Source organism: Brachyhypopomus gauderio, chromosome 13 (assembly GCF_052324685.1).
Source record: "Brachyhypopomus gauderio isolate BG-103 chromosome 13, BGAUD_0.2, whole genome shotgun sequence".
In the NCBI taxonomy this organism is placed as follows: Eukaryota; Metazoa; Chordata; class Actinopteri; order Gymnotiformes; family Hypopomidae; genus Brachyhypopomus; species Brachyhypopomus gauderio.
This window is the reverse complement of record NC_135223.1, coordinates 5,716,397-5,788,485: the sequence shown is the minus strand read 5'-3', so window position 1 is coordinate 5,788,485 and position 72,089 is coordinate 5,716,397. Positions and strand designations below refer to the sequence as shown.

Below are 72,089 nucleotides of genomic sequence, written 5' to 3'. Positions count from 1 at the left end.
GCTGCTCATATGTACTTGGAGCTGCTCATGTGTAGCTGGAACTGCTTCTTATAGTTGGAGCTGCTCATGTGTAGTTGGAGCTTCTCATGTGTGGGTATAGCTGCTCATGTGTAGGTATAGCTGCTCATATGTAGTTGGAGTGGCTCATGTGTAGTTGGAGCTGCTCATATGTAGCTGAAGCTTCTCATATGTAGCTGGAGCTGCTCCTATGTTGTTGGAGCTGCTCATGTGTAGTTATAGCTGCTCATGTAGCTGGAGCTGCTCATATGTAGCTGGAGCTGCTCATATGTAGCTGGAGCTGCTCATATGTAGATGGAGCTGCTCATGTGTAGCTGGAGCTGCTCATGTGTAGCTGGAGCTGCTCATGTGTAGCTGGAGCTGCTCATGTGTAGTTATAGCTGCTCATGTGTAGTTGGAGCTGCTCATGTATAGTTGGAGCTGCTCATGTATAGTTGGAGCTGCTCATATGTAGTTGGAGCTGCTCATGTGTACCTGGAACTGCTTCTTATAGTTGGAGCTGCTCATGTGTAGTTAGAGCTTCTCATGTGTAGTTGGAGCTGCTCATGTGTAGCTGGAGCTGCTTCTTATAGTTGGAGCTGCTCATGTGTAGTTGGAGCTTCTCATGTGTAGTTGGAACTGCTAATGTGTAGCTGGAACTGCTAATGTGTAGCTGGAGCTGCTCATGTGTAGCTGGAGCTGCTCATGTGTAGCTGGAGCTGCTCATGTGTAGCTGGAGCTGCTAATGTGTAGATGGAGCAGCTCATGTGTAGATGGAGCAGCTTGAAGAGATTTTTCAAGATGCATGTCTTGAAATGATATTTAGTCTTTTGAATTTGCGTTGTATTAACATCGTTTTTTGATAACATATTCAGGGGTAACAGTAGGTAAATGGTGCCAGGTGCAGTCCTTGAATTTGAGGAAGTTGGTCCTGGAAAGTCATTTAAAGTTCCTTGAATTTGATGTTAACCAAGGTGTGGGAACCCTGATTACAATATTATGATGTAATTGATGATTTTACAGCAAAGAAGGCTCAAAAAGTCAAGTTTTAGATTGCACTTCACATGCATGGTTATTAGTACCTGAAGGATTTGTGCAATTTATATTGGTATTTATATACCATGGAGTGGTTTGCCCAGGGCTTAAGTCTAGCCAGAACTGGCTCTGGGTCTAGATTACCAAATTTGTAGGCCTCTTGTAGTTTCCTTAGTTGAATTACTGGCAAAATTTCACAAATATCTTCTTGTTGTACATATCGTAGGTCGGCTTTATTTCTACTCCACAATTCTGAGATCAGCTGTCCACAAGTCTCTTCAGAAACATTGGGCAAAGCCTTGAGAATGATGGCCTTTATGTCTTCAATCAAGACAGACATCTTTGTACAAAGACAGAAAGGAATGGTGAAGAATTAGTAATGGCATGCCCCACACCATGTACTCAGGAAAGAGGTAGTAATCTAGCAGATTCTTGTGGTTAACACAACACATTTTCCCTAATGGATTAAGACTATAAGCACCCATGTCAGGAAGACGCACAGCATGCTCCTTTGTAATAAAAAGTATTTCTAAACCCTCATGAATGAGCATTACTTGTTTCCCACTACAATGCCTTCTTGTTCACGAATCAAGATGTACATGTTCTTTTTGTATTTTGTGGCCTTCACTGTAACTTCATGTGCTATCTCAGTGTTGAGAGACTCAAAGTTGAGATGCAAAACTGCTTGTCTAATCTCATTATAGTCACCTAAAAAACCTGCATTTTGACCACAGCAACATCTGCTGGAAAAAAGGTTCCAGCATAAAGAAATGCCTGCAACAGCTGATGTCTCTCTGCTAGGATTCCACAAAGATTTTTAAAGTTGTGCAATTTTCTGGCACATTGCTTTAAAATACATGTTTGCTATCCAATCTTGGAGTCCATAGACTTATGAGAGGCCCAAAGTGAATGATCAGCTCAGGATAATGATTAAGGTAATGATGCTTGGGTTTTAGTGGTTGAATTTGAAAGGCTTGCCATAGAGAATACAGACATTCCTCCATTAGAACTCCTAAATAGGCTACTTGACCAGTAAAAAATAGCTGGTGCACATATGAGATCAACAATCTCTCTTGGCTGCAAAATCAGCCTCCATATTTCACTTGGATTACTGATTTTGTCTCCAATTAAGACCAGTTTTCTGCAGCATGGCCAGATAGATTTTCTCCCCCTGCACTAACCTCACTGGGTTTGTTACCATCCTTACCCAAGTACTTGAATTAATTTATCCGTTGATTCAGTTCCCTATGAATTGCTTGTCCACTGTTACAAGATAACGAATGTTTATCAACAAATCAGAAGATGCAACCCCTTCAAAAAGGTCGTGACCAAGACACGGAGGTAACCCTGGCTGACAGACATGAAAATAGCTTAGTTGATTAAACACAGAATCAAATTTGACACCACCACTGGAACTCAAAGCTGCATCATCACTCAGAGACTGGAGGTGGTCTCTATGTAACTGCACTGTTCGCTTACTGCCTTTGAAAAGAGGATCTGCTTGAAAAGTTGCTCTGTCAGTGGTACAATACCTACAGAAGTATTCACTCTTACTGAAATTTTCTATGAATCCTCCTATATTATTATATTAGATTAGATTCAACTTTATTGTCACTGTGCAAGTACAAGTACGCGCCAATGAAATGTGGTTGGCATCTAACCAGAGTGCAATAGAAAACATTATTTACAGAAAGTGCGGTAGTGCTGATTCGTAAATATAAATGTACATCTGAATGTAATACAGAATATAATATATTGTATATACAGTAATATAGTATGTATAATATACAGCAGAATGGAACTATGACTAGGTTATATACATGTTGTATACATGTTGAAGTGTGGGCATGTGAATATAAGATGTGAAGATATTGTGCAGATAATGTTTTGTATATGTCCTGGGAGCAGCAGTCCAAGTGTGGTTTACATAAGGAGGTATGTTAACAGCACACAGGAGGTGCAGAGAGAGGTTGTGCAATGTTGTGACGTTTAAAGTGACTGTGCAGTGTTCATGAGGATAACCGCTTCAGAAAAGAAACTCTTCCTAAGCCTGCTGGTGCAGGAACGGAGGTTCCGGTAACGCCTGCCAGATGGTAAGAGGCTGAAGAGTCCGTGGCTTGGGTGGGTAACATCCATGATGATGTTTCTCGCCCTGCCCAGGCAGCGCTTGCGGTGGATATCCTTCATTGTGGGTAGGTCAGTGCCAATGATGCGCTGCGCTGTTTTAACCACCTGCGGGAGTGCTGTGCGGTCTGCAGCACGGCAGCTGCTGTACCAAACAGAGATGCAGTTGGTCAGTATGCTCTCGATGGTACAGCGGTAGAAGTTCACCAGGATCTTGGGAGACAGGTGAGCTTTCTTGAGGCTGCGAAGAAAGTACAGGCGCTGCCGTGCCTTTTTGGTGAGGACAGAGGAATTCAAGGACCAGGTGAGGTCGTTGGAGATGTGGAGACCGAGGAACTTGAAGCTGAAAGAAGTAGTCTTTCAAAGCACTTGGAAATGATTGGGGTGAGTGCAACAGGTCGGAAGCCATTCAAGGCCGAGGGAGTTGAGTGTTTTGGCACTGGCACAATGGTGGCAGACTTGAAGATGGATGGGACGGTTGCTTGGGCCAGTGAGACATTGAAACTGTGCGCAAAGACACCTGAGAGTTCCTTGGCACAAGCTCTTAGGACACGGCCAGGTACACCATCAGGGCCAGCTGCTTTCCATGCATTCACCCTGCTCAGCGTGCGACTGACGCCTGAAGTGGAGACTACAAGCCGATTCCCATCTGATGGGAAAGTGTTTTTTAAGGGTGTCACCTTACTACCCCGATAAAGCGAGCATAGAATTGATTCAACTCATCAGGGAGTGAAGCACTGTTGGTGGATGGCACAGTGCTCAGTGGCTTGTAGTCAGTTAGGGTGTGTAAGCCATCCCACATACGCCAAGGGTCAGAGGAAGTGAAATGCGCCTCAATCCACTGTTTGTAACAGTGCTTGGCTATTGCTATTCCTCTCCTCAGATTGGCTCTGGCTGAGCTGTAAGCCTCCCGGTCCCCTGACCTGAAGGCCGCATCTCGCAAAGAGCGAACTTCTCTGTTCATCCATGGCCTCTGATTGGGGAATGTTATTCTTGTCATTTGTGATGTCACTCTGTCCACACAGTTGTTGATGTGTTCCAGGACAGAGTTAGTATAAGTGTCCAGGTGGATGTGGGAATCAGTGGTGGCCCGGACAGCGTACTCACTCCAGTCAGTGTGCTGGAACCAGAGACCATATATATAATTGGACTGGACAACACGAGTGAAAAGTGAAGCCTCCGTGAGTCAGCTGCCCTCTAGTGGCTGGCTGCAGTACAACTTTTAACCCCGCCCATTCCCATGTAAGTGAACGGGCCGGACGAAAAACTTTCAATTTTTATTACACGTAAAATAAGTTTTTTGAGCAATTATATTTTGTCAATTCTATAACACCCCATTGCGTTAGTATCTCTCCCAGTGTTTTTCTCTACGATAAACAGATTTTATAGAAGTTATTAAGAGTTGTTTAAAGGGGTGTGGCGATAAGGTGATTGACAGTTAATAGCTGCGTTGGTTGACATCTAATACCAGATGCTCAAACGTGAATGCGCTCAACATCAAAACTCTTGACAGCAAAACTCTCGAGAGCAGTATTAAAGCCTTTTACCTTTGTTTATTTTGTAAAACGTCAAAAGTTCTATACTGGTGGGCGTATCCTAACGAATGTCGGGGCGGAGATACGGTCTCTGGCGGAGATACTGTCCTGCCTACCGGTTCTAATGCGCATGCTCTGGCTTCAATTTTCAAGATGGCAGCGTCCATGCGGCCATCTTGGTGGCTTCAAAAACTCACAATGGGAGTCAATGGTGACGTACCGTCCATTATATATACAGTCAATGGCTGGAACTGGTGCTGAAGGTAGGAGTCAGCCCCTTCCATCCAGATCTTTACAGTCCTGGTTGTTGGCTTAATCTTTTGGATGACTGGAGTGTATTTGGGAAGTAAGAACACAGAAATGTGGTCAGAGAGTACGAGGTGGGGGTGGGGTGTGGCTTTGTATGCGTCAGCCACGTTTGTATAGACTTTGTCTAGGGTTTTTTGTCCCCTTGTGGTGCAGGAAACATTCTGGAAAAGTCTTGGCAATCCAGATTTAAAATCAGAGTGGTTAAAGTCACCTGACGCAATAAAGGCTCCATTCGGGTGTATGGTTTGCAGTCTGTTGATGGTAGCACAGAGGGCCTCTATGGCTGAGTTAGCATAAGCATCAGGAGGCACATAGACTGCAGCGGCGATAATGCAGCTAAACTCACGGGGCAGATAGAAGGGTCTGCATTTGATGAACATGAAATCCAGGTCCGCAGAGCAGTGGGTCACCACTACAGTAGAGTCTGTGCACCACGCTTTATTTACGTAGATACGGTTTCCACCGCCGCGGGTCTTCCCTGTGGTCTCGTTTGACCGGTCAGCTCTGAACAACGCACGCCCCTCCAGTTCCACCACGCTGTCCGCCACCTCATCCTTTAGCCAAGTTTCCGTGAAGAAGAATAAATTACAGTCCCTTAGCCATCTCTGTGTGAGGGTCCAGCTCTTTAATTCATCCAACTTCCCCGTCAGTGAGCAAACATTGGCGAGAAAAACGCTTGGTAACGCTGGCCGGTGTGGATTTAGCCTTAGCTTAGCACGCAAACCTCTACCCCGTCTCTGTTTACGCTTGCATCGCCGGCGTCGGGCACTTCCGGTCGGCAGAGGTGTCTCGCTAGGTCCCGGTGTCCGGATCAGCTCTGGAGAAAGCTTGTTGAAGTCGAACTGATGCGTGAGTCCGATGTTTGTGCTGTGAATATTAATGTCGTAGCTGTAGTTCGCGTGAGTGATTCGCACGGAACAACTGGAGAAAGTTAGGTAAATAAGTATTATACTGCTAATACTGGTAAGACGCCGAGCCTCGCGGTACGATCGCGACGCCATCTTGCGTGTTATGTGCACCTAGATTGTCCTCAACAATGTAACACTATTCCCTTGCAAACCTGTCCATCAGGAAAAGCAATGCCACCCATCTCTAGATCATTAAGATCTTTTATCAGGGGACCCAGGACTTTCTCTTGACCAAAATGCTTGAAATCCTGCTCTCTGCAAAGTAGAACAAGCTGCAGTTGGTCAATGCTTGATCTATAATGTGGTACAATATCTGCAAGAGTAGCATACACAAAGTATTTTGTGTTTCTTTTTCCCAAATCACAGAGGGTTGGCTACTTCTAAGGCATCCTGTGCATGAAACAACACATTTTCAGACAAGTGTTTTCCATCCCAAACATCCTGAAGGATATCTTTAGCTTGGAATGATGTGTACACCTGTTTATGATGTTCCCTATCTGAGATCTGAAATAGAGACTTGATAGTTTATTTAATTGGAACATGCTGTGCAAAACATTCTTTGCCTGCCTCATTCTGTCCCAGACAAATTGGAACTGGCTCAATGTAATTAGGGTTCACACCCGTAGTGTGAGAAACCTATTGTAATTGCTCGAGTTTTTTCTTCTTCTTCTTTTCTTTCCTCTTATTATTATTTTTCAGGCTGTAAAACGCATATTGCAGCCTAGACCGTAAGGCCCAGAAACACCAAACTTGGCAGACAGGTGGACCCGAGGTGCAATGAGGGAAACCAAGACAATGACCCACATTGACCTGATGGCGCTATAGTGGAGCATTTTGCGTTTTGGTCCATATCTCCTACACGGTAGGTCCTAGAAACGAAATTCCACTTCTCATGGATTCCTTGGCTCAAGCCAAACAAAAAAGCCTCAAGAACCCTTTAGCTCCGCCCACTTCAATTTTGAGTTAATTTGTATAATGTGCAAAATTGTGCACATCTTTGAGCGCAAACTAGTCCCTGGATTTTTTTACATACATGCACATATGTGCTATCAACGTTCAGAAGTCTGAACTTTAAAATTTATCCAGCAAAAATGCTAATTTCTTTACTACCTAGTCAGTATAAGCCAATCAAATGAGGGGTGTAAACTCAAATTTAGTATAAGTATAAGTATATCCCCTACATAATTCCACTTGGGAACATGCAATTGGACTCTTTTGATTCCTTGTAGTAGTGCAAACAACTTTCCCATTAAATGTCCTATTAAAAAATGCACAGTTTATTTACAGTTAATAATAGTTTGAAATCATCACTTTTCATACTCCTCCTAGGATTTTCATACTATCATGTCAAGCAAAGTTTTATAATACTCTACAAAGTGTGAAATCAAATAACTATCCAAAGATTTTTGATCTTAGGCCACTTATACCTGCTAAATATTTTTTTAATGGACAGCATCGATACATATAATATTCATATTCTTGAAGCTCTTTCATATTTTATCCAATTCTGACCTAAATGCACAAACCCATTCACAATCCCATCCTGAACAAATTTGCCAAGTTTCATCCAAATCGGTTATCGTATGGCTCTACAGTGCAATATTATATACAATGCATAAAAATGCATTGTAACGCATCACGCACTGCGGAGCGATGAGATGGACACAAACGCTGAGAAGAGTGAGATTTACAGGGCATTCCAGAGACGTGGTCGTAAGTACAGGCGAGGGTCATAATGGGAGGGCAGTCAGAGTTAAACAGGTAGACAGGCATGACGAATAAGAACAAGGAGAACTCACAGACCAGGCAGGAACACATGGAGATCGCGGGGGAAACAACGAGGCATGGAACACAAACAACCGATACAGACATGGGAAATACAAGGACTATAAATACATGGGACTAAACCAGACACAGGTGAAGACGATGATAACAAGGGCGTGGCAGACAGGGGAAACCAGGGCAACAGACAAGCTGGGCGGGATCAAGGAGCAGGGAACAACACAGACACGAGGGACAGACACTCCGGAGTGACAGCTAGGAGAGGGGGGCGTAGCCCTATGTGACATGCATGTTAAAGTGCCTCTGTCACCTTCTCCCTCTCACACGCATGCAGGCTGAAACTCACACACACTCAGTCTCTCTCACACTCTCACCCACATTCCCCCTCCCATCTCTGTGCCCTAAGTAAACATTGCTCTGGCTACCTAGATCTCTCTGTGTCTATTATACAGGCACACACACATACAGGCGCAAGCAGGCCTTCCTATAGCATTTACAATGACACTTTCCTAGCCATACCCACCTATATCTCAGTGACTAAAACATGATCATACAAACTGATATTTGGCTTCTTTTTTGTCTCTCTCTCAAACACACAGACACACACACCTTTATACCTATATGTATGTATAGTTTCTATGTATGCTTACATATGTATATGTATTAGTATATGTTGTCATAGTTTGAGTACATACACTACCACACACACATACACACTTCTACCTAAATGTATGTATAGTTCTACCTAAATGTATGCATATCTATAGTATATGTATAGTATATGTCAGTCATGCCAGTGATGTCAGTCGTTTCAGTCATATCAGACATGCCAGTCATATAAGTCATGTCAGTCAAATCATCAAATCATTCCAGTCATGCCAGTTATGTCAGTTATGGCATGTAATGCCAGGCTTTGCAGATTACATTCATACTTTGAATACACGGGCAGTCATGTTAGGTGTGCTAGGTGTGCAAGGAGTGAATTAACAAAGCATAGTCTCTGGCTCCCTTAATCTCTCTCTGTCGGTAATATACAGGCCCAATCATGTATAGACACATGTAGGCCTTCCTATATTGTTCACATAGATGCAGCCCTAGCCAGATATGCTATTTCTGTGTCTCCCTTTCTGACACACGCAGGTGTCATCACACACTATCTGTAGAGCACACACTGGCCAAACCCAAACAGCTTCTTTTCACTTTTAGGTCTAAAGGACCTTGTGGGCTTCCGTTTGCCTATTGAGAGCAAAATGCCTATTTGTGTGTTAACCCGCCAATCGCCGCTTGCAGCTATATTTGAAATTAGTTTTGGTTAGTTTTCAGGGTGTTAAAATTGCATCTTCGAAAGAGATCTACATTTTTTAATACATCAATAATGGCACAGACAGTCAGGGTTTACTATGGAGTTAACAAGGTTTTTGTTACATCTGACTCGGCCCTCCAAGGGCCATGCAGTCATTTACTTCAGTCTTTGTTTAATTGTCCTTTGTCACACCCTCTGTTTTATTCCCTGCCCAGTATTAGTCTCATCAGCTGTTTTGGGTTTGTCCATGTAATGAGTGTGGGTTTTATTCCCTGTGCATTCATTCCTTTGTTGTAGGTTTGGTTTGTGTAACTATCAGGTGCTCTCCTATTACCACGCCACTAAACCCTGTTATGTTGAAGCTTTCTGCTCCAAACTGAGTACCTATCTCTCCATGGTCCTGTTGTCTGAGTATATTCACTGTCGAGGTTCAGTCATTCCAGTGTAGACGTTTGCTGAATCATTTATTCATGTCTAGTTCTCCGACTGTTTAAAACTCATTTTACAATAACATTATAGCCATTATGGCTTTTAGAAAAATGTTTTTGTGAATTATAATATACAGTGATTTGATCCCTTGCTGATTTTGTAAGTTTACCCACTGGCAAATGTGACGCTGGATGCAGGGTGACGGACGAGACACAGATCCAGCGGTAGCATTTAAACGTCACTTTATTTGTGATACAAATATAGCGCAGACAGCGCACGTATAACATTAAGACACTCAATGTGGACTGACTCAAACAAAGACGAGCACGGGACACAGCGCAAATGCACATTAAATAGACAGACCACACAAGCCCCGAGTGATGACGAGACGAGCCACAGGTGAGACTGATGAACACGCTCGGACACAACTACACCCACGAAGATCCACAGACGCAGACGTCTAGACGTAGACGTAAACACACGCCCAAAGAGGAGGGGTCAGGGGCTGTACCATGACAGAGCCCCCCACCAAGGGCACTACCCGTCACGGGGTGCCAACAGAACTGAATGCCCCGAACCCACACCGATGGACGGATCCGGAGCCTTCAGTCCTGCGTCAGTCCACCGCCCTCGGTGGAGAATCTGCCACGAACAGCTTAGATCACCCTACCTGGAAAGACAGGGGAAAAGACGTTAGACACACACAACGGTACATTCATGAACACACAAACAGGCACATTAATGGACAAACACAGGGATGGACACAAACACAGGCACAAACACACACAAAAACGGAGTCAAGCTTCGCGCCTGGAGGAGGGCTGCCAGCAGAGAGATCACGGGAGCTGCAGGAGCAAAACCTCCACCGGGTGCGGCAGCCCTCTCGGTGGGCATGCTACCGGCTTCTTTGGAAGCCCTTGGGGGGCGTGCCGCAGGGTAGGTCTGAAGATGCTCGCTCCCTCTCTCTCGTGGACCCCATAATGGCTATAATGTTAATTAAATGTCGTTAATTAAATGTTAATTAATGTTGTAAAATGTCAATGTTGAAAAATAAGGGATGCATTAAGCTATCTGTTTCAGCTGCATATATGCCCACTGAAAAGGAAAACATTTCAGTACAATGCAAATTTATTTAAAATCATATCAAATCAAATCAGAAGACGTCGGCCAGGCTTGTTGTCTCCGGTCCGCTTCCAACGTTCCGGCGAGGGTGCGAGTTATTTAGCTGTCTTTTCTGTCTCCACAGCTGGCTCAGGGACACCTGTAGCAGCACCGGGAAACATGGGCTAGAGTAGACGAATATGTAAGTTTTAATGAAGCAGCTCCTCCTGGATACAGTTATGTTCATCAGCCCCGTATCACAGGGCGTGGAGATGGAGTAGCCACAATATATGACACAGATATAGGTTTTACTGTAAAACCAACCACCTCTATTAACTCATTCGAGGCTTTGATAGGTGAAATAGGCAATAATCTTATAGGCAATAATCTTATAGGCAATAAAACAAAGCTTAAATTAGTGACCATCTATCGACCGCCGGGTTCCTACTCAGAATTTCTTCAGGAATTTGCTGAGTTTCTTTCGGAACTAGTCTTAACCATCGAGAGATTTGTAATTGTGGGTGATTTCAACATTCATTATGAAAATGAATCAGACCCACTGAAAATTGCGTTCGACTCCATCGACTCCAGTAGGTATAGCCCAAAATGTGACAGGGCCTACCCACCGCTGTAAACACACCTTAGACTTAATACTTACTTACGGATTAAACATAGAACATTTGGCAGTCATCCCCCAAAATGATGCCATTTCAGATCATTCCTTACTAATATATGAAATGACTTTATACAATGTACATCAGATGCGCCATACAAAAACCACGCGCACTATCACATCCGACACTGCAGCAACATTTATAAACTTACTGCCAGAGCTACCGAACACTATGCCACTGCAGCCCAATGAATTGGAACAGGCAACACAACAGTTTTATTCCACACTCAGCAATACCTTAGACAGTGTAGCTCCAATTAAAACAAAATTAATTAGGGAGAAAAAGCTTACACCATGGTATGACGAACACACTCGTCTTCTAAAACAGGCAGCTCGAGCAGCGGAGCGAAAATGGAAATCCACCTCACTAGAAGTGTTTAGAATCACATGGAAAGACGCCATAGTCAAATATAAACATGCCCTAATAAAAGCTAGAGCCGCATACTATTCGACACTAATAGAAAACAACAAGAATAACCCTAGATTTCTCTTCGCGACGGTATCTAAACTAACAAGAAATATCAACGACACTAGTTCTAACACAGCACTTACACACACTAGCGACGAATTTTTTTACTTTTTCAATAATAAAATAGATAATATCCGACTACAGAGTCATAATACATCGCAGCCTAACCTCCAATCCAACCCCAATAGTTTAGTTATTAGTAACTATGCATCCAAAAATATTACTGAGCTAAATATCTTCGATCCTATATTGCAAAAAGAGCTCACAACACTGATTAATTAGTCTAAGCCTACATCATGTATATTTGACCCAGTTCCAACCCGTCTATTTAAAGACCTACTCCCAGCCATTGCAGGGCCCTTACTTAATATGATTAACTCCTCCCTTAACCTAGGTTACATGCCCAAACAATTAAAATGCGCCGTAATTAGACCCTTGATTAAAAAACAGAATCTCGATCCGCAGATTCTAGCTAACTATAGACCCATTTCTAATCTCCCATTTATCTCTAAAATTTTAGAAAAAGCAATTTCCAATCAGTTAAACCACTATCTCCAATCAAATAGTATCCATGAAAAGTTCCAATCAGGATTTAGACCAAACCACAGCACTGAAACAGCTTTACTCAGGGTAGTGAATGATCTACTAATATCGGCCGATAATGGGCTTGTCTCGTTCCTTATACTGTTAGATCTTAGTGCAGCTTTTGATACTGTAGACCACAACACTTTGCTGGATAGACTAGAAAACACGGTAGGTATTAAAGGAGTCGCACTCTCCTGGTTTAGATCATATTTAACTGACCGCTTCCAATGTGTAAGTGTTAATAATAAAACCTCTAAATCTGTGCAGGTTAAATATGGTGTCCCACAACGTGTAACTTTCTAGCACTAAATCCCGATAAAACAGAATTAATAATAGTTGGGTATAGGGCTGCGAGAGACAAGATACATAATGTAGCATTGAATCTACATTCTTTTACTATAACCCCCAGCGCAAAGGTAAAGAACTTGGGCATCACAATAGACCCAGATCTCTCGTTCGATACACATATTAATAATATAACTAGGGTAGCGTTCTTTCACTTGCGCAACATTGCCAAAATTAGAAACATATTAAATATTAGTGATGCAGAAAAACTAATCCATGCATTCATATCCTCTCGTTTAGATTATTGCAACAGTCTCCTAGCTGGATGCTCTGGTAAATCGATAAACAAACTCCAGCTGGTTCAGAACGCAGCAGCACGAGTTTTAACAAAAACTAAAAAGTTTGATCACATTAGTCCCGTACTATCGTCATTACACTGGCTGCCAATTAGATTCCGTATTGACTATAAAATACTTTTATTAACATATAAAACGCTGCATGGCTTAGCTCCAGACTATCTTAGTGAACTTATTGAACAATATAACCCAGCGCGTTCACTTCGCTCTCAGGACGCAGGGTTATTAACTGTTCCTAGGATCAAAAAGATCACAGCAGGTGGAAGAGCCTTTTCTTTTAAAGCTCCACAATTGTGGAATAATCTTCCTGCCTCTATTCAGGACTCACAGTCTCAATGTTTAAAACTCGATTAAAGACTCATCTGTTTAGTTTGGCCTTTGATTAATCTGTTACATAGTTACTACATCTCGTATCTTTTCTCCGAGGTTCACCTGGAGAGTAACTTGCAGTCGGAGCCTACAATACCAGCATCGCTGCTCCAACATGGAATGAAAGCCTGGCATTCATCAACAGACATTTACAGTGACAATATCAAAACCCAGAACTTTCATTTTTACCTTTACTTAGTCTGATTGTGTGATTTGTGTGTGACTTGTGTATTTGTCTGTATTTTGTGTAATTTGTGTGTTAACGGGCCGCCCAATGGAGGATAGGTTCCCTTTTGAGTCTTGGTTCTCCCGAGGTTTCTTCCTAATCCCCACCATCATAGGGAGTTTTTCCTCGCCACTGTCGCCTTTGGCTTGCTCATTAGGGTTCTGGACCCATAGTATTGTTAACCTTTTAAATCCTGTAAAGCGCTTTGTGACAACATGTGTTGTGAAAAGCGCTATACAAATAAACTTTGATTTGATTTGATTTGAGCTCTTCTCCTGGTGGTTTTTAGTATGAATGTCTTTAGTATTGTGCAGAGCCCAAACACTTCTCATAATTGTTTCATCTTTTTCCCTTTAGAAATCAATACTGTCCATTGCCACATCATCTACTGCTGTGTCCTCTTTCCTAAATATGTCAAATTTACCCACATAAACGCATTTATCTATGGGGAGTATGTCAGACAGCTGAAATCAGGAAGCATGGAAAAGGAGAAAAGCTACCACTGCTCAGAGTGTGGGAAGAATTTTACTCATCAGAGTAATCTCAAGCAACACCAGTGCATTCACACAGGAGAGAAGCCATATAACTGCTCAGAGTGTGGGAAAAAATTTTATCAGCACAGTTCTCTCAAGCAACACCAGCGCATTCACACAGGAGTTAAAACTCGTGCTGCTGCGTTCTGAACCAGCTGTTTTATCGGGATTTAGTGCTAGAAAGTTACACGCCATCCAATGTTTTATCTCTTCTACACATTTCTCAATCTTACTGTTTGCGCCTAAATCATCGGGTTTTGCCGATAAATATAGCTGAGTGTCGTCTGCGTAGGAATGGAAACTGATGTCATGCTTATGCATAATCTCGCCTAAGGGTAACATGTACAGTGTGAATAGAAGTGGTCCTAGGACTGTCCCTTGTGGGACACCATATTTAACCTGCATAGATTTAGAGGTTTTATTATTAACACTTACACATTGGAAGCGGTCAGTTAAATATGATCTAAACCAGGAGAGTGCGACTCCTTTAATACCTACCGTGTTTTCTAGTCTATCCAGCAAAATGTTGTGGTCTACAGTATCAAAAGCTGCACTAAGATCTAACAGTATAAGGAACGAGACAAGCCCATTATCGGCCGATATTAGTAGATCATTCACTACCCTGAGTAAAGCTGTTTCAGTGCTGTGGTTTGGTCTAAATCCTGATTGGAACTTTTCATGGATACTATTTGATTGGAGATAGTGGTTTAACTGATTGGAAACTGCTTTTTCTAATATTTTAGAGATAAATGGGAGATTAGAAATAGGTCTATAGTTAGCTAGAATCTGCGGATCGAGATTCTGTTTTTTAATCAAGGGTCTAATTACGGCGCATTTTAATTGTTTGGGCATGTAACCTAGGTTAAGGGAGGAGTTAATCATATTAAGTAAGGGCCCTGCAATGGCTGGGAGTAGGTCTTTAAATAGACGGGTTGGAATTGGGTCAAATATACATGATGTAGGCTTAGACGAATTAATCAGTGTTGTGAGATCTTTTTGCGATATAGGATCGAAGATATTTAGCTCAGTAATATTTTTGGATGCATAGTTACTAATAACTAAACTACTAGGGTTGGATTGGAGGTTAGGCTGCGATGTGTTATGACTCTGTAGTCGGATATTATCTATTTTATTATTGAAAAAGTTTAAAAATTCATCGCTAGTGTGTGTAAGTGCTGTGTTAGAACTAGTGTCGTTGATATTTCTTGTTAGTTTAGATACCGTTGCGAAGAGAAATCTAGGGTTATTCTTGTTGTTTTCTATTAGTGTCGAATAGTATGCGGCTCTAGCTTTTATTAGGGCATGTTTATATTTGACTATGGCGTCTTTCCATGTGATTCTAAACACTTCTAGTGAGGTGGATTTCCATTTTCGCTCCGCTGCTCGAGCTGCCTGTTTTAGAAGACGAGTGTGTTCGTCATACCATGGTGTAAGCTTTTTCTCCCTAATTAATTTTGTTTTAATTGGCGCTACACTGTCTAAGGTATTGCTGAGTGTGGAATAAAACTGTTGTGTTGCCTGTTCCAATTCATTGGGCTGCAGTGGCATAGTGTTCGGTAGCTCCGGCAGTAAGTTTATAAATGTTGCTGCAGTGTCGGATGTGATAGTGCCCGTGGTTTTTGTATGGCGCATCTGATGTACATTGTATAAAGTCATTTCATATATTAGTAAGGAATGATCTGAAATGGCATCATTTTGGGGGATGACTGCCAAATGTTCTATGTTTAATCCGTAAGTAAGTATTAAGTCTAAGGTGTGTTTACAGCGGTGGGTAGGCCCTGTCACATTTTGGGCTATACCTACTGAATCTAGTATGGAGTCGAACGCAATTTTCAGTGGGTCTGATTCATTTTCATAATGAATGTTGAAATCACCCACAATTACAAATCTCTCGATGGTTAAGACTAGTTCCGAAAGAAACTCAGCAAATTCCTGAAGAAATTCTGAGTAGGGACCCGGCGGTCGATAGATGGTCACTAATTTAAGCTTTGTTTTATTGCCTATAAGATTATTGCCTATGTGAAAGAAATATTGATCATATTCATATGTGATTCATGTTAATCATATTCATGCAGACACTATAGCACTGTTTGTGTGAAAGGTACTCCTTGCACTGCTTAGTAATTACTAACCATATTGAAGATGTGTTTTCTGTAAGACTGAAGTTTTCTGTGCAGTAGCAGAGTTAGTGATAATATAGCTTATCCGTTTCTAAGCACCCAAGGTTGAATCCCAGGGAAGCTGATAACTGCTCCTGGGAAGCAGGCACCCTTAGTTTTTTCTACACACACACTTTGATTATAAACATTCTGGACTGAGAGAGACAGTTCAGAGTTACTGCATGAAGCGTAAGCTTCACATCATACTTTACATTTATACTTTTATACTTTTATACTTTGTAACTCTCTTGCTATCAAATAAATACTGCTTAATATAATTGTAAGACCTCGACTTCTGTGCCATCAATTCCACCACACCTATTTCACCTATCAAAGCCTCGAATGAGTTAGTAGAGGTTGTTGGTTTTACAGTAAAACCTATATCTGTGTTATATATTGTGGCTACTCCACCTCCACGCCCTGTGATACGGGGCTGATGAACATAACTGTATCCAAGAGGAGCTGCTTCATTAAAACTTACATATTCGTCTACTCTAGCCCATGTTTCTGTTAAACAGAGTGCATTTAGTCTGTTATCTGAGATTATTTCGTTTACTATCACAGCTTTTGATGCAAGCGATCTAATGTTTAAGAGTCCTAGCCTTAGTTTAATATTGCTGCTCACTTCATGTTGATTATTTAATTTAATTTTAATTAGATTTTTAAAACATATCGCCCTGTTATTCTTATACCTGCCACGGCTAACAGACACAGTCTCAATGGTTTGGTAGTTAGGGAAGTAAGTTCTACTTAGCTGATTTGCGTGGTTTGTTGTGGCTGGTCAGGCCTGGCGTAGCACGTCCTCGATGTTCCTGGAGAGGACTGCCGAGCCTAGGCGACTGGGGTGAAGTCCATCTCGGCGGTAGAGTGATGGACGCTCTCGGAAACTCTCCCAGTTGTCGACGTAGTCCACGCCGGCGCTGCTACAGGTGTCCCGGAGCCAGCTGTGGAGACAGAAAAGACGGCTAAATAACTCGCACCCTCGCCGGAACGTTGGAAGCGGACCGGAGACAACAAGCCTGGCCGACGTCTTCTTCCGCGCGGTGTCCAGAAGCGATCGGTAGTGCTCCTTCAGGATCTCGCTGCGCCGGGCGAAGGTGTTGACAGGCCCCACGTGAAGGACGACGGTGCCGAAGTCGTCTCGCTGCTTCAGCGCCGAGGGAAGCCGCCTGGCCACGTCCAGGACACGAGCGCCTGGAAAACATGACACAGTGGGGGTTCTTTTAGCGCCTGGCAGGCTAATCTTTACGTGCCGTGTTATCGAGTCGCCGATAACAAGGATACCGCCCTTATTCTTCTTCGGTGCCGGCGCTGGTGAGGGTGGTGTCGGACGCAGGGGTGAGGGCGAGGCGGAGGACCTGGAGCTGAGCACCTCGAACGGATTTGCAGAGGAGAAGTCCGGCTGAGGTAGGGGTGACGACGCCGGCTGCCTTCCGCGTCCTCGCTGGCGCTCCCAGCCTGGTGCCCGGGTCAAGATGGCGGTCGCGCTGAGCCGCCGTGACGAGGGAGTGGAGACGGCCGAGTAGGCAGTGTCGTGGGCGGCCTCGAGCCTGGTCTTCTCCTGGGTGAGCTCCGCTTGCTTCTCTAGAAGACGCTGGATCTGCCGACCCAACTTCTCCAGCTCCGAGCCGAGCTTGACGAGAGCCCGTTCCTCCGCGGTAGCCATGAAAAACAGGGGAGACAAAACAGAGGGAGAAAGAAAGAAACAGGGGGAGAAAACAGAGGGAGAAAGAAAGAGACGGGGAGAAAACAGAAACGAGATAAAATAATCAGATGTCGGTAAGTGTATTATACTGATTGTAGTGTTTAATGTAAGTGTATTAGGCTATAGCTAAGCTATGCTAATGTGATACGTGAATCCGCGTTTGCGTGCGAGCGTGCTGCCGGTGAAACAGGAAACAGGAGTGTCGTGAAGCTAGGCTTCATTCCTTCACTAAAATGAAAACACTTGTCCAATTTGTGATACATGTCACTCTCTGTTTGATCCAGTGCCACTGTTCAGGCTATAAGGACTTTTATTTTGTAGGGCTCATCAACTTCATATTCATATTCAAAGTTGTTTTCCTTCCTCTCTTTCTCATGGTGCTGCAGAGCTGCTTTGGTCTGTTGAAGCTCCTTATGAGTTCCAGCAGTGTGATTTGATCTTTTAAATTATTGTGTCTCTTTGCATCAGATAATCTATGGGCAGCACCAACAGAAAATGTCATATTTAATGGGGAAAATGTCTCTCAACAGCTATATAACAAATGCATTACTAGCTAGTTCAGAGAAGTTGGAAAATAAAACTATCTGTGTGTGTATAATGAGATTCAGAGATACTGTGTTAATACTGTGTAAAAGGATGTATAACCCAGCCTATGTGTATAATGAGATTGGGAGCCTGTTCAAAGACCCCAAAACACCCAAAACAACCAAGACCGCATTACGTATCCAAATCCAAAGGGTAAAACTGGGCCTGTTGGTTTTGTGTGTGTTTTAAACAGAGTTGTATGATCCAGGTTCAGAAAGTAAAAGTCCTCACCAGGATTTTGCTCAAGCTTGCTAGATTTTCTAATTAGTGCAATCCAGGTAAAATTAGTGCAATCAACACAATCCAGGAAGCCTGAGCAAAATCCTGGTGAGGACTTTTACTTTCTGAACCTAGATTATACAACTCTGGTTTTAAATGGTTGTTGATTTATCTGGATACTGAGGAATTTGTCATAGTTTTAAAAAATAACTCACCTCTTACGAAGTTTTCATCAATTGTCTCACTGTTAAGCCAACTTCTTCAACATTCTGCAAATTATTCGAATAAAATATTTTTAATTTTCACACTTCATACTTCACACTTCCATATTTTAAAAAGATGATTTAAAAAATGCAGGTAAAAACATGCACATGTGATGTTGATCCAACACATCCACTTTATTCCAACTGTTCCTCAACATAGATATCCATGTCATTTCTTATTAAACGCCATGTCATACAGCGTATCTGTAAAAGCTGTAAGGTGTTTGAGATCTGCAGTATAGGCCAGGTCTACTGCCATCTTCTGGTGAAAAATAAAATAGCTTTGAGTACGAGTGTGTTAATGATGGGAATTATGGCTCTTTGAAGGGAGCTGAATCTTTTCGCTCAGTTCCTTTTAAAGAGCCATTCAAAAATGTCTTTGTTCTTTTTATTTATTTTTCTTAAGGTAGCAGGAGGCTTATCGATATTAATATTAATTAGGCTAATCTATGAAAACCATTATATTAATATCGTTGATGAAGGATTATGTAACAAATATTTTAATAATAAAAATATATTTGTTGGCAAATATATTTTAATAACAATAGCCTAGTTAAACAATTTGATTAAAAAATATCAGCAAATAAATCTAATTTGTATAATCTGTTGTATAACTCTTCAAGTATTAAAAACAATTTAAAACAAATTTTACTAAACATTTACGCTGCTCATGAGCTGAACTTTCTCTGTAGCTCAACTATGGCTCGCTCGCACGTGCTCGCTCTCTGCGTGTGGAGGGTCGCGCGTGCTCGCTCTCTGCGCGTGGAGGGCAATACTGAAAGTGGTTTCGGAATTTAACTTCAACAGTAAACAGCTCTCACTATGATTCCCTCTACTGATGCAAAGCGGAATGGGTGGATTACAGCCGATTGGAAAGAAATAAACACAAACACATAAATACATTTAAACGGCTCCCAGAGGTGCGACTCATTCATTTCGTTCATTTTAAAGAGCCATTCAATAGAATCAGATCGTTTGCGAATGACCCATCACTACAGTATATTGATACTGTGGGCAACAGTGCTGGCGGACCGCATATTGTCCTCTGGGCCGGACCACAGACACGAACATAGACCAAGAGATTAGGGAGAGCATAGAAGAGAGAGACAAGGGAAGTGTAGAAACACACAAGCAGTGGTAGAAACACTGACCGGCATAAAAAGAGAAACTAATCAGACTATGAGACCAGAGACAGCTGGAAACAATAAACAGGGAGCGAACAAACCGAAGAAAACCCGTGTCAAGAGTAAGATGAGTCACCAGACCCAACAATGCAGACAAGTTGAAGGCCACAGGCTCATACTGCCACAGGCGGATGCAATATTTTTTTCAGGAAGAGCCCCGACCAAGTATTTCGTGCATTTACTCTACATACTTTTCAGTAGACCAACATTTCTGTATTAAAAATCATTTTTTTCAGTTGGTCTTATATAATATTCCAATTTTCTGGGATAATGAATTTGGGTTTTCATTGGTTGTAAGCCATAATCATTAACAATAACAGAAATAAACGATTGAAATCGACCTTCCCCCACAATCGCTCTGTTTGTTATGAACTATAAATAGATTTCACTTTTCATATTGAATTTCTGAAATAAATTAACTTATCGATGATATATTTTTTAGATGCACCTGTATATGTAGTCTACAGGATTTAATATGTTCAGCCAGTAATAAAGTTCCAATCAGGATTTAGACCGAACCACAGCACTGAAACAGCTTTAATCAGGGTAGTGAATGATTTACTAATATCGCCCGATAATGGGCTCGTCTCGTTCCTTATACTGTTAGATCTTAGTGCAGCTTTTGATACTGTAGACTACAACATTTTGCTGGATAAACTAGAAAACACGGTAGGGACAGAGGCAGTCTTTGCATAGAGGCGTGGCTAGGCAACTGCCTTGGGCCCCTCCCACTGCAGCCCACTGTAGGGGCCCCCTGACTAGCTGACTTATTTCTCGCATATTAATGTTGATGGGCCCCCTAGCTAAATTCGCCTTGAGCCCCCAAATTTCTAAGTCCGTCACTGGGTAGGGATTAGAGGAGTCGCACTCTCCTGGTTTAGATCTTATTTGACCGACCGCTTCCAATGTGTAAGTGTTAATAATAAAACCTCTAAGTCTGTGACGAGGCTGAAGTTGGTTACTTATTCGCAGTTTGAGATTCGTTTGGTTACTTATTCACAGCTCCGTATTCGGCGGCTGAAGTTGGTTACTTATTCAAAAAGGGTGTGTTCACGATGCGTGTTTGCTGCGCACTTTGTTTAAAAGTGATAGATTAAACGTTACATTAAACGAGCGTAGGAGCAAACATTTAAGAGGTTATTGTTTCCCATACTGATTTTGTGAATGTAAAAAATAAAAATATAATAAAAGCATTTCATTTGTAAAATGGTTTCTATTTCAAGTCGTTTCAATTGTATGCAATTTGTACATGATGATTGAATTCGTCAGCATTTCTAACGTAAGGAAACATATTCTTAGATTTTGAAAACCAAAAACACAGAAATTCTGTTCTAGAACACAAATAATCGGAAGAAGAAATACCAGCACACAACATGGCATATTGAGCAGTGGGCAGATAGGTGAACGCATTTAAAGGGGCAGTTTCAGAGGCTTATTGAAAGCCTTATTGATGGTGGGCCAGAAAAATAACAAATGCATCATGAAGAACAGGTCACTCCCTAAGAGAGGAACCTGATTTTAGCCTGATCCAACATCATTTTATACCTCAAATCTAACTGGAAACACGGGATATTGAGTAGTTAAGCGCACAGAGAGCGCACTGAAATGGTTCAGAGGGGCAATTTCAGAGGTGTGCTGTATGCCTATAAGGCGTCGGGCCAGACAAATAACACATGCATCATACATAACTAGTTCCTATATGTATGAGCAACTTGATTTTGGCCTGGCCCAGAATCATTTTATGCCTCAAATCTAACTGGAAACATGGCATATTGAGTAGTTAAGTGCACAGGTGAAATGGATCAGAGGGGAAAGTTCAGAGGCCTGCTGTATGCCTGTAAGGTCTTGGGCCAGGCAAAACTAAATTGCACCATACATAACTAGTTCCTATATGTAAGATAAACCTGTTTTAGCCTGGCCCAGAATAATTTTAGCCCTCAAATCTAACTGGAAACAAGGCAAATTGATGGTCAAAAGGGGAACATGAGGATGCACAGGCGTCCTGACTTTTGTCTTCATTTGACTATTAAAATGATATTTCAATGATTTTCAATAGGCCTGTGTCCAATGGACCCTAACACCCTGTATGAAACAAACACAAACACCTTACAAGGGTTAAATCACTGAATCTCTATAAAATCATAAAATATCCTCCCACTGTGTTAACTTGAACACTGATTCATTTTGCTCTTTGTTTGCCTTCTTTTTTAATGTTCACTTACATTGGGACAGTGACCCATCATCGCTGGTGTTGTTGCTGTATTTAGTCCATCCTACTTCCCAAAGCTGCAGAAAACCAGGGAGACTCTCAGCTGCACAAGCCATTGAACGACTTGTGGTGTTCCTAAAGGTTAGAGACAAGCCTACTGGCACGCACACACACAAACACACACACAGTAAATACTTACCTGGTTCATTCTTACTGCTTTTGAAACTTGGCATTGGCATGCCAACAAGCCTACTGCTACACATTCATCATAAATATACTTACTATTTATGAGAGTGCCATTGTGTTGAATATATGTTGCATGCTCACTGCTACATTGATGTTGGGGCTGATACTCAGGTGATGTACATGTACTTGTATCTCTTCATGAATAACAGTCAACAGTATATTTTAAGTACCAATTGTGTTATGTGGACATTCTGTGCGATCCCTCTCAGCATCACATCAATAACATGGCATCTATCTATCTCTTTATCTGTCTGTCTACCTATCTCACAGACCGGAGACAGCGTCCAGGGACATTTAGACACCATCACCCAGACCAATTTCTTCTTTAGAATTTTCTTCTTTTTTTCTTCTCAGGCTTCCTGGATTGTGTTGATTCCACTAATTTTACCTGGATTGCTAATTAGAAAATCTAGCAAGCTTGAGCAAAATCCTGGTGAGGACTTTTAATCGCGGCACCTGGAATTGACAGCACTAGTTATAACGTTATCATTCTAATGTCAGCAATATATACAATACAATATATACAATATGTGAAACATTTTTTATTTACACCTAACAAAAACTACAATACTGCAGCATACAGAGGGTAGTTGTAACGATCCAACCAGGCAGACACGGATCCAACTGAGAAATGAAGTAGTTTTTATTTGTGACGTGAATACGGAGTACTCGAACAGGTGAATAACTCCGCAGAGTGTGTGAGGTGTATGGGTGCGGTGGTCGAGGTCAGGACGGTCCAAGGTCACGCCGGGTAGACAGAGGGCTGACAGGTTACAAGGGCTAGGCTGGGAACGAGGTCTGGGACGAGAGCAGAGGTCAGAACACAGGAGATCAATCACGGAGAGATAAAGCTTGGTAAGTGGCATGCCAACAATACTTCGCAACTCGGAAGTGAGAGGGGGAAGCTTAAGTATTCGTGAAATGTGGAGTAACGAGCAGCAGGTGTATGGAATAATCGGGTGGTCACGTGCTGTTCCTAACAGTAGTGCATGAGGTGTCATGCAACTGTGTCCATCAAAATCCCAAATGGATATGCATTCCCATAAATGTCAAATTCACTGACTTAATATAATCTGAAGATCCCTAAACATTTCCATTTGTAATGCAAGATTAAATTACCTGGAAATATTTATATTGTTTTAAAGCATGGGATAACTAGGGTGATGTATATGGTTCAGCTTATGACACTAAAGTAACGTGACCTAGAATTATTTATGCACACAAAGAAACCTATTACAATACACATATGTTGTGCCAATATGTTAAATGAATACACTGACATGATTCTCCATCTAAATATTAATTGCAGCAACTTTGACTAAGTCAGGTGATTCTGTGTGAGATCGACAATGTAATTATAGCTGATTGGTAGAACATGTGTTGAAATGAGCACAAAATCTCTATCACAATATGCTTCTCAACTAACAGTATAAGGCAACAACCTGTGGTGCATGTAATGACGTAAGCATTTACAGGCTTCAGAAACCTATAATGGTCTGTCATTTGTGCTCAGCTTGAAGTAATGAACTGATGGCAGTGTCCTGTAACGAACATCAGTCAGTAACAGATGTTCACCTACAAAATGACAAGTTGTATGTCTTAAACTTCACTATGACTTTTTAAAATTATTAGCTGAAATATGTTGCTCCGTAATAATATAATATAGTAGCCCAGTTTAAAATGATTAAGACATGAAAATATTAACAAAAGTTGGATAACTGAAGATATTTTGATCAAAGGTTTACTCTGTAAAAAATGAAAGTTTTGTTGTTTTTAGAATATTTTTTTTCATTTATAAGAATTACCTTACTGAATGATTAGTGACAATGCTAGCTAAAGTGGTGACACTAACTACATTATTAAGCTAGACTAAATTTTACTGGTCAGATGAGGGCCAATATTTCATATGATAGTAATAAATGGATTATGACTAAAGAGCACTCAAACAGTCCAGAACACTGGAATGCACAAAACAGGTCTCAATAGACTTTATTTTTTATTTAGCTTTTATTCACTCAAGCTGTAGAGTTCAATAAATATATAATATTTAAATAAACTATTTTAACCTTAAGATACTTACCTTCATTCAAAATGCGTCTCACAAAACAAGTAAGGAAAACCTGAGTATTGTAATTTTCGGAGTTACGTCACTTCCTGCCCCAACGTGGAGCCACCTCCAGCTGGAGCTCGCCCAGCCTTCTGCAGCCAGACCCGTCGCCATCGAGCATTTCAGACCACAGGTTTCTTAACTTTAATATCAGCATCCGTCGTTTAGTTGTGTTGCATCTATTAGTCTACTGTGTTGGTGTCTGGACGTGTTGGACTACTGGTTGACCTTATGTAAGTACTTAACTTAGTAGTACGTAACACGAACACGCAACATTTTTAACCAGATTATTTTGTTCGTTCCGGTACCTCACAATTGAATCTCGTGTCATGGCTAAGTTGGTTGAAAATTCAATGTTGTAAACTGTTTTTATAATAGATGTTCTACCGCTAACTAACCCAGCCAGATATCTTATTTGTTACTATACAAATATTACTACATTTGATTATTTTGTTTAGTAGCTCAGTGACAAAGAAAAAAGCTAGTTAGTAGTAGTATGCTAGTAGTTTTGTTATAGTTATTGACGTGCGCTTCGGGTAATACACCGGCGAAAAGGAATAACTCACTGAACACGGACATAACTGGTTAAACAGGAAATAATATCATTCATTTACTGCGTACAAAACAAAAATATACAATTTCTCCGACATTTTATCTCGGTCAGAGTTGTCGACTGGTGCAGTAACAAAGCTTCCCGCGGAGCATGCGCAGTACACATGTTCACATGACTGGTGATGGCTAACAATGTTATTGAGAGTATTATACTCATGTTATATTTATTATACAGTACAGTAGCTTTACTGTACGATTTAATTTATTTTATGCTATTATGTTTTATCAATTATAACGTTTTGTACATATACATTCCCCTTCATTTGGTGGAATAATTGTCCATAGCTTATTTTTTAAAGACTACTATCTTATAACAAATATTTCTAAGGAATTGGTGGCTTTGTGGGGATCATTTTGCATGAATAACTGCATCAATGCGGCGTGGCATTGAGCCGATCAGCCTGTGGCACTGCTGAGGTGTTATGGAAGCCCAGGTTGCTTTGATAGCAGCCTTCATCTCGACTGCATTGTTGGGTCTGGTGACTCTCATCCTGCTCTTGACAATATCCCATAGATTCTCTATGATGTTTAGGTCAGGCGAGCTTGCTGACCAATCAAGCACAGCGTTACTGTGGTTATTAAGCCAGGTATTTGTACTTTTGGCAGTACGTACATGTGCCAAGTCCTGCTGGTAGTCCAAAAAGCTTGTCGACAGAGGGAAGCATGAAATGCTCTAAAAATGTCCAGGTAGACAGCTGCACTGACTTTAGTCTTGATATAACATGGTGGACCTACACCAGCAACCTTGTAACTTTCAGACTTTGGTCTTTCAGAGTCTTATAATGTGTTTTTACCATTAATTCCTGTTTCAGTGCAGACAAAATAAATGACTGGAATAGCATGCATTATTTCAAGCTTGCATGTTGGTTACCTAGAGTGCATGTAGTTTTGGTAACGGTCTTTGAGATCTGTGGGATCAGCATTTGAGTTTTAAACCCGTCTGTTTTGTCAAATTTTTTGTTATTTATCAGCGACACCGAATATCGGCATTCGGCAGCTAGAGTACTCACGCGCACCAGGACATGGGAACACATTACCCCCATATTAAAAGACCTGCACTGGCTTCCGGTTCAATACCTTATACAGTATAAAATATTGCTTTTGGTTTTTAAATCCCTGCATGGTCTGGCTCCTTGTTATCTTTCTGGCTTACTGTCTACATACTCCATCACGCTCACTTCAGTCTGCAGATGCTCACCTACTATCTGTACGCTCTGCAAAACTCCATATGTATGGTAAAATAGCGTTCAGTGTTGTTGGTCCAAAGTTATGGAACTCCGTCCCGCTGTACCTCCGTACATGTACATCATTAACTACTTTTAAGAAGCTTTTAAAAACATACCTTTTTAGTATTGCCTTCTTAAATATGTATGTTCGCTTATGTGTTTGTGTGTGTGTGTGTGTCTTTTCTCGTCTGCTGCTTCTTTCTAATGTTTTTATTTATTTAATTATTTTAAATGGTTGGTGATTTATTCTAATCCTTTTTAATTATTATATAAACTCTTGTTGTTTATTTCCTTGTAAAGTGTCCTTGTGTGTCTTGAAAGGCGCTTATAAATAAAATTCTATTATTATTATTATATATAAGTTTATCATTTAAATTTAGGGTGGGAAAACTAGTTCTTATATCACCATGAGCACAAGTCAGTTAAGTCTTCCCATCTGAAGAGATAATTCACCAAAGCGATAATTTAGGGTAAACGCTCCTATTAAGCACACTTGCAACTTTGAACACAAATTATGCTAATAAAGAAACAAGTTATTATACTGCTTGATAACTAAATCAATACATGTCGTTTTTTTTTATATTTCATGCATTTAAAAGCCAATCATGCTGCTGCATATTCTGAAAAAATCCTGTCAATGTTCCCTCTTCCCTGTGGCAGACAGACAAGCAGGGCGGGGCTAACGGGCAAGGAACAACAGATACGAGGGAACCCAGAGTGACAGCTAGGAGAGGGAGCGTAGCCATACGTGACATTGCTGAATACACAAATATATTAAATCGCACATAATTTCTTGTGCTTTACTATTTAGCACATCAGTTATTTCCAAATGGATGAGAAATAATGTTTGTAGGTTGCATGATTTAAAAAAAGATTTTTATCATTTTTACATGAGCTTAAAGGGTACAGTAGCATACAAACTGGAGTACATTGTGAGCACATTGGAGAAAAGCTTAAGTATAAACAAATCAGTATTTCTAGCTTCACTACAAACAGTATATGATTATATAGTACACGGTAAAGAACACTTTTGTGACAAAATACTGATGTTAAAATAAAGTCCATTATATTTTTAACTGCGAAAGGATTTCTGCCCCGATTAAGCTCAGGGTGCTCCCTTTAAGCTAACTTATAGACTGCCTATGTGAATAGTTCATTAATGGTCTAAAAACAATCGTTGTCAGTTTTCTGTGTAAATGAAGGTACAATAATTAGCAATATCTTATCTTTATAGACTTTCCATGTCTAAATTTAAAAAATAATTGAAATTATTTACATTAACAATAACTTTAAATGTAAAATTCTTGTGAGCTGTACCCATTAAGCATGCCTCAGACTTTTGACTTTTAAACTTTATTATAAATTGTAAAACTATTAACATTAAAATTAACATTGTTACATGAAAGATTAATATTTCATTTAAACTTTTTAACATCTGCTAAACAGAATGACTTTCGCTTTGAATACATCACATTTTAGATTTGGGTGAGCTTAATAGGCATGTTTACCCTATTTGGTGATTTATGTAGCTTGATAATTCTCTTTATATCAAACTATTCTGAAGGTTTTAGATTAAGTATGTCTATGGTACTGCCTAAAATGAAAGGAATTAAACTGAAGCTTGTTAGTCTAGTTCCGCCTCTACCTGTCAGTCTAGTGTTTGTGTTCCTTTATCCCCGGCTTTGTTGTCATTGCCACAGTTTTTCTTCGGTTTGTTCGCTCCCTGTTTATTGTTTCCAGCTGTCTCTGGTCTCATAGTCTGATTAGTTTCCCTTTTTTATGCAGGTCAGTGTTTCTACCACTGCTTGTGTGTTTCTACACTTCTCTTGTCTCTCTCTTCTATGCTCTCCCTAATCTCTTGGTCTATGTTTGTGTCTGTGCTCTGGCCCGGGGGACAATATCCGGCCCGCCAGCACTGTTGCCCACCGTATCAATACACTGTAGTATTGATAGTAGTTTTGTATTATAGTATTGATAGTAGTATTGTAGTATTCGCAAACAATCTGATTCTATTGAACGGCTCTTTAAAATGAACCGCACCTCTGGGAGCCGTTTAAGTGTATTTATTTGTGTTTATTTCTTTAAAATCAGCTGTAATCCACCCATTCTGCTTCGCATCAGTAGAGGGACTCTTAGTGAGAGCTGTTTACTGTTGAAGTTAAATTCCGAAACCACTTTCAGTATTGCCCTCAATGCGCAGAGAGCGAGCACGTGCGACCCTCCACGCACAGAGAGCGAGCACATGTGCGCGATTGAGCCGTAGTTGAGCTACTGAGAAAGTTCAGCAAATGAGCAGTGCTACAAAATGTAATTTGATAAAATTTCTTTTGTTTTTAATGCTTGAAATGTAGGCCCAGTTTGGCTACAAATTAAACAGATTATACAAATTTTATTTATTTGCTGTTATTTTTATCAAATTGTTTAACTAGGCTATTGTTATTAAAATGTATTTGCCAACAAATATATTTTTATTATTAAAATATTCGTTACAGAATCCTTCATAAACTATTAATATAATGGTTTAACAAGTCTTATAATTTACCCAGTAGCGCCTCCTGCTACCTTAAAAAAAATAAATAAAAAGAACAGACATTTTTGAACAGCTCTTTAAAAGGAACGGAGCTAAAAGATCCTGCTCCCGTCAAAGAGCCATAATTCCCATCATTAATACACTCATACTCAAATCTATTTTATATTTCACCAGAAGATGGCAGTAGACCTGGCCTATACAGCAGATCTCAAACACCTTTTACAGCTTTTACAGATACGCTGTAAAAATTACATGGCGTTTAATAAGAAATGACATGGAGATCTACGTTGAGGAATAGTTGGAATAAAGTGGATGCAGGGTTTCCACGGGTCCTTGAAATCCTTGAAAGTTTGTGAATCTAAAAAAAAAAGTTCAAGGCCCTGGAAAGTTTTTGAAAACAGGCATAAAAGATAGCCGTCCTTGAAGGTCCTTGAATATTTTGGGGGGTTTGAAATATCACATGGATGAAGACCACAGTCAAGGAATAATAGGGCACAGTTGGTAGGAAGTCAATATTTACAAAAGATTGCTACGAAAAAGATTGTCATAATGTTTTAAATTTCTCATCCTTTGTTGAAAAATATGATCTGATATGTTGGTTGTTATAAAGATTTTAAAGTCTGCAAAGTGATTCCTTTAGCATTAATTCAATTAATCAAAAATGTCATTTTATATTCAGAGTTGACTGTTTCGATGCCCATGTTAAAAGTGAATGACTAACTTAGTTGACTTCAAGTGTAATAACAAGATTATCACTGATGTTATGAGACAAAACAAAAGATGTAATAGAGATTCTTTCAAGAAACATCCTAATACAAATTATAAAACCACAATGGCTTGTCAAATGGCCCATATCTTCTAAAGTAAAAGAGACTCATTTCAAATTAATAAGTAAGGTAATAAATAGGGGTGACGTGCAATAGTCGCTGATTCGACTATAGTCGACTATACCCCCTAGTCGACTATGAACGTCATAGTCGAATGTACTATTCTAACTGCATGGCAGTGCCCAAGGATGCTGCTAAGCATTAGTTGTTACATGGGTTGTCTTGGTTTCGTCATATATAGCCTTTTGTGAAATAAAATCATCCTAATTTCTGTTAATAAATATTTTTAAATGATGTTTGCGCATTAACAATAGGCATCTTCCTTACTACACAATAATAAATCACACCCTGCAGTTGCACAATCCAAACGAGCGGAGCTGAACACGCTACACAATACGCAGCATCTGCCGAGATTATAATGGCCAGAGGTGGGTAGAGTATTCAACAATTTTACTCAAGTAAAAGTACTGTTACTTGAAACAAATGTTACTCAAGTAAAAGTAAAAGTATGCATCCAAAAAATTTACTTGAGTAAAAGTAAAAAAGTACTTTGATTAAAAGCTACTCAAGTAGTGAGTAAATGCATGAGTACTGTCTCGTGTCAATAAATTACATCATGGGAAATTGAATTACTGGAAACAATGACTTTTAATGATAACAAATTATTTATTATAAATATAATATATAAATAATATGTATTTTGTTTTGTTCCTAATTATTAGGCATGTGTAACTTTAATGTGTTCCACAAAGGCACTAACTGATGAGACTGTCAGCCAATACGTGTAGCTACAACTTGACGCCAACTGAATCAATTTATAGCAAACTTAATCATCATATATTGCGTGAACTGGTTTTTAGTATTGCACTGCGTTACATTTAATAATTACATAATACAAACGTTATGCCTCAGAGATATAGCATTACACAAAATTATACATACGGCAAACTTATCGCATCGCAGAGTTGCCAACTCTCACGCATTGAGCGTGAGACACACGCATTTGACTGTTTTTACACGCTCTCACGCCACACTTCCGATATCTCACGCCGAAAAAAAATCCAGTTTATTTACTTCTGATCCACATCTATGATTCAATGAGTTACTAGTTCGCTCTGACGTCAACCACCGGCGATCGATTGATCGCGATATCCCCCCCCCCCCTTGTTCTTGTAGGCTGAAATGTCAACACGTTTTGGCAGACGCAACTGACATCGCATTAACTGTCCTTTTACACGTTTGTAATATAAACATTGGCTGTATGAGGTCAGGGATGCTCGGGAGGTTTTCTGTCACTTTCTTGCTACCGGTTGAGAAAGTTTGCGTATGTGATCACGTGACTGACCGGCTTCATTTGATTGGTCACTCATACTCGGGTGACGAGACGTTGGTCAGTCTTCTCACTGATAATAATTATTTACAAAACAAAAGTAACGGTAGTGCGCGGCGCAAATCTGATTTAGGGGTGCACGATATGGACTAGAATTACGATGTGCGATAACATTGTTGGATATCCCGATATCGATGTGAACCACGATAAATTAAGATTAAAATACAGAGATGTAGTGTCTCTCTGAACAGCAGCACGTTAATTAGTTTTTTTTTTACTGTGTAATGAATCCAGAATAATTCCAAATATTTTGCAGGTTTATTCAACAATAGATTCAATCTAGGTTTATACTTTCACGAGTGACCGTAGCGCGACTCCGCACACCTCGCGTAAACGTCCGCGAACGACGGAAGCGTTTAATCTTGCCGTGTCACATTCTTTGCAGTGTTGTCCGAAACAATATGTAGGCCTAGTAGTATAGAAAAAACACCACTCAAATACAGGGGAATGAACATTTACCTGACCAATTTTAATGTTGCTTTGTGTATCAGGTTTGAAAAGTGCTGGAATTTAGGCTAAAGTACTTGAAATTGTAACTACTTCGTTTCACAACAAATATCTGTCTGACTGAACAGTTCTCTTGTAATTACATTAACAAATACGAGCCTCTCGTATGAAAGAACGTGAAGACGTTAAGATTGGGCGTTTTGAAAATAAACAACCATTAATGTGATAAAAAAAAGTGAATTATTTCGAATCATTTAGAGTATATGTATAAATATTTAATTCAATTAAGTTTAACGAGCTGGGAATTATTGAAATGGACCTTGAAAGTGACGTACGTATGACGTATGAACCCGGCAAACATGACTGTTCTCATTGCGCTGAGACGCGGCGCGCGCGAACTTACAAAATTCAAGAGGTGCACGACCTCGTGAATCGACAGCGCGCGAGACCATCGCGCACGGGCGAAGCCACCGTGATTACGTCAAGCAGGCACAGAACCTTTGGTTTAAGCTGCGTCAAGTGTAAACCAGGCTTAAACCAAATCGCGTGTCTGATGAGCGTGTTCACCTCACTCTGCCTCTTGCCTACTTACGTCACATGATCATAGTCTGCAGCGCGAATAGCTCCCTCTATTGCTAGACGAGGATAATGCAATTTGAGTTTGCTGTTATTCAAGGAGTTATCGTGGCTCTTTCGATGTGTTTATCGTGAAACTTCACATCGCGATAACGATAAAAATACGATTCATCGTGCAGCCCTAATCTGATTGTAACGGAGTAAAAGTCGCATTTTTCTCAGCACATATTTACTCAAGTAAAAGTAGAAGTCGTTCATAATAAAACTACTCTTACAAGTATATTTTTGTCCAAAAAGTTACTCGAGTAAATGTAACGGAGTAAATGTAACGCGTTCCTACCCACCTCTGATAATGGCTACTAAAAAACTTAAAGTATTTTGAAAAAGATAAAAATGAATCAAACAAAGTAAAGTGCAAGTTATGTCATCAACGTCTTTCATTTCGCACGACAACAACCAACATGGCATATCATTTAAAACGCGTAAGGCATTTGTTTGTTGTTTCGGTCATGTCGTCTCATCTTGGTGCGTCTTGGCAAGTAGGCCTATAAACATTTTTTGTTGTTGTTTGCTTTTAAACCCTGTTACTTGAACCTTTCCTTATATTTTTTGCTGTTGTGTAGCAATTTTTTTATATTTTCAGGCAGGCATATTTTATTTAAAATATTTTTGACATTTTGCACAGTACCTGTCTGACAGTTCGATATGCGCAATGCGCACTGACGGTTAATGTTCTCTAACGTTTCATAAAAAAATAAATAAGTAAATAAATAAAAGCTGAATAAAGCCAACCTACCGTGTTTATTCATTTATCTGAGTGTTTTAGGTTTTTACTTTGAAGAGGAAAAAAGTCCTGAATGAGAACGGGATCCCATTTAAGGTGCTCTAAATAAAAAAATAAACCCGATTCGACTATTAGTCGACTAAAGGGAAAAGCTGACGAATCAGATTCGACTATGAAAATCCATAGTTGAATACACCCCTAGTAATAAATAAGATATATCCTGTAGTAGTGATCGACCAATGTGGGTTTTTTGATGGCCGATGCCGATATTTGGATGGCAGTAGTGGCTGATGGCCGATATGTAAAGCCGATATTTACATTGTTTTTATTTGAAAACTAATAAAATACTATAATAAAAATCAATACACAAAACTAAAGAACTTAAACATTTATTTAGCACAGTCTGCTCTTCTTTGTGATGTTCACATAAACTTGAAGTTCAACATGTTAACTTATGTTAACGCCCATTGTCTTGGTAATGATATTGAATGCGGTGAAAGCGGCTCAACCCCCCCATGCTCACCGTGATACAACCTCAAGGCAAACTCAAAGTTAAAGTGGACTGTATATGTTACCGATCCTACAACAAACAGCAAAAAATTTGTAGACTCGTGTTTCACAAGTTACAATTCAAGCGCACGTAGCAGCAGACGTAGAGATGATTGTTTCTCTAATGAGTCCTGCCAAACAATAAAAATTAATAAATGAAAGTTTGAATCTTGCTCTTTGTATATTTCCTTTACTATACTATATTTGTTGTAATCGAACACTGTTTTCTGCTGGTGTGAATAGCTAAGAAATTATATGGCACAATTAGCTTGATCGCGCTGCATCAAATTACTGATAAATGCAGACTTGAATCTTGCTCTAAGATCCTGCCGAAAGAGCCGAAGCCGTTAAACATGCCGTGGCTAGGTATGGTTATTCTGATTACATGACAATAATAATAATAATTTTATTTGTAAACAATATTCTCAAGTCTCACGCTTTGAGCAAGTTAGACTAAATCTCCCGGTTTTGTAGAATGCGTGGATATATGTCGCATATTTGTTGTTGTTCCAGTCGTATCATCATATTTGTTATGCCAGTCATATCATCATATTTGTTATGCCAGTCGTATCATCATATTTGTTATGCCAGTCGTATCATCATATTTGTTGTTATGCCAGTCGTATCATCATATTTGTTGTTATGCCGGTCATATCATCATATTTGTTGTTATGCCGGTCATATCATCATATTTGTTGTTATGCCAGGCGTATCATCATATTTTGTCGTAGTTGAAATATTCACTGCGGCTGCTGCTGCCGCAGTACACACAGTGGCACATAAGGAGCATTATCTCCTTATTTGCGCTGCTGTTTCAGTGAACGATGGCGAATAAAAGGGAGTGTTCACATCTCAATCAATCAATCAAATTTTATTTATATAGCGCTTTTTACAACAGTTGTCACAAAGCAGCTTTACAAGTGCCGAGTCCTAGCCCCCAGTGAGCAAGCCAAAGGCGACAGTGGCAAGGAAAAACTCCCTAGTTTTTTGCATGAGGAAGAAACCTTGAGAGGAACCAAGACTCAGGGGGGGGAGCCCATCCTCCTCTGGCCGACACCGGTCACCATGACAACAACAACAATATAGACAGAATGTAGACAGAATGTAAAAGATGCAATAATGTCCATTTAGACCGAAAAAGATGTAATAATGCCCATCATGGTGTAGGCATCCGGTTAGGCAGGAGGTGGCCGGCCAGGATGGATCGCTTGTCTCTCCTCATCTCATTATTCCTCAAGCAGGCGGGCAGCCATGTGGAGAAATGAAACAGGGAAAATTAGCTCTGTATGAGGACATATACAGGACAGGTAAAATTATAAACATTTCTGGAGTGTGGCAGCAACTCCGGCACTAAGTTAAATTATTACAGCCTAGCTAAAAAAAAAAAAAAAAAAAGGCAGAACCAGAAGGTAACATAGGCTTGGGGGCATTCTGAGACAATGGCATCCATCCACTGCACTGTCAACAAACTTGAGTGACCACGAGCAGTGACAGGATGACAGCACCAGCACCCCAGTCTACCATAAAACCCTTCGTCTATGAACCCCTGGATCTGTACCTTTATCTAAGGGGGATATTAATTATCAAACGCTAGACTAAATAAGTGGGTTTTCAACCTAGATTTAAAGATTGTGACTGTGTCAGAGTCCCGGACACATTTAGGAAGATTATTCCAAAGCTGGGGGGCCTTATAAGAAAAGGCTCTTCCCCCTGCTGTTACCTTGTTAATTTGTGGAACTAATAACAGACCAGCACCCTGTGATCTTAGTTGACGTGGGGGTTCATAGTAGGAAATAAGTTCCTGGAGGTATTCAGGAGCAAGCCCGTGTAGTACTTTATATGCTAATAATAGAATTTTTAAATCAATACGAAATTTAACTGGGAGCCAATGCAGGGCTGATAGGACTGGTCTAATATGCTGAAATTTTCTAGTTCTGGTCAGAACTCTAGCTGCGGCATTTTGAACTACTTGAAGTTTATTTAGATTCCTATTTGAACATCCTGACAGTAGTGAATTGCAGTAGTCTAGTCTAGAGCTAACAAAGGCGTGCACCAATTTTTCTGCATCATCCTGTGATAATGCATTTCTTAATTTGGCAATGTTGCAGAGATGTAGAAAAGCTATCCTAGTAGTATTATCTATATATTTATCAAATGATAGGTCGGAGTCGAGTATGACGCCTAGGTTTTTGGCTACTGTGCCAGGTGTAATGGGATAGTCTGCAAGATTAAGCATTAAATTTGGAATTTTCTGTTTTGCGGCCTTAGGGCCCACAAGGAGAACTTCTGTTTTGTCCTCATTTAATTGTAGGAAGTTCAGAGACATCCAGCATTTAACATCTCTTACACAGGCCTCAATTTTTCCTAAACCGAGTTTGTCATCGGGTTTGGCTGATATGTAAAGTTGAGTGTCATCCGCATAGCAGTGAAAATTGACACCATGTTTGTTTATAACTGTGCCCAATGGTAGCATATATAATGTAAATAATAGTGGCCCTAAGATGGAGCCTTGCGGGACCCCATATTTAACCATTGTACGTTTGGATGAAATATTATTGAGCTCTACAAAACTGATAGCGATTTGTTAAGTAAGACTGAAACCATGAAAGGGCTGTGCCTGAGACTCCAACCCAGCGTTCTAACCTTTCTAGCAAGATCCTATGATCAATTGTGTCAAAAGCTGCACTAAGATCAAGAAGCACTAACAGTGATACATAGCCTTGATCTGATGCAAGGAGATCATTTGTTACTTTAACTAATGCTGTTTCAGTACTGTGATGGGGCCTAAAACCAGATTGGAACTTTTCAAATGTGTTATTCCTATGCAGATATAGGCATAATTGCTGGGCAACAGCTTTTTCTATGATCTTAGATATAAATGATGTGTTTGAAATGGGTCTATAATTAGATAGCACAGTCGGATCAAGATTTGGTTTCTTGATCAGAGGTTTGATAATTGCTAATTTACATGATTTGGGCATGTGACCTATTGTAATGGATGAGTTAACTATAGTTAGAAGAGGTTCAGTTACAGCTGGTAATACCTCTTTTAATAACTTTGAGGGAACTGAGTCTAATGTGCAGGTAGTACAATTTAAGGAAGAAATTATTTTCTCTGATTCTGATTTTGGGAGTGGATGAAAAGCATCAAGTTTTTCTCCCGGTATGTAATTTAAATCAATATCAACCAAACCAGATGACATACCAGTTGTATTGCTAATAAAGGGTTTTATATTTTGTCTAATATTCTCTATTTTATTATCAAAGAAATCTATAAATACATTACTAGTGAGGTTTACTGGAATCTGAGGTTCTGTGCCTGCTTGATTTTTTGTAAGTTTAGAAATAGTATTTAAGCAGTTAAGTCAGGGAGGGTTTCAATAAACTGTGTTGCTGTTGATGAATTTATCGAGCGCTTTATACACTGCCGAGGAGACGGGCGGGTATTTATGTTAAGGTGAAAATCGAATTTTACTAAATAATGTTCGGAGATTGCTACGGTTTGCGGGAGTATGTTTATATTATCTACGTCGATACCCAGCGTTAATATTAGATCTAGGGTATGATTTCGATAATGTGTAAGTCCTACTATGTTTTGTTTAATGCCGACAGAGTTCAATATAGAAGTAAAAGCCCTTGTCAGTGGATCCTCCGCATTATCAAAGTGTATGTTAAAGTCTCCTACCATTATTATTTTGTCACTACATACTGCTAAATTTGCTGCAAAATCGGTGAAATTGTTTAAGAAATCTGAGTAAGGCCCTGGTGGTCTGTATACATTAGTTAGGGAGAATGTACTTTTATTTTCAGATGGACTAATTACATTAATAGACTGCATCTCAAATGAGTTTGAGGTATCTAAGTATTTCTGATGAATTTCTAAACAATCACGATAGATTATACATATTCCACCTCCTCTGCCTGACAGTCTAGGTCTATGTATATAACTATATCCCACAGGAGTGGCTTTGTTTAGAGTTAAATAATCACCAGATTGAACCCACGTTTCAGTTAGACAAAGAATATCAATTTTCTGGTCTGTTATAAGTTCATTTACAAAAACTGCTTTTGAGTTGAGCGATCGAATATTGATTAATCCAATTTTCAGATCGGTCATATAGGTTGTAATAATTTGATGTGAAGTCTGAATATTAGTTAAAAACTTATTTTTTTTTATTTAGCGGACTATTTTCTTATGATTTAGTTTAACCCGGGGCACAGACACAGTCTCAATCCTAAGGGAACTTGGTGATGCCTCTAAGCAGCTCGCAGACAGGTTTAACCCGTTAGTCTGCGGCCTGGTCGCGACCCTGGACAGTCAGCAGCTCCTAGTGCTACTCTGCCGACTAGCTAACAGGCTATGGGCTATGCTGCAAGATAACAGGGCAGCGCCATCCCGGGTGGGGTGGACACCGTCCCTGCCTAAAAGACCAGGCTTGCCCTCGAACTCTTCCCAATTATTAATAAAGCCCACTTGATTTTCTGAACACCACTTGGACATCCAGCGGTTTAGCGACGTGAGCCTGCTGTACTGCTCATCACCGCGCCGCATTGGGATGGGGCCAGAGCATATTACGGCATCGGACATCGTCTGGGCTAATTTAACCACCTCTTTAACATTAGCCTTAGTCAACTCTGACTGCCGCAGACGTATATCGTTGGCCCCTACATGAATCACTATCCTAGAAAACCTCCTATGAGCTAACAATCTAAGTTTGCCACTAATGTCCGGCGCTCTGGCTCCCGGTAAACGGCTAACTGTAACCGCTGGTGCCCCTACAGCTACAGCTACTTTCACGTGTCGGACTATAGAGTCTCCTATGACCAGAGTCTCCTCAGCGGGTGTAACACTGAGCGGGGCAAACCTGTTGGACACGTGAACCGGGGAGTGGTGCTCTGGTGGGCTAGCGCTGGCGTTAGCGGTAGCTGCAGCCCTCGCTCTCCGACTACGCCGCCGAGACGTCACCCATTCGCCCCGCTGTGAGGGCTCTATCGCCGGAGTCGCGGAGGGACTAGTTCTCCCTGGCGCGTCCACACCTACTACAGACCCTCTCTCTCTATCCCTCAATAATGAGTGGACGCGTCGCTCTAAGCTTTCCACTTTCGCCACGAGAGAATTCACTAGTTTGCACCTCTCACAAATGCTATGACTATTACTATCAGTGGCGAAAGGGTCTAGACTAAACATGCCACACTCCGAACACAGGAACAAACCAACACCAGCCATGAATAAATCAAAACACTTACCGTGTCTAGCCGATATATAAACTTACGCTAGCTGATTTGTGAAGGCAGAAAGTTGGTCAGCGGCCGGAATAAAACCTGTAAAATTTATCTAGGAAGGCAAAAGGTAAAGATTAGCACGTAAATAGATTATTATATTTTAGAAAACAATTTCAAAATTCGCTCCGCAACAGCGTCGGTCGGCAGGAAGCAGCGTCGGCAGGAAGCACCCCACAGTCCAAAAACATCTACAAAAAAGTAAAGTTTGTTTCCTAACTTGTTGGCAAGTTAATCATTTTACGCTAGCTTTTGGACTCCCTGCAATGTAAGCTATGCTAACGAGTTAGCCTTAGCAAGCACAGCCGACTGAAAATACTAAATAACTCTTGGTATCTGGGCTATCAGCTCAGACATTCATGATCGCAGATGACTGAGTGTATGTTACCAAGAGCAGCCATTAACAATAGTGAGAGCTGAAGGAGAGTAAATAATTATTAATTTAAAAAATATTTTAATCATTTGCAGTCCTACATGAATGTTGAAGAAGTTGGTTTAACAGTGAGACAGTTGATGAGATCTTCTGAAGAGGTAAGTTATTTTTTTAAACTGTGACAAATTCCTCAGCATCCACATGAATTAGCAACCATTTAAGGGCGTACTCACACTAGGCTCTGTGATCCGGGCCCGGGCACAGTTCCCTGCCGAAGCACGGTTCGTTTGGCTACTGTGAGCGCTCCGCCCGGGCCCGGATCAGTTAACCGTGCTCGGGCCCGCTTGAAGAGGTGGGCCAGGGCACGATTCGCGTGGACTCGGGCACGGTTCGCTTCTAGTGTGAGCGCTATTCGTGCCCGGGCCCGCTTGGTGCCTCGTCTGATTGGTTCATTTCGCTGGAACTCAAACATGACGTCAGTGATGCGATGCTCACGTTAAACAGTCATAGCGGCAAAGCGATTAGCAGACAATCGTTGTGTTAAATTATCGATAAATCTGTGCTTGCACCGTGTTTCTGCACTCCCAAAACGACTCCAAAAATACAGTAAAAAGGGAATCGTGAACTCCATAGTGTTGTGCGAGCACGCTCGGGCCGGCTTGATGAAGGCAGTGTGAGTGCAGGCCAGAGGGGGAGTGGGGAGGGGGGATAACCGGGCCCCAGCACGGAACCAGCAAACCATGCCTAGTGTGAGTACGCCCTAAAACACACACACAACCTACAGGTAGCCTTTTTACCTTTTAAATTTGGATACATAATACAGCCTTGGTTGTTTTGGTTGTTTTGGGGTCTTTGAACAGGCTCCCAGTCTCATTACACACAAAGACTGAGTTATACATCCTTTTCTCTGAATCTCATTATACACACACAGGTAGTTATTTTTTTCTAACGTCACTGAACTAGCTAGTAATGCATTTGTTATATAGCTGTTGAGAGAAATGATAAAGGAATGGTGACACTTATGCACAGTAATCATCGTATTATACACAGTAATCTGTAAAACCATTTTAAAGGACCATGAAAAGAGTAAATTTTTATGACTGCTAAAAAATGTTGTTCATCCTCAAACAGTAGAAATAGGACCCTACTAAATTCACAGCAGTGAAAATCACATCACAAACCATGAAAAGAACATTTTCCCCCCATTAAATATGACATTTTCTGTGATATCTTGGTGCTGCCCATAGATTAATTACACAGGTCCGCAAAAAATATTTTTAAAAACTTTAAATTTGATAACCGTATTTTATGTATTTCTCAGTGCTGATTTCGAAAATGCAATCCATTTTTTTCTATCACGTCAGGTTTTCTCACAAAAAAGGGATTATTTTTGGGTAAAATAACAAAATTTGACAAATTTTTCACATTTTTCAAACGTTATAGAATTTTATTTACTGTATAAATCATCTTCTAAACTATATTTCAAGAACTATATTTTCCGGCTGTGGACTCGTTCAGGATCATCTCTCTTCAACATCCAGCAGTAGTCCGCTATCATGTTGACGTTCCATCTTCCCTGATATCTTCTTTCCATTTCCTTGATGTCTTGGTGAAATCTTTCGCCTTGCTCTTCACTTACATCACCAAGGTTTGCAGGGAAGTAATCAAGATGTGAAAGGAGAAAATGAACTTTAAGAAGCTGGGCTGTAACATGAGCATTAAAGTTGTCGAGCATGCCTGTGACAATGGTCTTGTAATTTGGATCTTTGTTGTTTCCTAGGAAACCGGTAACAACTAATTTAAAGGATGTCCATGCTGCCTGTTCTTTTGTTTCCATTTTGTCCACAAAATTAGGATCTCTCATAAGTTTTCTAATGTCTGGTCTGACAAAGATTCCTTCCTTTAGCTTTGCCTCGGATAAACCAGGAAACTGCCCACAAAGATATTTGAAAGTCTCCCCTTCTTTTGGCAATGCCTTAACAAATTGTTTAATCAGCCCAACTTAATGTGAAGTGGTGGAAGTAACACCTTTTTGGGATCCACAAGGCTTTTTCTCTCAACATTTTTAACCCCTTCAAGGTTTTCGTAACATTCTTTTAAGTGCACCGAGTGTCCAACTGGCATAGAAGCATACTTATTGCCATTGTGCAGAAGTACTGCTTTAAGACTTCTTTTTGATGAATCGATAAAAAGTCTCCACTCATCAGGAGCATATTCTATTTTAAAACATGCCATAAGTCCAGGAACATCACTGCAAAAATACCGTCACCTTCTTGAGAGAAGAAAGATACAAATTCCTTTTCCCTTGATCGATACCAAGAAAAGGATGTACCCGGAGCCAACATATTTTTATCTTTCAATCTTTATCCTAAAACTTCTGCCGAGTCTTTAGGAAGACCTAGGTCTCTAACTAAATCGTTCAGTTCACATTGTGAGAATGGAATGGGATCGTTTGTGCCAGGATCGTAGCAATCACTGTCTTCTTCACTATCACCTTGCTGAGCCAATGTCTCGTGATCATCTAAAATATCATCCAAAGAATCTGGAGGAGAGGGTATTGGTACTCCAGGTCCATGAGGAATAGGGTGAATGGCTGATTGATTGTTAGGGTAAGAAATATCCTTTTTGTTTTTCAAATTGAATCCTTGTACGTTGCAAGAACAAAAATAACAGTCATCACTGTGATTTTTGGGCTCCCTCCAAACCATTGGTATTCCATAACGTAAGGACTGCTTTTTACCTTGAAAAAGCCTCAGTTCTTCGACACACATTGAACAAACTTTGTGTGGAGCCCAAGACTTATCTTGATCGCCTAACTTTATACCAAAATAGGCTAAATATACCTTTTCAACAAAATCGGAGATGTTTCTTTGTCGCTTTTTAATGGTATAGTTACCACAAATGTAGCAGAAGCAATCTGGTGAGTTTATACATCCTCTGGTAGCCATTGTCCATAAAACAACTTGTACTTTAGGCTAAATAACTGTTTGTGGAGATCTTAAAAACCAAAATTCAAACTTACTAGAGTACTGAACTATTTATAATAAATATTGAAAAAGATAAAACTAGACAAGCAGTTTGTGAAATAACTTGACGTGATGGAATTTTTTCACTATTTTTCCCGAAATCTGCATTGAAAATACTATAAAATCACTTATTAAATTTGAAACATTTTTTATGTCGCAGACCTGTGTTATCTGATGCAAAGAGGCACGATCATTTAAAAGATCAAATCACACTGCTGGAACTCATAAGGAGCTTCAACAAATCAAAGCAGCTCTGCAGCACCATGAGTGAGAGAGGAAGGAAAACAAAGTTGATGAGCCCTACAAAATAAAAGTATCCCTATAGCCTGAAAAGTGGCACTGGATCAAACAGAGAGCGACATGTATCACAAATTGGACAAGTGTTTTCATTTTAGTGAAGGAATGAAGCCTAGCTCTTCTCCTGATGGTTTTTAGTATGAATGTCTTTAGTATTGTGCAGAGCCCAAACACTTCTCATAATTGTTTCCTCTTTATTCACTTTAGAAATCAATACTGTCCATTGACACATCTTCTCCGGCTGTGTCCTTTCCTAAATACGTCAAATTTACCTACATAAACACATTTATCTATGAGGAGTACGTCAGACCGCTGAAATCAGGAAGCATGGAAAAGGAGAAAAGCTACAACTGCTCAGAGTGTGGGAAGAGTTTTACTACACAGAGTAATCTCAACGAACACCAGCGCATTCACACAGGAGAGAAGATGTTTCACTGCTCAGAGTGTGAGAAAAGTTTTACTAAATACAGTCATCTCCAGCGACACCAGCGCATTCACACAGGAGAGAAGCCGTATCATTGCTCGGAGTGTGGGAAGAGTTTTAGTCAGCACAGTTATCTCAACGAACACCAGCGCATTCACACAGGAGAGAAGCCATATCACTGCTCAGAGTGTGAGAAGAGTTTTAATAATAAGAGTAATCTCTACAACCACCAGCGCATTCACACAGGAGGGAAGCCGTATCACTGCTCAGAGTGTGCGAAGAGTTTTAATAACAAGAGTAGTCTCCACAACCACCAGCGCATTCACACAGGAGAGAAGCCGTATCACTGCTCAGAGTGTGGGAAGAGTTTTACTCAACAGAGTCATCTCAACCGACACCAGCGCATTCACACTGGAGAAAAGTCATATCACTGCTCAGAGTGTGGGAAGAGTTTTAGGCATGACAGCAGTCTCCAGGAGCACCGGCGCATTCACACTGGAGAGAAGCCGTATCTCTGCTCAGTGTGTGGGAAGAGTTTTAGGCATGATGGTAGTCTCCGCAACCACCAGCAGATTCACACAGGAGTGAAGCCATATCACTGCTCAGAGTGTGGGAAGAGTTTTACTCAACAGAGTAATCTCCGCAAACACCAGCGCATTCACACAGAAGAGAAGACATATCACTGCTCAGAGTGTGGGAAGAGGTTTACACAACAGAGTAGATTTCAACTGCACCAACGCATTCACACAGGAGAACAGCTATATCACTGCTCAGAGTGTGGGAAGGGTTTTAATGATAAGCGTAATCTCCACAACCATCAGCGCATTCACACAGGAGAGAAGCCGTATCACTGCTCAGAGTGTGGGAAGAGTTTTAATCAGCAGGGTTATCTCAAGCAACACCAACGCATTCATACAGGAGAGAAGCCATATCACTGCTCAGAGTGTGGGAAGAGTTTTAATAATAAGGGTAATCTCCACAACCACGAGCGCATTCACACAGGAGAGAAGCCGTATCACTGCTCAGAGTGTGGGAAGAGTTTTAATAATAAGTGTAGTCTCCAAAACCACGAGCGTATTCACACAGGAGAGAAGCCGTATCACTGCTCAGAGTGTGGGAAGAATTTTATTACACAGAGATATCTTCAACTACACCAACGCATTCACACAGGAGAGAAGCCATATCATTGTTCAGAGTGTGGGAAGAGTTTTAGTCAGTACTCTAATTTTAAGCTACACCAACGCATTCACACAGGAGAGAAGCCATATCACTGCTCGGAGTGTGGGAAGAGTTTTGCTCAACAGAGTAGACTTCAACTGCACCAGCACATTCACACAGGTGTGAAGCCATATCACTGCTCAGAGTGTGGGAAGAGTTTTAATAATAAGAGTAGGCTCCACGAACACCAGCGCATTCACACAGGAGAGAAGCCGTATCACTGCTCAGAGTGTGGGAAGAGTTTTACTCGACAGCGTCATCTCAACCGACACCAGCGCATTCACACAGGAGAGAAGCCCTATCGGTGCTCAGAGTGTGGGAAGAGTTTTAGTCAGTACACTAATCTTAAGCAACACCAACACATTCACACAGGAGAGAAGCCATATCACTGCTCGGAGTGTGAGAAGAGTTTTAATAATAGGGGTAATCTCCACAAACACCAGCGCATTCACACAGGAGAGAAGGCATAGCACCTGATTCCGCACACTGCGCACGAGCCTATTGGAGTGTTTATCCTGGACGCGTCACATTCTTTGCAGTGTTCTCCAAAACGATATGTGGTAGTGTAAGGAAATACCCCTCAAAAACAGGGGAAGGAACAATTAGGGTGAAGACCTAATTACCTTCTCTACATGGCTGCCCACCTACTCGAGGAACACTGAGATGAGGAGAGACCAGCCTTTCTAGAGATCCATCCTGGGCTGGCCAACTCGTTCCTAACCAGATATGATGGAGGACCAACCCACTGCCCTGACTAACCAGTGTGGATGATGGATAAAGGATGATGGATAGGACTAAACAGGAATTACATAAAGGACTCATGTATAACATTACCAACCATCAAGACGTTTGGGACTGTACAGAATTACATCAAGAACTCATGTTTATAAATATATACCAAGATGAACTTCATTTATCCCTCACATCTTTTCCTTTTTTTTTCTCTCTCTCTTTAAATTTTTGTCATGGAGACCGGCGTCGGCCAGAGGAGGATTGCCCCCCCCCCCCCCCCCCCCCCCCTCGAGTCTTGGTTCCTCTCTAGGTTTCTTCCTCATGCCCTTGGGGAGATTTTCCTTGCCACTGTTCCCCTTGGCTTGCTCACTGGGGGCTTGGACTCTGACACTTGTAAAGCTGCTTTGTGATAACTGTTGTAAAAAGTGCTACATAAATAAAATTTTATTTGAAGACAGGTCTTTATAAGACCATCAAACATGCTGTACCTGAGATTTAAGGATATTTTTATAAATTGACCTAGTTCTCTTAAATTATTTTTTTGTTTAAAAATGTAGGGTAAATATCATTGCTTTAGATTTATAAGAGTTAGAAGCTCAGCAGGTTTCCTCTTTATCTTTTTCTCAAGGTTCAGTTAAAATGGGCCAGTGAAATGAGACGGCACCAGTCATTTCTTTTTAATTTTAACAGTAAATTGACACGATTGTCTTTGTTGTGCCATAGAAACAACACCATGAAACATTACATGAAGTAAAAAGTTGAACAAATACTTCTTTATTAAATGCATTTAGATCATCACCACAGACACCAGTCCAACCAGTCCTCTGTGACCTTTGATCCTTCAAATCATGGTTTATGCTCTGGCAAGCTGTGCATGGGTGTTTGCTAATCTTGCTTTGTATTCTTTTTCATTGGTTGTTTTTTGGCATGGGTGGCCGGAGAGAGTCAATCCTGGGCCTCAATTTATATGTAACGTCTCTGTAAGAGTTTGTGATAACATGGCCCATTTTAGCTTAATCGTGTAGCTAATAGTATCTAAAATGACTTTTTCACAAAGATCAAGATTCTTTTTAAACATGGTTTTTTTCTCCCCTCTCAAGGAGCCTGTCAAAACATTATTCTTAAGTTTGTGTGTGGATATATTGTAACCTGCATCAGAGGAATGTGCAGAGACAGAAAGAACTATGTTATCTGGCTGTCATCCTTCTGCTATAGCTGACCATTCAGCTGTTTCTGTGTACAACTGATACGTCTGTTTTTTCCACTACAAGCAGGAAAGCTCCATATTAGGAATACACGTGAGACAAGAACAACCTACTGTGCATCAATATGTTGGAACACGCTGTGCTTAGATAAGTCGTGTAACCTGCCTGCTAGAATTGTACTGCTAAAACAGTATATAAGGAGAGAGGACTGCCCTCCCTCCTCAGATTTTTTGTTCTGAACGAGACTCTCATACTTATTTTACTTTTTAATAAATTTCTTTTTTAACCAAGTCTGAGTCCTCATCTATTTCAGGACATTTCCACGACACATCCTTATTAGTTATTACTGAATAACTATTACTTTGTTATACTCCATTATCATACAATCTCCTCAATGTACTACAAGTAACACTCTTCACTGACCATCTGAGCAACCTTAGACCGTTGTAGTAACAATGTAAAATCAGTTATTGTGCTTGGCTGCAAGACTTTAAGGAGCTATGATGTTTCAATCTTATCTGGCCCATTTTACCTGATGGCCCATTTTAGCTGACTTGACCCTACCTGACAAATTTTAATGTTGCATTTTGTTACAGGTTTGAAAAGTGCTGGAATTTTGGCTAAAGTACTTAAATGCTTGAAATTGTTACTATTTCGTTTCATTACAAATAGCTCTCTGACTAAATAGTTAGCTTGTATAATACATTTACAAATACAAGCCTCTTGAAATTCCAAGGTGAAACCTGAGAGAACGTGAAGATGTTAAGATTGAGCATTTTGAAAGTAAACAACCGTTAAATAAAATATATGCTAGCTTGGTAAATACTGTAAAAAAATTACCAATAAATTACAGTAAATAGCTGGAAACCCTGCTGCCAGTATTTTACTGTAAATTTTACAACTTCTGTACTGTATTCTGAATTACAGTTTCTTACCATTGTAATAAAGAACATTGTAATACTGTGAACTTGAACAAATACAATAAAATACTGGCAGCAGGGTTTCCAGGTATTTACTGTAATTTTACAGTTTCTATACTAAATTCTGAATTACAGATTTCTACCATTGTATTAAAATACCATGAAATTGTCATTTTAGAATAACTTATAATAATAAATATAGCCGCAAGTGGCAATTGGCGGGTTCACACACGAATAGGCCTCTTGGCCTCAATAGGCAATAGGCCCAGTAGGTCCTTTAGACCCAAAAGTGAAAAGAAGCTGTTTGATTGGAAAAAATGCACAAATAAATCAATGTGCAAAAAAAGGTTCAATTGGCACACTAAAGGCCCAAAAGGATCAAAATAATGTGTATTGGGAAATTGAGTCAGATCACAGAACTAAATCACATGCTGAGATCAGCTTTGTGTGTGTTTGTGTGGTATTTCATGCGATTTCTAAAAAGTAGATTAAACTGACTCAAAACAAGTCCAGCATTAAAAATGCTCAAGTATATTATTTATTAAACAAAATTATAACATTCACAACCTCAGAATGGATTGTCTGAATAATCTAGACCTCCTCGCTAGTCTTTGAACCTAAAAAACCTAAAAAAAGTCATAGGCTAGGTGAATTTGTTTACATCATGTGAGTCTGGTTGATTGATTGAGGAAAGGGACTGTAGTCGAAAGGTAAGATGGATCAAGGTAAAATATCAAAGAAGCCATCATGTGCACAGTTTAGGAAAAGAAGAGGAGAAATGGGCAAAGGATAAAGGTATGCAGATTTCTGTGATTGACCACGTTATTGATATAATGCGATAGGCTAATAGGTTGCTAATTAGTGGCGAATCTCAGGGCCTTCAAGGCCTTCTCTGAAGGTCCATTGATCTTGAAAAAGATGCTTTATATGTAGTTAATAAGGCTTCACCAATAATTTGTATTTTTCCTCTAAATCGGCTTTCAAATCCACTTTTCATGCTTGTGCTGAAAAAAAAAACTTGGTGCTGAAATTAAAAATCAACCAATCAAAATATTTCACACCATTGTTTCTAGGTAAAACAGAGAAAGGACCTCCCCCAGGACCTTCTGTTCATCAGTCGCGTACCCTTGCCTTGAGCTTTTATTATGGATTGGCAATTTAATCAACCAATCATATTTCAAATTAGAATGGTGGGGGCGTGCTCCAATGGTCTCAGGGTAGTGATGAGCACAGCAGTTATTTTAGATGAACTGATTCATTAGATTCAATTCACTAAAAAAATTCTTTCAAAAGATTCCTGCATCGAATTGTTCAGTGCTTGGCAGGACTCCAACCCACCTAACTGATACACGGCTGAACAGTTCATGTTTCAGTTTAGTTCACGGCCTCGGACCAAGAGACGAGTTTTGTAAAACATTTATAAATAAAAATTACTTTTTGCCAAATTACTATTGCCTCAGATTCTGGTAGATTCTAGGCTTCTTATCATAACCTTGTTGTTTTGTTAGCTGTTATTTGCTGTAATTAGTCACTCCAGGTGTAGTTTCGCCCTGGTCTAAGGTGTGAATTAAGGGGCGGATACAGCACTGACTAAAACAGATAAATTAGGACAACTCTAGTTTTGGACTTCAGTGTGCTTTGTGTATCTAGTCTTGGAACATCCTGTGATTGGTTAAGGTAGGACTTGAGTTTAATTACTATTGCCTCAGATTCTGGCAGATTCTAGGCAAAACTCCTTAGTTTTGGGGTCATGTGCCTACCGTGTTCAAGATGGCAAGGGTTAAATACATAATGGGTTAAATAATGCTCTATGCGGTAAATCAAGTCTTTGTTATAAAGTTCATTAAAATTTAGCTAACAAGTAGTGATGCGCGGATCGATACTGAAATATCGATTCCATCAATACCAGGTCTTTATGTTCTAAAATCGATTTTCAAATCAAAATATTGATACTTTTGATACTTCAGTCATTTGAAGTAATACAAAGCACTAACAGGAACACTGGAAGTAACTAAAATATTGAGATCTTGTCTAAATTATATGCGGTTGGTGGGAACTACTTTTTCTTCCGCCTGGGTCAGTTCATAATGCGTAAGTACTGCGGCAAGCTCACTCAGACGCTCACTCAGTCTACTACGGCGCTGTACGTACGCTATGGTGGAACGCAAGAGAAGTCATGTGTGGAGCTATTTCAGCGCCCCAAACAGCTGTTTGTGATTTCTGTAAAAAAACTAAGGAGTTGTGGCAACACAACAAACCTTGTTAAACACCTTAGGGTAAACCACAAGGTCCAATATGAGGCTTTCATGTTTAGGCGGACAGAAGAGGAGAGCACTGTGTCAGATGCTGCTAATGCTAGGGCAAGACAGACATCTCTAGCGGAGTCCTTCGGCTTCGGTGCCGCAGGCAGACACTATCCAGGTACAGAGGGAGAAAATGTGAAGCATTAAGCAGCACTAAGCGCTGTTACTGTTGAGTGTTGTTCAAATCAATACCATAAATATGGTTATGAAGTAAATAACGAAATAAATACATGATTCAACAAAAAGCTGCATAAGTTTAGCTTAGAGTAAAAAATGTGTGCATCACTGGGTGATTTATTCAGGCAAGGTTTGCTAACGAATTGATAAGTATAATTGATAACTTAATTATTTAAAGTAGATTACATACACAAGGTGTCATTAAGTTATAGTAATTGTGATAAAACAGCCATGGTGAACTTTCAGTGAACATTTCATAAAATGTGTCTATTATTATGTACAGTCAGGCTAATTTGCTGTTAAATGAACATATAAAAATTTAGGTATTGTCAACCTTCTGCAATTATTGTGGCGTTTATTTATTTATCTAAATATTTTACTGCCAATTTCAATTTCAGTTACCCAGTATTATAAAACAGCAAGTATTTAATTTGTTTTGCCCTGTGATTTTATATTGTTTGAAGATTGTTTGCAGCAACACTCACAAGATGCCTGGGACAGATGATTGTGAAGGATCTCCAGCCTCTGCCCATAGTGGAAGACCAAGGTTTCCAAGCATTTGTGAGAGCTCTTGACCCTAAATATAATCTCCCAGGAAGAAAAAAACTGACAGAGACTCATCTTGTTAATATGTTCGATGAATGCAAAGGCAAAGTAAGGGCGTCTTTGCAAAATGCTTTTAGTGTTGTAATTACCACTGATATGTGGACTTCAGTTTCCACAGAGGCATATTTAACTGTAACATGTCATCTAATTGAAAACTGGCAAATGAGGGAATTTGTTTTGGAAACCCACATTTTCCAAGGGCAGCATAAAGCACATAATATCTGTTTAACACTGTTTCAGAAGTGGTGAAAGTGCTGGAGAAATGCAGTGCGATCGTGTCCTTTTTTCACCACAGCACACAGGCCACACAAAAGCTCAGGGGTATTCAACAACAGTTGAAAGTGGCAGAGCACAAGCTAATCCAGTCAGTAGATACCTGCTGGAATTCAGTGTTTTACATGCTGGAGAGGATATGTGAACAAAATGAAGCTGTGACCACTGTGAGCACAGTGCATTCCTCCCTAAAAGGCAGAGGCTTTTAGGGAGAAATGCACTGTGCTTAAATCAGAGAGAACTATCCCTCATCAAGCAAACAGTTGATGCATTAAGACCATTTGAGGAAGTGACACGGGAAGTTTCGGCTGATAAGTATGTTTCAGTCTCCAAAGTTATTCCACTTGTATCACTCATTCACAGGGCTGTAGCAGCCTGTGAATGTCAAGGTAGCTCTCTTGCTGCACAACTGGCACAGCAATGCCAGCACAGATTCAGGGGTATTGAGAGCATTTACTGTCTAGCTGCCAGTACATTTCTGGATGTTAGATTTAAACATCTTGGATTTTCGAGACAACAGGGTACCCGCGGGTCCTTAAAAAGTCTTAAAATGTCTTAAATTTAGTTTTCCATATTCAAGGCCTAAAAATGTCTTAAAATGTCTGGAATTTTATGAGGGGAGGCATTAAATTATTATAAGTGTGTGTTGTTCAGTTGTTCTGGCGCAATGTGAACTTTGCCGAATCTAGCGCTAGGACCATGCAGAAAATAACCGCTCTAGGGTCCTAGTGCTAGATTCCTAGCGCTGGAGTATACGGCCTCAACAACGTCAACAATTTTCGTTTGCCAACTGCCCCCGGTCAACAATTCTCGTTCGCCCCCCCGTCAACGATGTGGAACACACCTGCATCCCCAGTAATAGTATTGTTTTTTCTTGAGAGGTATTAAAAAGGTCTTAAAAGTCATTGAATTTGAGATTTAAAAATGTGCAGATACCCTGGACAAGGACAATGTGGAAGTCATGAAAAAACGTCTCCTCTCAGAAATGCAGGAAGTGTATCAGACAAGACAGGCAGCTCCCACTCTAGCCCCAAGCTCAACAGCTACTGTTAGCTCTTCCCCATATACTTCCACTTCAGGGCCTTCTACTTCAGAGCCAAACCAGAGTCCTGCCCCCTCAGGTTCAGCTGTATCAAAAGGAGGCATACGGACTGATTTTGACATGTAGGTTTTGTCAGGACATCACCACAGGTCAGCTGCCAGTGATGTACTCATTGAAATACGTCGGTACTCAGAAGAAAAAGTGATTCCCTGAGATAATGATGCACTGGTTTGGTGGAAAGAACATGAACCAACCTTCCCAGCCTTGAGCAAACTAGCAGTGAGATACATGGGAATTACTGCCACTTCTGTCCCAGCAGAGAGAGTCTTTTCAAAGGCAGGAGAGGTTCTGAGCAAAAAACGGAACAGACTAAAGGGGAAAACAGTAAATATGATATTGTTCCTCAACAAAAACCTGTAAATTAAGTGTTATTTAGATATTCAGTATGTTCATGTTAATGCAATATTTCAGGAGTTCTATATAATTAAACACTAATTTATTTTAACGGAGTGTCTATTTGCACCCGGGTACAAGTAGCATTTGCCACACAGCGAGGCTATTTTCACCCCTTAATTTAAAAAAAGAAAGCGAACCCATCTGCGCATGTCTACTAATGATTGCGCGGGAGCGAAAAGGCGCAAATTCAAAGGAACCGATGGGAAACGGAGACAATAGGAAATGGTAAGCAGAATTTGGTTAATAGTTATGTATAAAGGTCCATCACTCAATTTAACTCTACATTTTAAGATATATATTTAAGAAATAGTGTGAGAATTATTATCCAACGAACACTGTTGACTGAACACTGATATATTTTTGAGCTAATAGGAGCATTATAGCTAACTTGCAAACGTCATCTTATTTTATGTTCACAGACAATGAAGAAATCTCTTCTAAAACGAAGTTCAGAGGTGTGAGCGTGGTACGAGTGGGTGAATATGGGGGTGGGTTCACTACAGAGAGCGAGATGAATACAGGTTCAGGAGTTCCAGTTCAAGGTGTTTTAATGGTAGATTCCAGCAAAGGAGTTAATAACTGATACTAGTAAATGTAAAGGAAAACAAACATATAAAAAGTACTCAAGCCCGCAAAGGCTTATAAGCAGTACTCTAAACCAGCACTGGCAAACAGCAGCCAGTCTAGCACGATTTTTGTGGGCTCAACGCAATTATATCGAATATCCAACAATCAACAACCAATAAACAACATTAACCACCAACATCTACCTCCCCTAGCCTCTGAGAGGAAGCCCCTCTTATACTAGTAGCCCCTCCCCTTAATTAAGCTGGGGCACACCATTACCACTAGCAGGGGTTACCTATAAACACAAACATAACCTACATACATTACATTACTGCAGTAATACACAATATATACATAACATTTTACATTTAGTGCACTAAGACCAGAATAATAATTAATATGTCCATCCATTGTGTACATCTCCATCCTCAGGTATTCCCAGGAACTGTAACCCCCCTCCCCTCCTTCAGTAGGCCGAGGGCCCTTCAACCACTATAAGAGGAGGAGCTGGATGGGCCGCCAGTCCCCCTGAGAATCCCACATGAAGAGGTAAGTACAACATTTAGTCCATCACATGAATGTCTGTAGAGTCTTAGTGATGGGCCAGAGCTACTGGCATCATCACAAGAGGTAAAGTTAATTCCAGTTTGTGATAAATGTAGCTACATTTTATTTTGTATTCTGTTTATTGTTGATGTAAATGTTTGTTTGCCGCTCAAATAACAGCGGTCTTTGCACATATATTGTGTATGTGTGCTGGTCTCGAAATGAGGTGTGTTCAGGTAAATGTGTCACTGTAACGTAGCTCGCGCTACAGAGCAGGGAGGCGGACACAAACGCTGAGTAGAGCGAGATTTATTAAGAGGAATTCCAGTCGTTCAAACAGGCAGGGCCGAGCCATCCAGGTTTGACAGATGAACAGACATGACGATACTAAGAATTAAACAGGGCACTAAGACACTAAACGAACACTTTAAACCAAACACGGAGTAAACGAACGAACACTTTAAACTAGAGCTGGGCGATTAATCGATATTATCTATTAATTCGAATTTACAGTTAAGGACGATGTGTTTTTATGAAAATCGATTTTCTGAGTTTTAATTTTCATCGCCGACGTGGCACTGTGGGCTCCCGTAGTTCAGTGAGTTTAGCACCTCCCACCCATCCACCCTCAACACACACACACAAACATGACGGTGGAGCTCGTGCCCAAGAAAAGAGCAACTAGCTCCGTGACCTGGAGTTGGTTCGGTTTTGCGGCATCAGACGTAGACCAAACAAGTCCTCGCTGTAAGGTGTGTTTGAAACTGATAGAGGGAGAGAGCGAAGAGTGCTGTTGTTCAGTTGTGTTGTGAATAAAGTTTCCCTCCACGGGATATTTTGGATTAAGCAGTTTCTGCCTCGGTTACCGAACCCGCTTCAATGGATTATTATACTTTCGCGAGTGACCGTAGCGCGTGGCTCCGCACACCTCGCGCGAACGGCAGAAGCGTTTATACGTCCGAAACGATATGTGGTAGTATAAAGTAACACCCCTCAACAACAGGGGAATGAACATTTACCTGACAAAAATTAATGTTGCATTGTGTTCCAGGTTTGAAAAGTGCTGGAATTTAGGCTAAAGTGAGGGCAGCCCTGTTCTGAATGTAGACAGCGTGACTGTCAGTACGCAACATGCAACAACTGTTAAATTGTATTTGTTTTCCATTTTATTAAAAAGGGCACCAAATTATTTATATCTATTTATTTTTTGAGGGTGTGTTTATTTATTTATTTTAAAGTTTGAGGGTGCATTGTGTCAGTGCTTAAACTATGTTGGAGAAAGCCTTCTAAAAGTTACTGGATGTTCTCACTTGTTTACCATAGTTTTTTGCTTGTTTCTGGTTGCACTTTAACCCCAAAGGGGAAATTTAAGTGAAAAATAAATTTAAACTTTTTTTAACCATTCCTTTATCATTGTAGTTTTTTAGTAGAGGAAAATAAATCTATTAAAATTGAAAATCGGATAAAAAAAATTAATCGAAGATTTTTTTGGGGGGCCATATCGCCCAGCTCTACTTTAAACCAAACATGGGGTAAACGCATACAAACTAGAAAATCAGGCTACAGAAAACACAGATGACTAAGCAACGAAACGAGTAGAACTCACAGACCAGGAAGCGTAGAACAGACATGCAGGGAACAACACAGACACGAGGAGCAGGAACCCGAAATGACAGCTAGAGAGGGGGGCGTAGCCCTACGTGACCGTTGCATTGCTATCTTACAAAAACAATTTTGTCCAGTGTATTTTTTGAGTTTTGTGTAAAATTATATAATCTTGTCTTTTTGTTCTCTATTTTTGTGTTGTTTCAGTACACACAAAGGACATGAATGTGTATAACAAAAGATGTAGTTGTCCTTTTGAATTAATGTTTTTGCATGACTGAGTCAATATGCCAGACTTATAATGTAATGACTATTTTATATAAGCTAATATTTGTGTTTTCTCCCAAGAAGGAAGAAAAACTAAAGAATATTTGTGAAGGAGACTCCTTCGACAGTTGTGAGGAATTCCAGAGAGCACTGAGTCCCCGTCCACACGACGCCGGAGGTTTTTAAAAACGGAGGTTTTTGTCTCCGTTTTAGCCGCCCGTCCACACGAAAACGGAGGTTTTTGAAAACGCCTTCCAAGGTGGAGACTTTTGAAAACTCCGGTCTCGGCGTTTTCGTGTGGACGGGGAAAACGCATGTTTAGGAAAACGCTGACGTCACATAGTGAGTCTGCGCATGTCTTTTTTTTTGTTTACATTCGCTCAGCTTGTTCAGCATGGACAGCTCCGTGATTGCTTTCGTTGTCACTGCAATTGGCGGTTTATTAACATGTGTACAGTTTCATTTAATGTTACTTTCGCATTACATAACACAGCGGAGGCGCCTAAATGCGCTGCGTTCAGTTTTTTCAAATCGTCCTACCCGAAGGTACAAACCTTATCGTATACGGCGATTCTGGAGAAGACCTGGTCGAACTAGTACATGGTGGGACAATTTTGAGAATGAAATAGTTGTTGCCGAGGAGTGGCGAGAAAATTTTCGAATGTGTAGAGAGTCCCTCGTCTCTTTAAGTGAAATGCTTCGACCTTATATCGAAGGGGAAACAACTGTTATGAGATCGCCTGTGGACGTTCTGAAAAAGGTTGCATGCATGCTTTACTACCTCAGCGATGAAGGAAGGCTGCGAAAGACCGCAAATGCCTTTGGCCTGTCACGACAGACAGTCTCAGTTATAGTGAGACAAGTATGTAAAGCACTTACAATCCACCTTGGTCCAACATACATCAAGCTGCCTTTCACGGAACCCGAAGCAGAGCAACTTGTTACAGGGTTTTATTGTTACCATGGGATACCGCAGTGCCTGGGGGCCATCGACGGGACTCACATTAAAATGAAGCAACCATCCAACAATTCAATGGACTACCTGAACAGAAAGGGAAGGTTCACGCTTAATGTCCAAGCTGCATGTGACTATAAGTACACATTTATTGACGTGGTAATTAAATGGCCGGGAAGTGTTCATGACGCCCGCGTTTTTTCCAATTCAAAGCTGAACACACACCTAAAGAGTGGCAAGATCCCTGCCCTGAAAAAGCAAATTGTAGAAGACGAAGGGGCCATTCCTGTTTTCCTACTTGGCGACCCAGCATACCCCTTACTGCCTTACCTTATGAAGGAGTATGCCAATGGTGGATCTACTGCTCAGGAACAGTACTTTGGCTTAGCCCTGTGTAAAGCAAGAATGACAATAGAGTGTGCTTTTGGGCGGTTAAAGGCCAGGTTTGGAGCACTGAGAAGGGCAATGGACATAAACCTTAATGACCTTCCCTTTGTCATCTATGCATGTTTTGTACTTCACAACTATTGTGAGGCCAGAAAAGAAAGCATTGATGAGAACAGAGTGTTTGCAACCATTCAGGTCGACAAGGACAACCAGCCACTCACCCAGACTAACAATTTCAGGACAGATTGCAATGAAGCCGAAGGAAAGAGAATCCGAAGAGTTCTGACAAAATTTCTTGATCCTTAAAAAGATAACCAAACAGAATGGATAGTTGTTGTGATGTGCTAAATAATAACCTTGCTTAACTAAAATGTATACATAAACTTCTGAAGTTGTGTTCTAATGTTCTAAATCTAAATTCATGCAAGAGAAAACATCTATGTACATAAATTAAATAAGTTAAATTTTAAACTGTCTTCAGCACAGCACCCACCAATTGTAAAGAACACTTGCATTTGTTTACCTGTTTACATGTGGTAATTTGTGGTGTTAAAAAAAAAAAAAAAAAAAACCTAGATAGAAAAAGGTTTTTTACTTCCAAAGTGGAAAATGTTCTGGAATAAACATGTAACAATGTTGTAGAAATATACAAAACATTGTGTTTATTAAATAAACAGTAGATAACACTCAAAAACAGTAATGCTTAATTCACCAATGCATACTATTAAGTACATTCTAAATGTATTTTATTTCTATTAATTTATTCATTTGTAACTTAACACATGAACTACTAAAATAAAATACATGCCCCTAAAAAAACAGATGTAATTGTAAAATTGCTCATTCAGTGCAGACTTTAAATACTTGTGTATGAAAAATAAACCAACAGCACTTGGAGCTAAACATTAATATACAAACTTAGCATATTAAAGGTTTCATACAAAAATGACAAACATAACCAAATATTGTTAAAAGTTGCTAAAGTTATTAATGCATCAAGCGTCATTTTTTCATATTAACAGTTAACAGTACTTCAGCTGCTACTACACCATAACAGTAACTCTGCTTCTTGACATCTTGGAAAGTATCAGAACTAAAATTGCACTTAAACCATTTTTTCAAAAGTTAAATTGACAACTCGGTGCCATTAATCAAAGTGCAGTATTAAAAGTAACAGTTACATCTAAAGTGTTAACTTGCCCAGGAGCAACTTGATTTACTCAGTGTACTCTGTTTCCTTATCCTCTTGTAAAAGAGCTTGTGTATAAGAAAACTGTCTAAACCCATGCAGGGGTAATGTGGCGGATGTTGCTGGGGGTGGTGGCGGATTAGGGTGTATTTGTCCATATGGATAATTACTGCTGTGGGATTGCGAGTAATGTGGTGGAATGGTGTAGGAAGACTGTGCAATCATTATTTGTTTCAGAAAAGAAAATCCTTCTGCAATTGAGCTTGTATGTTTCTCCATGTTCGATGTTATTTTGTTTAGATGTTCTGTTGTTTGCTTCTCAGATTTTTCCATCATCTCCAACATACTCTTCTTCACATGTAGTTCTTCCTGGACAGCATTCAATAACTGTTTCAGCTGAAAGTTTCCTTTTCAGCTTCTCTGTTCGGAACCCTTTAAGTTTAGCCTTTAACACAAAAAGCAACCAAAAAAAAGTTATCCACTTGCAACCTACTAACTTAAACTAACTTAAGACAGTAAAGTATATAGGTAATGAACTAAACATATATTGTTAACAAAAGACTTATGTGACAATGCGTAAAATGTAGCCAGGTTATTAAGTAATCACAATGAATTTACATTTACTGGTAAACTTAACAGAAATATTCTCTCCATGTATACAGTAAAGTCAGAATATTATGACATCCCCTTGTATTGTGGATGATCTGTTGCACAGATCATATTAGTCCACTTTGTCTTGCAATATCAGGCTAATAAAGTGTGCAGAGAGACAGGCTACAGGGAAACTGTATAGTAAGTGCTTAATTAGTAAATGTACATGAAGAAAATACAACTGATAACTCAGCTATTCACTGAATAGGACATGTGGGCACTTAATGATCTGTGAACATTTACCTGAAGTAAGTCTCGACGCTCTTTGACGATTGAAGCAGAGCGACTCTGGCCTTCATTTTCTTCTGGAGGATCTACAACATCTGTCAGCTCTGTAAGCGATACATCATTGGCAGACATAGTGGAGGTACAATCACTGTACGAGTCCAAATCTGTGGTTTCCACACCACACTGTATAGTTGTTGTGGCTGGTGAACCTCCCCATATTTGTTCGCAAAGTTCAAAGTAAAGCAATACCACTCGCCCATGTCCACTTTTGCGTCCGGAGTCCACAGCTTGCCTGTACTTCACTCTTATGGCTTTAAGCTTCGTGGTTAATATCCCCTTCGTGACTTCGTTTTTAGCATGTGGAAAATCTCTGCCGTCCTCTCCGTTTAATGGATACTGCTCTTGAAAAGCAGCTAAAATGTCTCCATATTTAGTTTGGCATGACTCCCAGTCCACATTTCGTGCGTTTTATTTACTTTATACTCGAGAGTTACCTTGAGCAATAGCTGAACCTCGTCATCTGTCCAGATAAAGGAACTCATATCAATTTTCGTTTTCGACATTCTTCACGGATGCACTGGAGTTGCTTAGCAACACATTCTTCTTCTTCTTCTTCTTCTTCTTCTAGTTATAATATAACTAGGGTAGCGTTCTTTCACTTACGCAACATTGCTAAAATTAGAAACATATTAAATACTAGTGATGCGGAAAAACTAATCCATGCATTCATGTCCTCTCGTCTAGATTACCGCAATAGTCTTCTAGCTGGATGTTCTGGTAAATCGATAAACTCCAGCTGGTCCAGAAGTTTTAACGAAAACGAAAAGAATTGATCACATTAGTCCCGTACTATCGTCATTACACTGGCTGCCAATTAGATTCCGTATTAGATTAGATTAATACTTTTATTAACATATAAAACACTGCACGGCTTAGCTCCAGAGTATCTAGTGAACTTATTGATCATTACAACCCAGCACGTTCACTTCGTTCACAGGACGCAGGGTTATTAACTGTTCCTAGGATCAAAAGATCACAGCAGGTGGAAGAGCCTTTTCTTTTAAAGCTCCAAAACTGTGGAATAATCTTCCTGCCTTTATTCGGGACTCAGGCACAGTCTCAATGTTTAAAACTCAACTAAAGACTTATCTGTTTAGTTTGGCCTTTGAATCTGTTACATATTTACCACATCACATATCTTTCTTCTCCGAGGTTCACTTGGGGAGTAACACTGCAGTTGGAGCCTACAATTCCAGTATCATCGCTCCGACACGGAATGAAAACCTGGCGTTCATCACAAGACATTTACACTGACAATATCAACACCCAGAACTTTCATTCTAGTTACCTTATACTTAACCTGATTGTGTAATTTGTTTTTAACTTGTGTATTCGTCTGTATAATTTGTTTTTGTGTAATTTGTGTGTTAACGGGCCGCCCAATGGAGGATGGGTTCCCTTTTGAGTCTTGGTCCTCCCAAGGTTTCTTACTATTCCCCACCATCATAGGGAGTTTTTCCTTGCCACTGTCGCCTTTTGCTTGCTCATTAGGGATTTGGACCCATATTATTGTAGCGTGGGACCGCTAGGAGGGCGGTACTATTCCCATAATCCCTTTCGTGTCATATTTGGTCGCTAAGTTTAGTGTTATAATGTCTGTAATTTGCTTGTGATAAAGTGCTATGTGATGAATGTGTCTGTACAATGTAAGCTTCTAATCGATGTATGAGTATTTTTAATGTGCCTGTCAAACCTACCACCCCCGTGTGTTCGTACTCATTCGATACCCCGCACCCATTCAATGTATGTGTAAGTCCGAGTTCATAAGCATTACCCGTTGTGTTGAAACAGGGCTGCTTTCTAATAAACAAAGCAAGTATTCAAATTGGCTCGTTCCCTGAATCAATCATCTGCACTACACGCTACAGTATTGTTAACTTTGTAAATTCTGTAAAGCGCTTTGTGACAACATGTGTTGTGAAAAGCGTTATACAAATATATTTGATTTAATTTGATTCTTCAAGTGTTTTGATGTCATTCTGTGGGAAGTACGATCGCCCTCTACTGGGCTGGTATGCTAATTGCAGCGTTTCACGGCTGCGTATCCATGCTGAACAAGCTGAGCGAATGTAAACAAAAAAAAAGACATGCGCAGACTCACTATGTGACGTCAGCGTTTTCCTAAACATGCGTTTTCCCCGTCCACACGAAAACGCCGAGACCGGAGTTTTCAAAAGTCTCCACCTTGGAAGGCGTTTTCAAAAACCTCCGTTTTCGGTGACCGAAAACGCCGTTTTCGTGTGGACGGGAGGCTAAAAACCTCCGTTTTTAAAAACCTCCGGCGTCGTGTGGACGTAGATATTTTTGAAAACGGAGACAAAAACCTCCGTTTTTAAAAACCTCCGGCGTCGTGTGGACGTAGATATTTTTGAAAACGGAGACAAAAACCTCCGTTTTTAAAAATCTCCGGCGTCCTGTGGACGTAGATATTTTTGAAAACGCTGATCGTGTGGACGGAGATATTTTTGAAAACGGAGACAAAAACCTCCGTTTTTAAAAACCTCCGGCGTCGTGTGGACGGCGCCTGAGTTTATGGAGTGAAGAGGGCTTCCATCCAATGCACAAAATTTTTATTCATTTGAACATGATGTAAATAATTGTCACGGTACGGCGGCCCCCTACTGGTCACCTCCGTCTATAGTGGCAGTTGTGGTGTTATTGTGGTTGTTGTGTACGCGATCCGTCCCACCTGAGGGTCATTTGTTCGTCTATATAGGCTATGTCTTGTCTTTGTACCAGTTTACCGCTGGTCATTATATCCTTCATTTGGATCTAAGTCACGGGTTTTGGTTTGCACACTTTTCCTATGAAACCTTCCATTTTCTCTGAGACTTGGCGTAATCGCTTCCATTTTATTTCTCTCACCCTGCCCGTCACAATAATAATAACCCCAATTCACTTCTTTAAACAATGTACAAACCGTCCAGAAAAAAAAAATGAATAAAAAAAGTCAAATCTGTCTTCTGCATTCTGTGAAATTATAATATTAAAGGGGCTGATAATGTACTGGCAGGAAGAATATTTTTATACATCATACAATGTGGTGTACATATGAACAGACAGAAATTAACTTGTTACATTTTGTTTTAACATCATTTATCACTGGCAGTGTATATTATAAGGTAGTATTTAGCGTGATTACTGCCATTAGCGGCAAGTGACTTAGGATAATTAAATTGCTATTTAAATTCTAAGAGCATGGTAAAGAAAAACAAAGAAGAAAAACAAAGAAGATTTTTTTGGTCGACCAATGGTTGTCATTTACTCCGACTAATCGACCCCCCCCCCCCCCCTCCAAACAAAAATAATTTCCCATTTTGACCGGGATACACATTTGTGAAGTTTTATCTTTAATGCCGGGCTGCCGCATCTATGCGCATTTACCACTAACGCCAGGAGTAACCTTGTATGACTAACAATGTTTCCTGGTTCATCTAAACACTAGTTCGGTTATCTGCTCAGTTCTTCTCCCAGTCGAAGAGTTCACGGCATTGTCGTGTACAAGAGCGACCATTATTTCACTGAGTCGCTCTGCTATGTTAGCAGCTGTGTGGGTCACTCCCAACTCTTTAGTTTCCAGCACGAATGAATGCAATCGGCAGTTATCAGAAATAAAATGCGCTGTGACCGTCATGTAACGTTCCATCTGGTTAGTCCATATATCCGTTGTGAAGCTGAGTGCTTTACAGTTTTCGATCTTGCCCTAAAGTGTTTGTTTTGTTTTGCTGTATTTGCTCTTAACCGCGTGCGTCACTGTTTCACGTCTTGGCACGGCAATTAGATTTTTTAATCCCTCACCACTGACGATATTCACAGGTCGCATGTCCAGCGCTGTCCTTGCCAAACAAATCACCAACGGTAAATTCGTGTCACGCCATTGAAATTAAGTCCCAGAAGCCATTTGACGAAACACAGCTTTTTCCCCCTGCGACCAATCGACCAATGGAATTTGGTCGATTAGTTATTTTTTTGGTCGACCAACGATTAATCGATTATTTGCCGTCAGCCCTAATAAACACAGTACCAGCACATTCCATTGAATTTCTAAAGTCTGAGTGGCCTTTCCTGTTTGTCCCAAAGATTATGTGCAAACATTTTGAGACTTTAACAGATATTAACATTCTGCGAAAGCTGAAAGCAGCATTTGAAGAATACGGAAAAGTGGTTATGGAATATTTCCAGCAAAATCCTACCAACAGTGAAGTCAAAGCTGCCCTGACTAGAAGTAAATGCAGTGTGGCGGTGCCTTATGTTCTGCAAGTTCTGCTGGCCCATTTCAAAGAACAGACTGAAACTCTTTTTCTTCTAGCAGATGTAAGTATAGTCTTTTACTATTGTACTGCTCTCTCTACGCATTGTGTTATCAAAACGTCAATGTAGATTAAAAACAGCAGGCCAAACTCCTTTTAAGAGCCAGGATGATGAACTTGCTCATTCCTTTAATGACTCAAATTCCGGTGAAACTACAAATGCAAGAGAAAAAATGAAATAAATAAAAGAAAGGCATGATTCTATTCGTTACTAGCAGTGCGAGCATAACTGATCAGATAACATCAAAGTTTTCAACGCGTTCGTACATTACATTACATTCAAGTCATGAACGTCTCAGAATAACGTTGTACTTAGGGCGTACTCACACTAGGCTCTGTGATCCGGGCCCGGGCACGGTTGCCTGCCGAAGCACGGTTCGTTTGGCTAGTGTGAGCGCTCCAACCGTGCCCGGGCCCGGATCAGTTAACCGTGCTCGGGCCCGCTTGAAGAGGTGGGCCAGGGCACGATTCATGTGGACTTGAGCACGGTTCGCTTCTAGTGTGAGCGCTATCCGTGCCCGGGCCCGCTTGGTGCCTCGTGTGATTGGTTCATTTCGCTGGAACTCAAACATGACGTTAGTGATGCGAAGCTCACGTTAAACAGTCATAGCGGCAAAGCGATTAGCAGACAATCGTGTTAAATTATCGATAAATCTGTGTTGCCGTGTTTCTGCACTCCCAAAACGACTCCAAAAATACAATAAAAAGAAAATCGTGAACTCCATAGCGCTTTTTTTCCAAATAAAGCGGCGTTGTGATGACGTAAGCGTGCTCGGGCCGGGTTGCTGAAGCCAGTGTGAGTGCAGGCCAGAGGGGGAGTGGGGAGGGGGGATAACCGGGCCCCAGCACGGAACCAGCAAACCGTGCCTAGTGTGAGTACACCCTTAGTCTTTGCTTTCTGAAATGTTAAGATGACAGAATGAACCAGACAGCAATAATACAAGTGTATGTAAAGGTAGAACATGTTTCACTGCGTTAGGTTTTCCGGCTACGCAACATCTTTTTACTTCCATGTGTGTCAAATTCAAGGTTCCGCTCATCGCACATAAAACTGTATGAAACAGGATTTTCTTTAAAGGTTACTCAAACACGTAAAACATGAACACTACACTCCCTGTCTGACATTTAATGTCACTTAAGGATCAATCCACAATTAACTTCCGGCCCTCTTTGGGCAAGAGTAGGACAACGTCCGTATAGGTCTAAAGAAGGTCTTTACTTTTCCACGACATCTCCCACCTGATGATCCGGCGTTGCGACATGCCACTTGCGCCTTGGCTGTAGAGTGTGGATATATTCTTTTCTCCATCGCGTCCAGAACTCATCCACCAGAGCTTGGACTTGCTTCCACTGACACTTGAACAGATCCTTTTCAGTGAAAGTGCCGGCTGGAGCAGACACCCCAGGCTTTTGAGTTATCAGCATGGCAGGAGACAGCAGCACTGGCAATGAAGGATCGGTAGAGATTGGAACTAGTGGCCTTGCGTTGATTATGTCACACACCTCTGCCATCAAGGTACACAGCACTTCATGAGTCAGGTCTCTTTGCTTTCTTTGTAAGAGCATGGAGTCAAGTATCCTGCGGGCTACGCCAATCATGCACTCCCACACAGCCCCCATGTGAAAGGCATGCGATGGGTTGAACTCCCACGTACAGCCATTGTGATGAAGGTACTTTAAAATGCTGACTTGCTTTAGGTCATCTGGTCTCATGCTCAGTTCGACACTGGCCCCGACAAAGTTTGTACCTCGATCTGATCTCAGCTGCTTTGCTGGCCCCCTCAGAGCAAAAAACCTTCTCAAGGAATTAATGCAGCTGGGTGAGTCCATGCTTTCAACGAGCTCTATATGCACTGCTCTCGTGCTCATGTAAGTGAAGAGAATAGCCCACCGCTTATTATGGGCTACACTTCCTCTGGTGTGTCGAGTGACTACGTTTCAGGAGCCAAACACATCTAATCCAACCCGGTCTCATTCCCCATGCGTATTAAATCGTACGCAAAACTTTGCACTGAAATGCGTACTCATGTGTACGCAGAGAGCTGCGTACAGATGTTACGCCGCAATCAAACGCATGTAAATACTCGCCGATTCCCGACAAAAACCAAGTATGTCTCGCTGCAGCCTGCAGGAAGGCGGAGTTGGACATCCAACCCCGCCCACATCCAACTCCACCCTCTAATGCGCTCTCGTGCGCCAACCCACTACTTCTTCATTCAAGAATAACTGTGTGGTACTTGGAAAATACGCATAATACCTCACAAGTGTTCAAGAGACACGTCGTTGCGCTTAAATTACACATACCTCGTTTACTTTGTGTATTGTTCCACGTATGTTATTCATTATTTTTATTTATTGGGTGGCGAACGTAAAATGTTGACGGGGGGTGTAAAATGGACACAAATTAAGTATTATATCGCGATAGATCGATCGCCGGTGGTTGGCGCCAGTGAGAAATCGGATGTGTGGCGTGAGAGTGTGTGAAGACGGTCAAATCCGTGTGTCTCACGCTCAGTGCGTGAAAAAGAGTGACTGGCTCTAGTGTGTGCTGATCTGGTGAACGTTGGAGGTTGGAAGCTTCGGTCAGAAAGCTGGGCTCCGAGAGATTTTGGTTTTCCACTTTTGCTTTATTGAACATGGAATATTACAAGGATTGGATGAGAGATGGATGATACAGACATGAATTGGGATAGATGCCCGAAAAGATATGTGTAGATGGTTGTATATGTGTGGCTGTAATTACAGGAAAAAACAGATGAATTACTCAAATAGTACATTCAATCAATTACTACAAGGCTAAACAAACACATCCTCCAAATGAGTACAGTGACAAACGGAAATTAATCCAATGAATGAAAATGTTACATCTAACAGATCACCGATCATGTGTAGATACATTGAATGATATAACAGAACACTGTAAATTACTCAATCGCTCGTAACGAGCTAACAACAACACAGGTCGAAATAATAACGGCTCGCATCGACCTAGTACATATATCACACTCGCTGCAGCATGTACTACATTAGTACTAACAATATTGAACTCACTTTTGATATATTGACGCACACAACTTTCAGATAAAGATGAGACACACCGCTGTACAAAGTTATCTCTCCTATCTTTCGGTAAGGACCAACGGACGCTGCGCGTGCGCATTCTACAAGCCCGGACTAATGTACTGCAACGCAATGAGAACAACTTCTTATATAAAACAACAAGATAAAACGACAGTCTTTCGTACACGGCCGCCCCCAAATTTAGTGTTAAATTTGTCCTTATACTGTACATTAAAGAAACATTAAATCTTTGGACTGTCCTCATCATCTGTCCATGCCGGTAGTCTGACCAGCCGTGCAACCGGTCGTAAGTAGGTCCGATCCTTGACCTGCACCTCTGCTGTACGGACAAGTCCATCGCCACCTGGGAAAACATTAATCACCCGACCAATGGGCCACAAAGCTCGTGGCAGCTGAGCATCTACCACCATCACCACTTGCCCGACAGACAAATTGTCCAAGTCCTGATGCCACTTCTGCCGCTTCTGGAGATCAGGCAGGTGATAACGAATAAAATTAGACCAGAAATGGTCTGCTAGGACTTGACTATGTCTCCAGCGTCGCCTACCGAGGAGATCGGCTGAGGCATAGATCGCTTGTGGGAGCGATGCATCCCGTCGACCCATCAGTAATAGATTTGGTGTAACTGGGTCTGGATCAGCGACATCTGATGAGATATAGCCTAGTGGTTTTGAATTAATGATGCCTTCCACCTCAATCATGACAGTGCGTAGCACAGACTCACTCACCGTCTGTCCTCCCAGGACCACATGTAAAGCAGCTTTAATAGACTTGATCTCTCTCTCCCATGTGCCACCGAAGTGTGGAGCGTTTGGTGGATTGAATCTGAATGTGATCTGCTGCTCCGAGAGATGTTGCCGGAGTGAGTTCTCAAGCAAGGCGAAGGATTCTTGGAGTTCCACAGCTCCACCTCTGAAGTTTGTGCCCCTGTCCGAGAGGATCTCGAAAGGTTTACCCCTCCGGGCTACAAACCTTCTCAATGCCATCAAGAACGCGTCTGTATCTATACTCTCTAGTATGTCTAGATGGACACAACTGGTCGTCATACATTTAAATATGATTCCCCAGCGTTTCTCTGTACGCCGTCCGATTTTGACACTGTAAGGGCCAAAACAGTCTACCCCTGTGGACCAGAATGGTGGTTTGAACAGACGGAGTCTGGCAGGTGGTAGATCAGCCATCTTAGGAATCACTGGTGTAGCTCTCCATTTGCGACATTCAAAGCAGTTGTACTGATGTCGTCTGATAGCCTCTCTACCCCGTAGGATCCAGTACCTGCGTCTAATCTCGCCAAAGACGCGTTCTGCTCCAGGGTGATGTAAATCTTCATCATATTTCTGAATGAGCAGCTGTGTTACACGATGCTTAGCGTCCAGCACTATGGGATGAATAGTGTCTGGATCTAGATCCACTGCTCTTCTAAGTCTTCCTCCTACACGTATAAGACCTAAAGCTCTGTCATACTCCGGAGCAAGAGTGATCAGGCGGCTCCGTGGAGTCACTGACTTATCTGTAGACAGGGTGTCTAATTCTTCTGGGAAACTTTCTTTCTGAGCCTGTTTGAGCAGGTAAAGTTCAGTAGCCAAGACATCCGCGGCAGTCATCTCAACACCTTTCTGAGGGTTGGCCGCCCCGTGAAGGAACTGGTGAGTGACATTCAGGAGAGCTGACCAAGTTTGGATCTGTGTGAGATCAGGTAGCTTAGGACTGCTGACTGTCATATTCCCCAAAAATGCACTTCTCTTCTCTTCAACATCCTCCTGAGGAGGTTTTAATGTGGGTAGTATTGGCCATGAGTCCTCATGTTGATGGAGAAATGATGGGCCGTGCCGCCATCGGTGTGGGTGACTCAACTCTATTAGAGTCTTTCCCCTTGTCAAGTCATCTGCTGGGTTATCCGCTGTATTCACGTTAATTCTGTGAGATCTTGTATCTCAGCGATCCGTGTGCCTACAAACACCTTGTAGGGACAGGAATCAGACTTAATCCAATTTAGCACTGTTGTTGAATCAGACCACAGGGTTATGTCTCTGACAGGAATTTCTAACTCAGCACTGATGACTCCCGCCAGCTGTGCTCCAGTGAGTGCTGCACACAATTCTAAACGCGGCATAGATATCTGTTTTCGAGGAGCCACCCTAGATCTCGCCATAATGAACGACACATGTACATGTTCTTGTATACACTGCGTGCGAAGATAACTCACGGAACCATAGGCTTGTTCTGAAGCGTCACAGAATATGTGAGCTTCAATCCTAGACTCGCCATTATCTGCGCAGGGAGGACGGTAGCATCGAGGTATCTGCACTGAAGGTAAATGTTTGAGCTCGGCTTCCCATGCTCTCCATCTCTCTAGCAATTCCTCATTAGGTATGCGCTCATCCCAGTTTATTTCTGACTTCCAGAGATCTTGAACCAGGACTTTAGCTCTTGTCGTGTAGGGTATGAGGTACCCTAGGGGGTCGTACTGTGTTGCTAGAACTTTATATACATTTCTGAGAGTGGGCTCTGAATACTCTACGGGTCGATGCCTGTAACCCAGGCAGTCTGTGAGACAATTCCAGCGCAGTCCGAGAGTCGACTCTTGTGGATCCCCACACTGTTCGGAGAGCCACAATTCTGTATTGGTAGCTCTAGCCTCAGTTGGAAGATGTTCTACTACAGCTGGAGTATTGCTGGCCCACTGTCTTATCTCAAACCCTCCCAGAGCCAACAATCCACGCAGCCGGTCTATAAGGTCTCTAGCCGCCTCTACGGAAGTGAGACTTTGGAGGCAGTTGTCCACATAGAAGGCTCGTTCTATTGACTGCACGATGTCCTCGTTGCCTTCTCTCTGCTCTCTCACATGGTACTGAAGTGCATAAGTGGCACAGCATGGGCTACACGTAGTACCGAACGGGAGCACCTGCCATTCGAATACTGTTGGCTCTTCCTCCTTCTTATCTCTCCAGAGGAAACGCAGTAATGGCTTGTCTTGAGGGAGGAGGCGGATTTGATGAAACATCGCTCTAATATCCCCACTTATGGCTACAGTGTGTTCTCGAAACCGGAGGAGGACACCCAACAAGGAGGGTCCCAAGGTAGGACCAGTCAGGAGATTACTGTTGAGGCTTTGGCCCCCATACTGGAACGAGCAGTTGAACACCAGCCTCGTCTTACCGTTGTGATACACCAGATGGTGCGGTAGAAACCAGGACTCTTCTGTGGAGTTTACCTCCTCAGGAGCCACTCTTTGTATGTAACCGGCCTGTACTAACTTCTTTACCTCCTGGTGGTAAGCTTTGGCTCGCTCAACATCTCTAGCCAATCGTCGTTCTGTACTACGTAGTAAGGAAATGCAGGCAGTTTCAGGTGCTCTAAGTGGTGGTGAATTCTTACGTCGTAACAGTGGGGTTGCATACCTCTCAACTCCACCCACTTTTACTCGAGTAGTTTGGCTCTCTAGTAGCGCTAGAGCCTGCTGGTCTAACTTTGAGCGTATAGCCTCCTTGCCTCTGATGTAGGGCAGGGTATCGACTTGCCACAGCTTCTCTACGTGATGCAGGAGGTCGGAGGTAGGGGGTGCAAGTGCTGTGAAAAGACACCTCTGCTCCCCTGCAGGCGGGTGGATTAAGCTAGCAGGTCCTTGGAGGGTCCACCCAAGGGGTGTACACACCGCTACCGGAGCTCCCGGTGGACCAGCGATTATTCGTTGCGTAGGGAGAAGCAGATGGGGGAAGTCGGAACCTATAAGTACTAGGGGACATACTCTATCTAGAGTTTGAAGAGGTAAATCCTGTAGATGTCGGTATTTTCCCATTAGGGATCTAACAGGGTGACTATGCTCCGAGAGGCCGAGTTCATCTGCCGTGAAGGCATGATGAACTCTGAATCTCTTGCTTGAGTCATTTGCAGGTGATATGTCGAAGGCCACAGAGGCACCTTGAAGATCTACGACATCATGTCGAACCGTTCTTAATGCCAGGATCTCAGGCTTTGTCTTCAAGCCCAGGTGCTGAACGGCAGGGGAAAGGATAAGGGTCCGTTCGGAGCCATCATCCAGTACAGCATACGTTTCTATTGAACGGCCGCCATTGTGAAGGTTAACCTTGACTACTTTTAACATGACTCTCTGCGGTCGATTGGGACGATCAAGGTAGATTGTCTCGGTGGGAGTGTTGACTATAAGGACCTGGTTAGGCTCCTGATAGACCGCTTCATGTAGTATTGTGAGGTGCCGCCCCTTACAGATGCTGCAGGGTTTCTTAAGCGTGCAGGAGTCCGGTTTATGATTGCGTCCACAGCGCCAGCAGCTTTTGTCTTTAAGCCATTCCGAGATCTGGCTGGGAGTCAGTGACTTGAACTTAGCACAGACACTCAAATAGTGTTCTCTCGCATTGCAGTAAGGGCAGTAAGGTTTTGGCTTCTCCTTAGGCTTGGAGAAGGCTTCCTTAAGTTCAGGGGGTTTATTGGGCCTCCTACAGGCACCTTCATCTGCTCCATAGTAGACAGTTGAGGTCATACTAGAGGCTTTCTTAGTTTTCCTCACCGACGTAACTTGTTCCGAGGATAAGGCAGCGGCTCGACTAGAAATGCGCTTAGCTTGCGCTTTGAGTTGTAGCCACGCAGAGAACTCACTTAGGGTGTAAGTTCTATCTGTTTCAGTTTGGAGTATGCCACGGTTAAGACAATACTCTACAAATCCATCACGATAGTTTACAGCAGTGGTTCCCAAACTTTTTCTGCCGTGCCCCCCTTTAGTAGATAAGAATATTTTTGCGCCCCCCTATCACCCCACCCCCCCATCCCCCCCATGATGACTAGGGATGCACCGATTCACGTTTTTCACTTCCGATACTGATTCAGATATCTGAGGCTTCGTATCGGCCGATACTGATCCGATACCCAGTGGCGGACTTAGCAATTTGGGGGCTCAATGCGAAATTAGGTAGGGGGCCCATCAACATTAATATGCGAGAAATAAGTCAGCTAATCAGGGGGCCCCTACAGTGGGCTGCAGTGGGAGGGGCCCAAGGCAGTTGCCTAGCCACGCCTCTATGCAAAGACCGCCTCTGCCGATACCGATCTGATAGAGTAAAACTGCTGAATTGACTTTAAACATTTTTTTAAAAACACAGACATACTGAATTACAAGTTTATTGAAAACTCTGCACCAGTAAAGCACACTTAAACACACATAAAACATGTAAAAACAACACAACTTGCATTTGTTCAGTCAGTGCAATTACGAATATAACATTGAATGTAAAATAAATAATACCAAAGAACCTGAAACTTACAAAAACAATAGGTTCACAACTTTGGTCAAACATGAAAAAAATAAACTGCAAGAAACCTTTTAAATAGTTCAAGAATTATAAATATAATTAAAAATGAAATAAGAGAAACAGCAATACCTATGCAGCTAGTTTGCAAGCGCAGACATCACGCAGAGCACAAAGCATGTAACGGCCAGAAATATGTGTACTGTCTCTTTAAGGGAGCGAGTTGAGCGCGCGTATGGAATATAGTTTTTTTTAGCTTTCTGCCGTAGACCGAGTCAGACCACTGCTCTTTATTTTATTTCTGTAAGTAATGCATTAAATGAGCTTTGGACAACTCACCAGTTCATGTATGAACAGTGAAGTATTGCTGGAGCCCAGGTTTATTTTGGTCAACCAGCAAATAAACGGACTAAGTGGAATACCACCAGCGCTAATATTAAGGTTGAACTAACTCCGAAAAGCAAGCAATACAAGCATAGAATTAGAGTGAATAGATCTGTTTTTATGGATCGGTCACATTGTCCCCGATACCCGATCTAGAATTTTTTCAGATATTAATATCGGAATCGATGCATCCCTAATATTGACACATGTGCACGTTTTACTTTCAAGCTCCGCGCCCCCCCTGCAATAGCTCCGCGCCCCACCTAGGGGGCGCGCCCCCCACTTTGGGAACCACTGGTTTACAGGGAGTTTGCTAAGGAGTCTATCTACATGTGAACCGCATCTCAGTTCGTAACCATTCTCGCCTTCTAATGAGCGGAGCATACCGACTAATGAATGCACAGATAGAGCGAAGTTATCAAAGCATTCTGCGTCGCCTATCCGGACAGGAGGGGAGTTCAGTATAGTGCCCAGTTCACTCTGAACTAGCTGACGAGGCTGTCCATATTTATCCTGTAGGGCCTGCATAGCTGTGGTGTATGGAGTAGGATCATGCATATAAGATTGAGCTAGTCTATATGCGCTTGGCAATTTTAAATGGTCTAGGAGCACCTGGTACTTAAATG

The 72,089-nt window shown here is 41.2% G+C and overlaps 3 protein-coding genes across 3 annotated transcripts; 1 reads left to right on the top strand and 2 right to left on the bottom strand.

Annotated features, from left to right (window-relative positions):
• Positions 1–15,629: 15,629 nt before the first annotated feature.
• LOC143473988 (uncharacterized) lies at positions 15,630–24,810 on the bottom strand. The gene is made up of 4 exons (XM_076971233.1): positions 24,736–24,810; positions 17,207–17,811; positions 16,497–17,122; positions 15,630–16,034 (listed from the first exon to the last, which is right to left on the bottom strand). The coding sequence occupies exons 1-3, from the start codon at positions 24,808–24,810 to the stop codon at positions 16,960–16,962; spliced, it is 843 nt and encodes a 280-aa protein (XP_076827348.1). The 3' UTR covers positions 15,630–16,034; positions 16,497–16,959.
• On the top strand, positions 24,775–46,725 carry LOC143473455 (uncharacterized). Its single transcript, XM_076970461.1, has 3 exons — positions 24,775–24,929; positions 39,386–39,448; positions 42,821–46,725. Exons 2-3 carry the CDS (start codon positions 39,392–39,394, stop codon positions 44,723–44,725), a joined length of 1,962 nt encoding a protein of 653 aa, XP_076826576.1. The 5' UTR covers positions 24,775–24,929; positions 39,386–39,391; the 3' UTR covers positions 44,726–46,725.
• LOC143473987 (uncharacterized) lies at positions 37,856–39,318 on the bottom strand. The gene is made up of 2 exons (XM_076971232.1): positions 39,306–39,318; positions 37,856–38,812 (listed from the first exon to the last, which is right to left on the bottom strand). The coding sequence occupies exons 1-2, from the start codon at positions 39,316–39,318 to the stop codon at positions 37,956–37,958; spliced, it is 870 nt and encodes a 289-aa protein (XP_076827347.1). The 3' UTR covers positions 37,856–37,955.
• Positions 46,726–72,089: the final 25,364 nt, after the last annotated feature.

Excerpts from the sequence above, each read along its gene's own strand:
- LOC143473988 (XM_076971233.1), bottom strand. The coding sequence starts at position 24,810 with ATGGCGACGGGTCTGGCTGCAGAAGGCTGGGCGAGCTCCAGCTGGAGG. Across the intron at positions 17,812-24,735 it reads ACGTTGGGGCAGGAAGTGAC|CTCGGCTCGGAGCTGGAGAA; the intron begins GTAACTCCGAAA and ends GCTCTCGTCAAG. Across the intron at positions 17,123-17,206 it reads GACACCGCGCGGAAGAAGAC|CTGGCTCCGGGACACCTGTA; the intron begins GTCGGCCAGGCT and ends CTGTCTCCACAG.
- LOC143473455 (XM_076970461.1), top strand. The coding sequence starts at position 39,392 with ATGAATGTTGAAGAAGTTGGTTTAACAGTGAGACAGTTGATGAGATCT. Across the intron at positions 39,449-42,820 it reads TGATGAGATCTTCTGAAGAG|AAATCAATACTGTCCATTGA; the intron begins GTAAGTTATTTT and ends TATTCACTTTAG.